The sequence below is a fragment of the Physella acuta genome, unplaced genomic scaffold, assembly GCF_028476545.2.
Source record: "Physella acuta isolate Inbredline_101_S28 unplaced genomic scaffold, ASM2847654v3 ptg000236l, whole genome shotgun sequence".
In the NCBI taxonomy this organism is placed as follows: domain Eukaryota; kingdom Metazoa; phylum Mollusca; class Gastropoda; family Physidae; genus Physella; species Physella acuta.
The window spans coordinates 203,175-272,500 of NW_026731755.1; the positions used below are offsets into that span (position 1 = coordinate 203,175).

Here is a 69,326-nt window from a genome sequence, read left to right on the forward strand (position 1 = left end):
CAGGTTGAATAGCTGCGCCATCACGTTCAATAGGCGCGCAATGGTTTTTAGTCATGTAACACTATCGTAAATAAAACATGTAAAGTACTGAAAAAAAATTCATAAAAAAACGTTTTAATAACAAGCTTTTATGTACTAATGCACTAAAAAGTAGAAAATAAATTATACACTACTATTTAAATCACTATAAAGAAAAGCGTGGGTCTCTTCTCGAATATTAGTAAAGGTATAAAATATGTACTAAAGTACTAAAGTGACCCACGCTTTTCTTTATAGTAATTTAAATAGTAGTGTATAATTTATTTTCTACTTTTTAGTGCAGTAGTACATAAAAGCTTGTTATTAAAACGTTTTTTTATGAATTTTTTTTTAGGATTACACACAAAAAAAAAAAACAGAACTATAGGAGGTAATTCAGTTTTTACAAAACTAACTTTGATTAGCGCCCTTTAAATGTTTTACTCGTTTCTTAAAAATGTAATATTAAAAAAAAAAAAAAAAAGCTAGAAATGTTTACTTGCTCGCATTAAAAAAACTAAAGTTACCCTTTCTGATCTAGTTTATCTGTTTCTTGACCGGGGAATATGAATGGATTGTGTAAATAAAAGTAATAGACTTATTAAGATTAACATTTTATTTTTTAAAAATCTATAGATTTAAAAATTATAATGGTTTATAATTATTTTTTAAAATTAATATATTCTTATTTTAAACCCTTTAAGAGAACCGTTGATACAGAGAGCTCTTATTGACCCCTGGACTGCTTGCGCCTTGAGACCAGAATGCACCTGTCCAGTACCTCAAGCAACGGTTCAAAAATGTCCAGGTCGCAAAAACGTTAAACGCTTCCACGAGTGCATGCGCAATGACCAGTCCTCCCTGAGCATCATTCTGGCTAAGTTATTCCGTGAAAAGTACTATCATTTCGCTATTCGTACTGAATGGTTTATCAGGGTACTCAGGGGTGACAAGTTTGATTACTTCAGCAGGCTGGAAATAGAGAAAAGGATTCAGATTATCTGTTGAGATAAAAATAATATTAATAACTTATTAATACAGCATTAATGGCCTGGATAGACAATTACTAATTAGTCTCACTCATGTTATATTATAGTTATGATGTCTATGGAATGAAGACAATTTTCACACACTTCCCGTTGGTCACTTCAATACTTAGGCATAATTTAAAGGCTGTCTTGAAAATAAAACTTCTAAATAACGATGATACAATATTAATATATTTTTTAAAAGTAATCAAACCTCACACTGCCATTTTTTGGAAAGAGAGTAAGTATATCTTCCAGTGATAAAAAGTGGCAGCCTACTACTAATAATTTAAAAAAAAAACTCAGGAGAAGAAACGATGTATTACAATTCGTTTTATTTACCGGTAGATTCTAGCATGTTTTTCTTATCATATGAGGGTTTGTAGTACCGCACTGAAGATAACATTGCAAAGAAAGCTACGGATTGAAATCCTCAAGGAAAAGGAAAGGAGGCCGACCAAATAGACCATGGAGAAGAACGGTAGGAGAACAGGTACAGGTAAATGACGCTGGGCTCATGTAGCTGCAGATAAAGGGAGCAGCCCAAAACCGAGTCCGGTGAAGAGGTGTGATAACAGCCCTTTGTTCCTGAAGGCTACAAAGGATAAATGATGATGATGATTTGTCTAAGATTTTAAAATAAAAGTTTCTCATTTAAAATATTTTTTGCTTTATGGATGCTCATTTGTTTGTTTTTAAATATAAATAAAAGCATGCACAATTACTTCACACACGTCACTACTATTGATGACATTGTATATCTCTGCATTCAATCGTTCAGTACATTTACATGTAAGGGTTTCTTTACATGCTATTGTCTGCTGTCTCGACCTCCAATCGTCCTAATCACTCTAGTTCCTCTGTTATTTTTTTATCGTAATAAATAACTGAACATTGGAGGACCATACATTATGTCCAACACAGCAGAGGAACTACAATAGTTTCCATCTCGGAAAACACCCCGTATAAATTTTATCGAAGTGAAGTGCATTGAAGCAAGAGTATAGACCGCGTCTACTGGTACAGAGTACAGTTTTGTAAGCCACGCTCGGTATTTTCTGTAGCCGTACCACAAGGGCGTAGGGTTTATTTCAGACATTTTACTTCTAAGGGGTGAACGGCGTTGTTGAACTGTAGTGTTCAGCTACTAGCTCGAAGGTCTCGAGTTCAGATCTCGGCCCAGACTCGAGATTGAGTCCACCCAGCTCTGATGGGTACCTGACTCAAGTTGGGGACAAGTAAAGGCGGCAGGGTATATTGCTTACCACACCATCCATTCGAGAAATATGAACTCTACTTCAACTGCCCTATGGATCCTGATAGGGGAGCTTAACTTTACTATACCACAAGGGCTCAGGGTTTCTTATTAAAAAAAATCTCTCGGGACCCGAGGGGGGGGGGGGGGGGTTCTTTGAAACTTACAGGGGACGGTGGGCGCATTCTTAAATGCTGTGCAAACCCCTACATCCTCACAATACAGGAGAGACGCCTGAAAGAAACACTGTAATGGCGAATCTTGATTGGACCAACTTTCATTTTCCGAATCATTCAGATGATTTGAATTTGATGCCTTCTCCGTAAACTCTTTTCTGCTGCCGTACCGCGGCTGGGTGTTGTGTCTTTGACAAACACAAGTGAGAGTTCTAAATCCGTGAGAAAATTCTTCTGAAGATTAACATGTAGCAGAAGCGTAGCGAGGGCGAGGATGGGGGAGGGGGGGGGGTGCTGGCCGCACCGGGTGACACCATTTAGGGGGGGGGTGACACCAAGGCAAAAAATTGCCAAATTTTCAGACGAAAAATGCTTTTTTGCCTGTCCCATTAATAATTTTATGTACAAATTTAGTAATTTTATATATATATATATATATATATATATATATATATTAATGTATAGATCTAGATCAAGCTTAGCAAAAAATCTATAACTATAACCTAGGCTACAACAGATTATGTTTCGACGATCTAAAAATACTTAAAATAGGTCTCTTATAACTTAGAAGTGAATAGTCACTAATTTCTCATACCGAGATTCTGATGCATACGCTCATAACTTGATCAGCCATAATTCTTTAATTACGTAAAATACAAAACTTGTAGGATGAGGTGCAAGATATAGATTCTAGATCTAAAAATGTCACATGTTAAATACATGTGAATGGCCGCCATCTCGCATTTTTGTCTACAGCGCCATCTGCCATTAATGAAGCTTACCGCGCAATCTCGCATTCCGCAGTTTCTATGATATATAGATCTAGATCTAGGCCCGATCTGATTATTATCATTTTTAATCGTTATTGTGCCAGCTTATTTTTACAAAACACAAGCTCATATAAAGGTTGGTAATTTCTAGGAAACATAGGAAAAAGAGATCTAAAATAGTAGATTTATCTCTAGTTTTGATAGTTAAAAAAAACAATAAAATACAGGATTTAGTTTTTACTATTTTTAGTCTATTTTCTTTGCTTCGACCTAAAAACCACGCAATATTTCTAAAATAGGACAGAGTAGCCTCTCTTTTACGGAATATGAACTACTGCGCATGTGCGTTGATTTTGCGAAGTACACAAGGAATGATTTTTAATGTCGGCTGGAAACTTCTCGTGTTAAGCAAAAATTTAAACGTGCATATACGCAAATTGCTTCTTGTTTATGTAAAATAGATCTAGATTCTAGATTAGTCATTCACGACTTCTGTAAGTAAAATTCAGGCCATCTTAGTACTTAAATGTTAGATCTAGAAAATCGAGTTACACTAGATCTAGTATTTGAAGGTAAAAGTCTAGAGGCTAGGCTATTACAAAACTAAGTCATCGCGAACCCGCCTATAGTTTTAGCGGGAGACGTGCGCGCTAGCAACCATTTTCTGTTTGACCTATTTTAGTATTTTTGGTAGTTAGGCCTAGGGCCTATACTAGTTTATCTAGATCTAGTCTAGATCTAGAGAAGATCTAGATTCTAGTCTAGGCCTAGAAAAAGATAGATGCACTAGGTCTAGATATCTAGATCTAGATCTGGATTCAAGTAGTGACTAGTCACTAGTCTTACAATTTGACACAACTTAGATCTAAATCTATATTTAGATCAGGCCTAGATCTAGAACAGACATAGATCTATAGTTTATAGTGTCTAGATCTAATCTAGATCTAGATCTAGATCTGTATGTCTAGTCTAGTGACCTAGATCTAGATTTAGTCTGAGTCTAATCTTAGGCCTATTCATCTTTTTTCTTTGCAGTACACATTTTTTCAACATCCTACTATAACTATTCCTACTCCCTAGGAATAGTTTACTCCCTAAACTAAACCACCCTTTTTAAGGCTAAGCCCTAGATTCATAGGGGATAGGGGAGATGCCAGCCTTTAAGGCCTAATTATTTAATGCAGTTTTTTGTTATGAATTTTTTGAAGTGGAAAATTCCTGAAACGGTTTCAGTGAAACCACATCAAATTGCAAAAATTGTACAATTTTTGTGTGTAGGCTAGAGAATATTCAGAATAAGGTGACTACTCTGAAGAAACTTCTTCTTCCAAAGCTAGTCTGGCAGGCAGATGATGAAACACGCAATGACCTTAATACTAATAGATGCTAAAAAAAATTTTGGGGAGTGGTGGGGGCTGTACACTAGTTAAAGTATATATTTTCTATATAAATTCTATTTCTTTAGGCCTAGAGGGAATGGGGTTCTGCCCCCACAGAAGAGATGCCTGAATGCAACTTTTGTCAAATTTGAGTTTAGGTGCAAGGTTTAGGGCTACAACTATATTTAGTATCAAGTTGCAAGTAACTATGTGTAGATCAAGGTTACCAGATAATGTGGGAATATCTACATTTAGCATCTATACACAAAATAGAATGGCATCAGTGATTATTGAAGCAGAGAACAATACACAATAATAATGACATAGTTGGTAATAGACAAAAAAAACCTTAATTAGTCTAATTTCAGAAGTAAATGTAGATGTACAAAACAAATGCTGAAAAGTAATATATATAGTAAGTGTTAGTATCAGGATTAAGGTTGGGGTTAGGTGTATTATTTCAAGTTAAACTTCCAAATCTGGAAAAAATGCCGATTATGGATAAAAATCTGTTTTCAATTACTTTTTTCGTTTCCTGTTAAGTTTGAAGTTGAGGTGGTGATTTTGGTTTGGTTTAGAGAACAAGACAACACTATCAACCTAGTTCCCATTGTATTTCTCCCTCAACAAGCCATTTATCTAATAAAGAAACACTCTTTGACAAAAGAACATTGGGGGGGGGGAGCAATATCGTCCATCAAATTTTGACTTCAAGCAGAATATATTCGTAATCAGATACTTAAATAGTGCAGTCCAAAAGAACTTCTAATTCTATCATTTATCCTAAATAGTAAAAATTAATGTAATGTATAAAACTTAGGTATATATTTAAAAAGCCAATAGAATGCCCAGAAAAGATCAAATTATCCAGTAGCTCTACTATAGATTTAATCTAACAATTGCATCCAACTTGGGCCCAATCCTATTTACCATGTCTACATATTGTCTTGTGAGAAGCCATATGCCTAATTTTATTACAATTTTTATTTATTTTTACATTTTGCATAAAATTAAAATCTTCTTCGGCCTAAGGTATCACTACAATTTTATTTAAGCTTTACAATGTTCTTGATCAAATTTATTTATGTCTTGTTTCAGACAATCATGGCAAAAGAAATGTCTTTAAAAGAAAAAGATGAGTTTGAAACGTGGGAGGATTTTTTCAGAGCGGTGGAAAAATATTCTGAGGAAACCTACCAACCCATGGTTAAAAGCTCAGCGAAGCTCTGCTCCTCAATGAACAAGGGATTGAAGGATAGAAAATTCAAACCTTACCCTCTTCATATGAAATACAGTTATTTTTGTTACAAGTGCAGTCATGGTGGGAGCTATAAGAGTCATGGTCAAGGGAAAAGGCATTACGTGTAAGTAAAGAATTTCCTCAGTTGTAAACCAATGGACAAGGAAAAAGGCATTACGTGTAAGTAAAGAATTTCCTCAGTTGTAAACATGTAGACAAGGGAAAAGGCATTATGTGTAAGTAAAGAATATCCTCAGTTGTAAACCATCATGGAAGATGAAAAGTGTATTATGGGTCAGTGAAAACAGTTCACTTTCTGATGTCGATGCATGCTACCTAGCTCTGATAGTTAGCAGTCTTGAGCCTGGGACATTTAAGGTGGCTGTACACACAATATGATTTCGGAGAAACATATGAACTCTATGGGACATTCCGATCTAAAAGTCTGTTTTCAAAGAAATCCCTTAGGTAAATCAGTGTGTAGTTTTAATTAATGTAAATTAAGTAAATTATAGTTACAAAAAACAAATTAATTGCCATGATATGATGATATGGCAGGTAAAGTTCTCCTGTTTTAGTGACCTCGACTTGTGAAGTGATAATGTAGTCATCATTTGAACCAGCCACCTTTAGATTCCCTAACCTGAGTCAGATACCCATCAGAGCTGGGTGGGTTCAGGGACTTTCTGAAGACTACCATTCATCTGGGCCATCATCTCACACATATATTGTAATAATTTATATAAAATGATATTATTGGTATTATGTTTTTCTTTTTGTTAAAATCATATTTATAAAGTAAGAAAAAAATGTTTTTTTTCTGTTCGTTTTGTTGTTTTGTGACATTTACTTTTGTGTTTTAGATCACAGAAGATGGACTGCCCTGCAAAAATATATGCCTGTCTGACCAAGGATAGAAAAAGAATTTATGTTAAACATTTGGTACCCCTTCATAACCATGAAATAAGTGAGTACTTTTGTCTTTGTATATTCCTCTTTTGTTATCTCTTTTTAAAGATAGTCGTGGTTGTAGATAATTCAATCGTACTTTGCTTGAGAATTGTTTTTAATACTAAATTGGCAGGCTGTGCTTTAAAAAAAAAAATCAAATGTAATTACAATAGAAACCAAACAATATCTATATCTGGTCAATTTTTAAATATGTTTTCACTTGAATAATTCTGACCCATTAATAATGCTCTCCCCAGCACTGATTCCACGAGAGTAATTCCATAATATAATACAGAAATTTGTTCATGTTACTATTGACGTTAGTGCTTATTTGGCATTTGAGGTTGTCATTACCTGTTAATTTGTTACAGGCAAAGACTGGAAAGAGAAATGGAGGGTGAAACGCAATGCCTACATGAAGAAGAAAAGAGAACTTCACATGCAGCACATGAACTGCCACTGTAATGAGGACTCAGATGAGGCAACCCCAGGGAGGTTTGTGAACCCTGTAGTACTTGGTGTGTTTGTTGGCAAGTCTTTGGTTTTCTTTGTTGTAATTTATTCATTTGCTTGATTTTGTTTGTCTGGTATTTTATTTATGTTTGCCAGCGAAGGTTTTTTTTTGTGAGTAAATCATTGATTGGTTTGTCACCTATTCTTTGATTGGTTTGTCTAGTATTTTAGTTTTGTTTGTCATTAAATCATTGATTGGATTGTCAGCAATTCTTTAATTTGTTTGTCTAGTATTTTAGTCTTGTTTGTCAGTGATGGTTTAGACTGTGGCTGTAATTATTCATTTTATATTCAATTTTTTTGCAGTGTTTATTTTTATAATTATTTTGTGAGTTGCTTAGCTTACGGTTTTTAAAGACATTCAATCCATCAAATTTTATTACATTGTTGATTTTTATAATTATTTTATGAGTTGCTTAGCTTACAGTTTTTAAAGACATTTATCAATCAAACCTTATCTCTAGGGATCGTTAAGACACCATATTTGATTTATTCATAACTTTTTGCCACCTGTCCTGGTGCTCTGAGTAATCCTGCAACAGAAAACCTAGTCTGATCTTTTATGTTTATGCCTACCATTATTCTCTCTGTCTTGGCACAATGCCATGCATTATTGTTTTGGTTAAAGCACAGGTTCTTAAAGACATTAGGTCATATATTATTCCCTACAGATTTTAAAACTAATGTTTAAAAATATTTCTGTTTAGAATTGCTGTCATATATTATGTTTAGAATTGCTGTTCTGCTTATGATGTTGTCTTACTTGTTTTCTTGGAAAATGGCATCTTTATAATGTTTTTACTAGAACATTTCACTTGTTAAATTTTAAAATGCTCGTTTTTTAATTACTCTTTTAGTAGTAATGTAATTTCCCTAATCAAGTGATAAGTTGTGTGGTTTCCCTAATCAAGGGATAAGTTATGTGGCAGATGTTGAACATAACTTCCCTTATCTCCCCAGTTCAGTGACTGTAACAGAAGGGACAGAACTGGCTTGCATCAAACAAGAGCCAGTTACCTCAGACACAGAGGAGATGCCACCAGCTGATACGGCTGAAGCTAACAAGGATGGTGCTGGGGCTAAGAGGTAGGCAATTTAACTGACAGTATGAATAAGTAGGCAAGTTAACTGACAATACAAGCAAGTAGGCAATTTAAATGACAGTATGAACAAGTAGGCAAGTGAATGGACTGTATGAACAAATAGGCAATTTAACTGACAATATGAACAAATTGGCAAGTGAACTGACAATATGAACAAGTAGGCAATTTTACTGACATTATGAACAAGTTGGCAAGTTAACTGACAGTATGAATAAGTAGGCAAGTTTATTGACACTAAATAAATAGGCAAGTGAACTGATAATTTGAACAACTGACTTATGGTTGATTGCAATATGACATTGATATTGTTTGAAAGTGTTATTTTATTTTTTTAACAAAACATCTGGTAAAGATCTATTAAAGCTCATCATTTTATAATACTGAATTTTTATTTTGCTAATTCTGGTTATGTGTGATTGATTCTTTTCTTTATTATCATTAATTAACAAATATTAGTATGGAATGCCAATTACAGAAATCCTGGTTTAATCTCAGTGTGGTTCTCTGCTGAACTTGTAGTATCTGTCCTGCATTAATTATTTTTATTAGTGTCTGTTGTTTAAATTAGATGGCATGGCCAAGTTGTAAAGAGCTATACTTCTAAACCAAAAGTCTCAAGTTCAGATCCCTGAGTCCACCCAGCTGTGATGGGTACCTTAAATAAATCTGGCTGGTCATATTGCTGACGAAACATCCCACTGTATGCAAACATCATTGTAACAGATGAACACTACTTCATCTGCTTCATGTATCTTTCGCATGAACTGGAGAAGATGATATTGTTATTTAAACTCTAGTTGGGTCATAAAAATGTTTTAAGCCATAGGTGACCCCCCACACCCCGTAGTTTAAAGACTGCCATAAATAATTTTTCCTTTAATTATCCTTGTACCCTATTCAACTGCTTGATATCCTTCAATCTTATTCAACAGCTCGAGTGATATTCTACATCTAAGAGACGAGTTTGCCACATGGGAGCTGTTTTTCGGTGCCGTGAATGATTACATCAGTGCTAGCCGTCAGCAGATGGTGAAGAACTCCTGCAAGACAACCGTCACAGCTAACACTGTTTTGAAGGAGGGTGGCACCCCTTACCCAACCAGTTTCAAATATGTTTTCTACTCATTCCGCTGTCAGCTTGGTGAGAAGTTTAAAACTCATGACAAGGGGGAGAATCAGTGAGTTGTTTCCCTTGTTTGATGCTAGTTATTGTTCTTTTTTTGTATGTATTTTTCTGATTTAAATATGAATTATTAGTTTTAGTTAATGAACCTCTTTTTAGATGAGGTTAGATAACAAAGGGTGCCATGATTTTTAGACCTGACTCATTAAATGCGTGTAATATTTTTATTTTTAAATTTATTATGTTGTTATACAGATTGTAGTGTGAGAGGGTTACTGATACTTAATGGTTCATGAAACTATTTTTTTAAAAACTGGCCCATCTGCAGGCAGATGTTTACATCCATGTGCTACTAGAGAGGAATCATTCTAACTTATAACAGGGCTACCTACTTAGTAGTTTTTCTCCATTTGTATACACTTTTGTCATGTTGCTGTGGTGCTTTGCCTATGTTGTAACCCTTACAGATTTGCCTTCGCTAACAAGTTTCAAAAGCTAGTTTTTACTATGGCTCTAAACTTGACCCTCTAAAAACGATTTTTGAAATGTTGCTTCGTAGCTTTAATTCCCTTGCACAGTGGGTTGTTCACAGGTCACAGAGGTGTAGTGTAGGTGATCTACAGTGACTAATGGCGAAAACGTTATAAACTCTACCTGTACTATGTCAAGTTTGTTTACAGGTCACTGAGGTGTAGTGTAGGTATCCTGCCGTGACTAATGGTGAAAATGTTAATAAACTCTACCTGTACTGTGTCAAGTTTCTTTACAGGTCACTGAGGTGTAGTGTACGTATCCTGCCGTGACTAATGGCGAAAATGTTAATAAACTCTACCTGTACTGTGTCAAGTTTGTTTACAGGTCACTGAGGTGTAGTGTACGTATCCTGCCGTGACTAATGGCGAAAATGTTAATAAACTCTATCTGTACTGTGTCAAGTTTCTTTACAGGTCACTGAGGTGTAGTGTACGTATCCTGCCGTGACTAATGGTGAAAATGTTAATAAACTCTACCTGTACTATGTCAAGTTTCTTTACAGGTCACTGAGGTGTAGTGTACGTATCCTGCCGTGACTAATGGTGAAAATGTTAATAAACTCTACCTGTACTGTGTCAAGTTTCTTTACAGGTCACAGAGGTGTAGTGTAGGTGATCAACAGTGGCTAATGGTGAAAATGTTAATAAACTCTATCTGTACTGTGTCAAGTTTCTTTACAGGTCACACAGAGGTGTAGTGTAGGTGATCAACAGTGACTAATGGTGAAAATGTTAATAAACTCTATCTGTACTGTGTCAAGTTTGTTTACAGGTCACTGAGGTGTAGTGTACGTATCCTGCTGTGACTAATGGCGAAAATGTTAATAAACTCTATCTGTACTGTGTCAAGTTTCTTTACAGGTCACTGAGGTGTAGTGTACGTATCCTGCTGTGACTAATGGTGAAAATGTTAATAAACTCTACCTGTACTGTGTCAAGTTTCTTTACAGGTCACAGAGGTGTAGTGTATGTGATCAAAAATAACTAAAGATGAAAGTGTTGAATTCTACTTATACTATTATTGTTCTCAGGTCTGAGAGGCTGGGCTGCCCCGCCCGGATTTACGCATGTCTAAACAAGGCCAGGGACAAAATAGTGATCAAACAGCTGGACCTTGCTCACAACCACGAATGTATGTAGCATTTCTTTTTTTAGATTTTGTTACTATATCGTCATCTTTTTCATTTGCGCACAAGATACATTGGGCAGGTGGTGTAGAGTTTACCTGTTTCAATGACCTCAGCACTCAAGGGGAGTGTGTGGTCAGCACTATGCCAATCTGCCTTTACTTCTCTAATGTGAGTCAGGTTCAGTTTTTAACTTCCTCACAAATTAAAAGAAATTGGATACCATATAAGCTGTCAGAAAAAACTCCAACTATGCTGATTTGAGGCTAAGCATTTTAATTGCAGCAAAAACAGTTATTTTGAATATGCAGACTGTATGCCTGTTTCAGATTTATACATTTTGCATGTATTTTAGGCGTCATCCATAAATAATGGGGTTGGGTCAGCCAGTCTTTTATGATGAGTTGGAAAGAGGGAATAAATTAATTTGATATAAAAAAAAATTCTTAAGAACAAAAATGTTAAATGATGTTTCTTTCATTAGAATTATTGTTAATTGGGGATGGATCTTTTATAAAATGTGTGGAACTTAATGTGATAATTACCAAGGAGATTATTGGTTCTTTTGGATTGATTTGTTTCTCTTAAAAATATTTTTGGGTTTTTGACTTTACAAAACTGAATGGTAGTAAGATTTGTACTAGTCTTAAATTGCTGGTTTCTTATCTAGTGCATAGGAAAATAGAAAGGAATGTTTGTTCTTGAACAATTGTGGGAACCCAGTTTAAAAAAAAAAAAGAAGAAGGCTCTGATCTTCCAGGGGGAAGTATTTCTGCCCAGCTTACTTACATGAATATATATCTTTAACTTCTAGAACCGAGACTGTTTTTGTGACCTACCAAAACAAACAATAGATGTTCAGACTATAAAATAATTCCTGCTGTAATTTATACAAATTTGTAACTGTATTCTGTCACTTGTAGCAGAGTTGTTATATGGTTTAATGCCTATAATAAATCATTATAGCTTAATAGTGATGGAAATATTTTAAAAATTATCACTATAAAAGTAAAATGTGAATTTTATTATCTTTTCAAGTTCGTGCCCTAGACACATGGGGCAGATTACCTCATGGGGGTAGTGTTGTCAACATTGTGTCCTGTCGCTTTAGTTACCCTAACTTGAGTTAAGAACTCATTAGACCTAGGTGGACTCATGAAATCCTAAAGAATTGAACCCATGACCTGCACTTGAGATTTACAGTTGGCTCTACCACTTGATGATGCTGTCCCTTAATTTTACAATTTTTAAAAATATTTCTCCTATATATGGCTTTATTGGGTTTTTTTTTTCAAATTTATTCCTGCAGGTGAAGACTGGCTGGAGAAATGTAATAGACATAGAAATGCCTACTACAAGAAGAAGAGGGATCTACAGAAATGTGCATGTCATAAAACTGTACCAGATGTCACAGCCACTGATATGTTTGAGAATCTGGCTCAAGAATATATAGAGAAAAAGTGAGTGGGTTTATAGTATACCATGCTAGGTGGTGGTTAAAAGAAATATACATGTCATAAAACTGTACCACATGGCACACCCAGCGGTATGTTTGAGAATCTGGCTCAAGAATATATAGAGAAAAAGTGAGTGGGTTTATAGTATACCATGCTAGGTGGTGGTTAAAAGAAATATACATGTCATAAAACTGTACCACATGGCACACCCAGCGGTATGTTTGAGAATCTGGCTCAAGAATATATAGAGAAAAAGTGAGTGGGTTTATAGTATACCATGCTAGGTGGTGGTTAAAAGAAATATACATGTCATAAAACTGTACCACATGGCACACCCAGCGGTATGTTTGAGAATCTGGCTCAAGAATATATAGAGAAAAAGTGAGTGGGTTTATAGTATACCATGCTAGGTGGTGGTTAAAAGAAATATACATGTCATAAAACTGTACCACATGGCACACCCAGCGGTATGTTTGAGAATCTGGCTCAAGAATATATAGAGAAAAAGTGAGTGGGTTTATAGTATACCATGCTAGGTGGTGGTTAAAAGAAATATACATGTCATAAAACTGTACCACATGGCACACCCAGCGGTATGTTTGAGAATCTGGCTCAAGAATATATAGAGAAAAAGTGAGTGGGTTTATAGTATACCATGCTAGGTGGTGGTTAAAAGAAATATACATGTCATAAAACTGTACCACATGGCACACCCAGCGGTATGTTTGAGAATCTGGCTCAAGAATATATAGAGAAAAAGTGAGTGGGTTTATAGTATACCATGCTAGGTGGTGGTTAAAAGAAATATACATGTCATAAAACTGTACCACATGGCACACCCAGCGGTATGTTTGAGAATCTGGCTCAAGAATATATTGAGAAAAAGTGAGTGGGTTTATAGTATACCATGCTAGGTGGTAGTGGTTATGGGACTTAAATGGTGGGTAAATAGTTTTTATGGACGACTTAACGTATGGGTTGGGGACAGCATGGTCACATGGTAGAGCATTCAGCTACAAGCCTGAAGGTCTTGTGTTTGGCTCTTAGTGCTAACTGTAGGGTGTCACAGAGTCTACCCAGCTTTGATGGGTACCCGACTCTCGTTGGGAAAGAAAAGATGGCTACTCATAGTGATGACCACACCACCCCTTTATATGCTGAGGTTAAGAAACATAAACTCTACTGTAAGTGCCCTATGGATCTTTAGCAACTGTATCTGCCCAATGGATCTTTAGGTCTAAATGGATAGTTGTACTTATCCTGTTAGGCCAAACATAGAAGGTTGCTATTCCTGGCTGATGTCAATTCTTTTGACTTCAATGAAGATATAGGGGAAATGTGTGTGAGACCATGGGACTTGTATGGAAGGTCAAGGTTTTATGGTTGACCTTACAGATGGTTGATTAATATTGGGGGGAAAAATGATTGGTTTTATAATACTGGATATAAATTGATGATGGTACTGGTTATGAGACTTGGTATGATTATAGTGTGGCTTTACTGATAGGTAATATTTTGAGAACACGTAAGTTGGGTTATGGTATTTTGCTAAACCGAAAAGTCTTGAGTTCGAACCCTCGGGCAGATGAGGCTCGTTATCTGGGGACATCCCTTCTTCTATGAGAGACAACACCAAAAATCAAATAAATTGTATAGTATTTGTGTGAAGGTGAAGGGTGGTTATGAAACTTATAGTGTGATTGAGTGTTTAGTACTGGCTTGTGGGTATAATAGGACATATATGGAATGTATAAGAAATAAGGTGGATTTCTGCCAGCTCATCAATGGAGAAAAAGTATGTAGGTTGATCTTTTGTAATATTACAAAAAAATTCTTGCTGCATATGTTCTGTATGTAGATAGTATGGGTTGATTATTAGTTAATTATCAGTGGAGATTAGGCTTATACTAATTCCACAATAACACGAGGTAATAACATTTTACACTGTAGGCCTATTGTCGTTGGCATTGTTTTTTAATAGAACTTCTATATGTACTATACTCAATTTGCTTGCTTTTTTTTTATTTGGGAAATTCAGTTTTTTTTTCTTTTTAGAAAAAATGTTGTTTTGTGTTCTCTTGAGTTGCATGATTTAAACTGGAAATGTTAGAAAAAAAGAAACTGATAATTTTTCTTCTCTTATTTTCCAGTTTGCCCAGTGTAATTGTACAAAATCATCATGACTACTGCAAGCCTGAGCCAGCGAGTCCACCTGCGGAGGATAATGATCAGGACTTGGATCAGCACAAGTAAGGGCAGAGTTTTAATTAATTTAAAGGACAAACTATTGTTTGGGATTTGTGTCATAAACACAATAATATTGACAGTGCTGGTTAAGGTTTTCGGAAGAAATAAAAATCTGGGTTCTTGGTAGGACAACACCATTGAGGTTGACTATCTGCTGTATGTAACTTTCATTAGGTGAAGAATAGAAGGCAGAGTGAAGGATATTTGACCTACTGTAGAATTTTTACAGTTCATCATTATTAACAATTAGAAATAAAAAAGATTTTTTTTGCACAGCAGAAAAAAAACCACATTTCTGTACCCTCTTGACCCTTAGGTCTTGACCCTTAAAATTCCTGTTCCCCTTGTGGTAAATGTTCACACCACAAATTCTAAGAATATAAAAAAGCATCTTTTTATTATTTTAATGGACATTAATATACAAGTTCATTGCCAATACTTTTACTTAGTATGCCGTGTGGACTTAGTTAACATGCTGATTAAGTTTTCAATACTCTTCCTTCTTTGTAAATTGCAAATAACAGAAAATAAAAATTTCTTGTTTTTTGGAGCTTAGTATAAGGGAAATAGTATTCACGACATCCTTTATTAATATCTTATTTTTATTTACTGTCTGGGTAAGGTGTCTAGATATATCAGTTGGCTGGGGACATTTTTAAACCTGAACCAAAAATGCAGTATCAGGTTCAAAGGGTTAGCTTTTAGCAAGTTTGTTGGTTCCTATAATATATTGAAACTTATTTTATTTCAACGGCACATTACCTAATTTACTATAATTATTTACCTAGTTAATCAATATTAGAAATTTAAAAACTGGCATACAAATGTTTATAATAACAAGATTTTGATGACAGTTATAAAAAAAATAAGCTTTCTTTAACTATTTTAAATATTTTTTTATAAACAACATACACCTTACAGTTTACAAATTTAAGTGACTCAAAAAAGTTATATAACAAATCTTTTAAATAATATATTTAAAAAAAAAGGAAATATAATTACTTGTAGGGGGGAACATTAATTTTAACCAAAGTATTTACTAAATTTTTTAAAGACCTTTTAGCATGTCCACTAATGTCAGGTTTAAGATTTCAATTATGACAACGATAAAAGTGAGAATAATTCTTTCCTTTTACAGGCTTGTGATAGTGGAACCTACTTTTGAAGAAATCACACGTACTGGTGTGGTTAACGAGGCCAAGCTCGTTAACCTAATGCCTTGTCCGATCAGGATCCCACAGGTGGACGATGAGAGCAACGTCTGCGTCAACAGTGAGAGCATACATCTAACAAATCTAGAGCTGATGAAAGCCACCAGCTTGGGAAAGAAGAAGCAGCCCAGCAAACCTGAGAAAGAGAAACGCACAAGCCAGGCAGGTGAGGAGAAGCAGACGCAGCCGGAAAGAAAGCAGAGAGCTGGGGTAAAGAGGAAACTTTCCAGCCCAGAGAAGGGTAACTCCACACACGAGGATAAACCCGCTAGCTCGGAAGCGAAGAAACTTAAAAGTACAGACAAAAAGAAGCCCAGTAGTGAGCCCAGCTCAGGAAAGAAACAAACTTCCAGCGATAAAAAGCAAAACGCCTCTGATGACAAAAAATCCAAAGCCGATGAAGATAACAAAGAAATAGCCGCAGATAGTAAAAGTTCTGATACCACAGAGCATCAGAAGGAAGCAGGCGCAGATAACCAAACACCACCCAGTGCAGAAAGCTCTAAACCCAAATCAACCATCACTTTATTTGACCTGTTTTCACTGACTGACAACCAAATGGAAACCCAGAAGAAGACCAAAGCAGCAGACGTGTTAAAAAACACAAACACCTACAACGTTAAATTTAAAAGTAACGACAGCTCGAAACCTAAAAGCCCTGTCAAAATCCTACCTAAAATTACAGACAGTATTCAACCCCCCAGCGCAGATAAAAAGTCTAAAACTCCAGACAGTAGTAAATCTCCCAAAGCAGATAAAGCCCAGTCTAAAGTACCGGGTGCTAAACAGCCATCTACTGCTGAAGTTGACAAATCTACAAGCCAAGATCCCCCAAGCAGTGAACTGCGTGCTGCATCAGCCTTCACGTTAAACAAATTAGTCGCTATGATCGGGAAAAAACGACCAAACTACAACAGCAACCTCATCAATGCTGAAAAGATTGTGCACCCACCTCGAACAAATATTACAACAGGTAACGTTAACTCAAAACCGTTAAACACGGTTAATGGGCTACCTGTTGTAACATTAAACGATTTATTTGAAATGTTTGGGAACAAAAACAGCCCAAGCAAAGGCAAAACAGCTGGTAATAAAGCGCAGCCGGGGTCAACAACGGCTGCTGATCCAAGGCCAATCATCACATTAAACGATTTGTTTGAAGTGTTCGGGACTAAGAAAAAACCAAACGCAGGCCAAACAAAGTCCACAGCTTCTGTAGCGCAATCAGCAACATCTGCTAAGGGTACTCACAGTAAACAAGTTGTCACGTCAAGTAAGCAGCCTACAGCATTGACTGTTGCTCTATCTTCCAATCAAGATATCCCTACACCAAGTAAGCAGCCAACAAAGTCTACAGTTGCCCCATCCACCAATCAAGATATCCCTACATCAAGTAAGCAGCCAACAAAGTCTACTGTTGCTCCATCCACCAATCCTGATATTCCTACACCAAATAAGCAGGCTCCTGCCTTGACTGTTGCCAAAAAAGATGTTACAATACCTCACAAGCAGGCTTCAGGGTCAACAAAACAAGATACTCCTACATCGAGTAAGCCGGGCCCAGCATTGACTGTTACCTTAACTGACCAAAAACTTGTTGCCATATCTAACCAACCGGCCTCAGCATTGACTGTTATTGCATCTAATCAAGATGTTACAACACCTAACAAGCCGGCTCCAGCATTAACTAGTGTAACATCAGCCAACACAGATGATACAAAGCCTATCATCATATCCTCAACATCAGGTGCCGACACAACAGCGAACAAAACTGTGCTGAACCCCAGCAAGCAATATTCCCTCCTGGCTGAGAAACTTCAACCCAGTAAAGCTGCGGCTGAGCCGTTCAGTCAGTTGTTGAGAGCAGCAGCCTTCAACACACCAGGCAACAGTAAACCTGCATCTTCAACACCACCTGCCACATCATCTGTGGAACAACCCTCAACATCAGCCAATCATACACTTGACGACGAAAACATGTTTTCCGATGCATCTGACAATGATGAAAAACCTGACACATTTGAAGAACCTGACACATTCGAAGAACCTGACACATTGGAAGAACCTGAAACAGTTGAAGAACCTGACACAGTCAATCATGGACCTATTAAACTATCAGCAGTGAATGTTAACGATGCCAGCACTGACGTCAAAAAATTCATACAAACTTTAACATCCTCAAACGACCCGTACACCAGGAGACCAATCAGCACGGTGATTGTGGTCCCGATCAATAAAAACTTTGGCGGGGCAGGCGCCGCCAATTTAAGAAAAGCACAGAATCACGCCGCCCCGCAGAATCCACCCGCGCCCAACAGAGGCAACAAAGGCCCTGGCACCTCTGACGTGTTTGCCGCTCTCAGTCAAGAACTGGATCCGGACGCGGAGGGGGGTTTGAACATGGAGATGGATGCAAGTACCTGCATGTTCACATTCCTGGCCAAGAAGTTCTACACCTTCTCGCAGCCCACCCAGAAGTGGATGGAGGATGAGTGCTTGAAGTTGTACGTGGAAGCCAAGAGGAGGGACACGTTTATCATGGCGAAGAACCAGCTGCTTCAGGCCAACCAGCCGATTGCACCGGCTACTAACCCTGGTTTGCGAAAGTGACAATTTTGTATTTATGTAAATCTGTATGCTGACTCCGGCATAGAAATTAGAACTGTTGTATTGTTTATGTTGCCTTGTACATAATATGTTTTTGAAGTAAAACATGATTTAAAATGATGTTACTAGAAGTAATATGGTAGTTCTTCAATTCTTTTAAGCGATTAAGAAGTACATAGTTTCTTCTTTAGGTGTGACCTTTAACAAAAATATACCTGTTTTCTTTTTTTTTTATTAACTTAGTGTTATTATCTAGTATACCACTCACCATTAAATATAAGGCTGTTTCTTTATTTACTTGAACTAGCTCCGAGGGTAGGACATTCATCAGTTGACCTAGATCTGAGGATAGGGAATTCCTTGATTGACCTAGATCAAGGGTAGGGCATTCCTTAGTTCAACTTGAACTAGATCAGAGAATTAAGACTTCTTTTACATTTTGACCTAGACCAGAGGGTAGGGCATTCCTTAGTTCAACTTGAACTAGATCAGAGAATTAAGACTTCTTTTACATTTTGACCTAGATCAGAGGGTAGGGCATTCCTTATTCCACCTTGACTACGCTCTAAAGAATATTATTTCACCTTGACTTGGCTCCGAGGGTAGTGTCTGAGGCGGCTGAGATAAAAAAAAAAACAACTGGTGTCCTCTACCCTACCAACATTGGTATCTGGAAAACGTATAATGCGCTTTTGGTTTTTTTTTTGCCTAGAAACATCTGTAAAATGTTAAGTTGTGCGTTTGTCTTTGTCTCTCACTTTTTTTTACTTTGGTACAACATACGGCAGCTTCTATACGACAAACCTACTCCGTCAACTAGTAAAAATAATAGTTTAATTATATAAGTGTCAGCCTACAGCCGGGGGATTGTTATATATATATATATATATATATTGGGAGGGGGGGGGGTCAACTCTATGCCCATCCGCCTTTACATTTCCTAACATGAGTTATGTACCCATCGGGGCTGGGTGGACTCAGGGACGGTCTACTGACTTGAACCCGGATTCGAACTCGAGACTTACGGGTTAGTAGTTTAGCTCTCTACAGCTAGACCACTCCGTCCCTTGGGAAAGTAAAAGCAATTGGACACATTTCTGACCACACTATCCAATCGTATGCCAAGTTAACTTAAACAGGTGAACTCTACTTCGTCTGCCGCATGGACCGCACGGTTCGCAAGGGTAAAACCTTACAAACTAAAACGACCCAATCTATAAAGATCAATGCGTCTAAATAAGATTTTTTTATTGTGTAGAAAATTCCATTAACTAGCCCACCGTCTAATCCGTTGTTTACGTACATATTCGACAACAGATGCACGGTGACAGGCAAGTCGATGTTGATTACAAGGCTGAATACACACCACTTAACGAAGCAGAAAGGTGGTATCGAATGATGAATACGACATCCGAGTTAGCCGTTCAAAATTGTCTCTGGTCTACCATCCGCACAAGGGGTTAAATTGGGGTATCTGTATCTGAGTGGTTGTGTAGATAAAATAGTGATCTTTCAGACTTTTCTTCAGGGGGGGGGGGCATTGGTAAAAAATATATAAGCAATATTTTTTTCTCTTTCGTTGTTGAAGTGGTTGGGGGTGGGGCATTAGACTCTATGCCCCCTCCTTTTCCCCGAAGAAATGCATGAAAGAAGCACTTTCCCGGAATAAATATAGGAAGAAATGCATACTTTAACCATCCATCGCCCCCTCCCGCCCCGGACATTTTATAACCTCCCATCCGCACCCCACCCGGCCACAACCGTCTGAAATAAAAACCCTTTAAAAAAAAGGCGAATTTAATGTTTTAATTTGTGTTAGAAGGTGATGCTTTTAGATGATATACATTGGACGAGGTCGGCGCACATTTTTTTTCAGTAAATTAAGTTTAAAATATATTTTTCAATATTGTAGACATACACTAATGCAACGTTTTTTTAAAAATTAATTTACTTAGTTTTCATCTACTTCACTTTGTGGCTTGGCCAAGAATTAGTCATTTCTCTTTTCGCATTTATTCGTTTCAATATATTATATACAGCCACTTTGCATATATATATATATATATATATATATATAGATATATATATATATATATATATATATATATATATATATATATATATATATATATATATAAAGCGACACAAACAAGCTGTAGCTGAATTGTAGGCAACTTTCAGTATGAGGGCCCATGAGGATGGGGTGGTTCTAACCCTACCCAACACTCCCTGCATACGCCAATATGTAAATTGTATTAAAAGTAATATTTATGTTAGCAATTTCAAACAAAATTGAATAATTTAATATATCTGGCAACTAGTAAAAATAAAATACGTTTAGTCAATAACATCTATTACCGTTGTCTATATTCACTGGGCTCATACAACATTCCATTATTTTTATTTTTATAGCAAGCTATTTATCAAATAAGGACATTATTGTAGAAAATCAAGAAAGAAAAAAGTCACGATCTATCTACTAATTTTTTTCCCTCATAAATCTCTATTTACCGACTTCCAACTTGAGAAGAGTGGGTAGATCAAAATAAACATGGAAAAGATCAGTCATCAGTGAAGCTGGTAGAAGCCGTAATGTCTTGGACCCAGCTTAAAAGAATCTTCCAGAACCGAGTACGCTGGAGAGGTGTGGTTGCGTCCATGTGCTACACGAGGGGTCTAAAGAAATAATGATGAGGATGATTAGCACGACTTCATACATCAACCGTTCTAATTCACCGAACCACATTCACAGCCAGTCGTTTACCGGTAACGTTTTTTTTACATTCACTGATAAACAGATTATACTTCAACACCCAAGAGGTTGTTGATTGCAAATTATCTGAAAGATAACAAACAATTTTTTGGGACCCCTTGCCTTTACAATTTTCATCTGGTGTTGTGTAATGTCCGTCTTTTATTCTGAAAACCTTTTTCGTGTTTACATATTTACTTTTCATGATTCAAAAGTCTTAGTGGACGTGACACGATATGTAACAAGAACAGTGCATGCAATATATTATAGTAGCCCACGTATTAGGGTAGGCGTGTATGGTGCGCGTGTGTGTGTGTGTGGGTAATGCACTATATATATATATATATATATATATATATATATATATATATATATATATATATATATATATATATATATATATATATTAGGTGACTTTTCATTGTGCTTTAGGGTGCTTGCACAATTCATTCTCAGTAAATACAACTGATCAACTGTACGGTTCCAAGTTGTGATATTATTAAAAAATATTTACCTTAACACAAATACCTCACCAGTTCCTAATCCTATCAAAGTATCTCTAAATTTATGTATAAAGTTCAGCAACTTTATTAATAACTGTTTCGTTAAAAAATTGATCTACTTTATCTGTTAATGCTTTTTCCCCCGAAACTTTTACATGAAATATAAATCCTTGAAATTAAATCACTCTTAAACTTTCCATGTTTCATTCCCATAATACTATTAATCACCAGAACAAAACCTTTTACCTTCAAAAATACATTTATTTACAAATTCCTTTTTTCGTAAAAAAAAAGTTCTTTGTTTTTGCAATGCGACCTATATTTAAAAACAAATTGTTTTTTTTTAAATTTATCTCGAGACTTCCAAGTTTAATTAATGCAAAGTTTCATAAAGTTTATTTATGATTTCTCAAAGTATAAAATTTCCATGCTTTTTTTTTTTTTTCGAAATTTCCTTTACTTTCCGTCTCCTTTACATACAGGAACACATATACACCATAAACAAAATCGTTAAAATTTCAAATAACTCTCACACGTCTTTTATTTCTTGAAAATGAATATTCCAGATATGTTTTTTTTTAAGAAAACTGGAGTCAAATCTTATGAAATATTACAAGGTATCACTCTCTCGAGAAGAGCTCTTCACTGCTGGAGATAACTTGATATCGGTGAACAAACTGCTTGGTGTGATAGTCTACATAACATCCGCGTCTTACACTGCACAACTTAGATATGATAGATAAAATATCCAAAATGGATTTGGACTGTAATACAATGATATTTACAGAGATTTTAGTTATTTTAAATCAGTATAATGGTTTCTATTTAGTTGATTTTTATATAATTTGTATGTATGTATGTATGTATGTATGTATGTATGTATGTATGTATGTATGTATGTATGTATGTATGTATGTATGTGTGCATGTAAAATGTATGAACAATTAATGGCCAGTATAGATGTCCACAGGGCATAACGTTTTATGCTGTGGTTATTGAAATAGATAAACTCTACTTCATTTATTACATCTCTCTATGGTACGATCGGGAAAAGATTATGAAGAGGGATGTCTACATCCAAAACCTGTGAATTCATTTCAGGTTAATTTTCCGGAAGACATTGTAAAATGCTTCAAGCTAGCTATTTTTTTTTAAAATTATTCACTTAACAAATAATTTTTAAGCACAATTTTATAATTAACAGTTTGTAAAATACTGCGGGTTAGCGTAGGCTATATTTTTCTTTATCCTAGTCTATTTCTTCTAGTCTATCATTATTCTTGCTTATGATTCAAATAAATTAGCAATAGCAAAAGCAATATTTCTATTTTTTTTAGGTTTTAATAAAAGTATTCCTATTTATAAAAAAATAATTGTAAGCTAGCAAGCAAGAGAATGAAAAGTTGGTGACCTACTTACAAGCCTTTTTTGCATAGACACGAACCTAACAAGGATACTCGTCTTCTGAATTTCAAGGATTTGTTTCTTTTCACCAAATTACAGTTTTCGTTGTACAAGTCACGTGACCTATTTTTGTTTTTAATTTCACGAAAAAATGTATCAATGACACTTTCCTTGAATGAATGAGATAACCAACCGCAGAAGGTTGACTTCCTACACTGATATCAGTGATAACCACTTGACTAGCTAGGTGGTAAACTTAGTGATAAAAACTGTTAATCAGACGCCTTGTTGGCCCACATTTTTTATTATAATGCTGCTTTGTTTTTAATTACATATGGCCTCAATGAGTTTTTAAAATATCATTGAGCACTTACTTAAATTACTGTAAAATAATTGTTTGCTAGTAATATCAACAATTAATTATTAAAATTTGTTAGTATATGATCTGCGCTATGTCACGATAGTGGAGACAGAGCTACTCCAGCGTGGAGGACAGACATTTTAAAATATTATAGTAGATAATTATGGGAGAAAGAAGGTCGTTATCATCATCACCATCATAATCATCAACATTATCAGCATCATCATCGTCTTCATCGTCATCGTCATCATCATCATATCATCATCATATCATCATCATCATCATCATCATCATCATAATCATAATCATATCATTATCATCATCATCATCATCATCATCAGCATCAGCATCAGCATCAGCATCAACATATCATCATCATCATCATCATCATCATCATCATCATCATCATCATATCATCACTATCATCATAAACGTCATCATAATATCATCACCATCATCATCATCATTATCATCGTCATCATCACCATCATCATCAACAACAACAACATTGGTGTGGAGCATAGAGACGCAACCACTTCTCTAAATTGTACAAGGTTCTGGGCGATTCCAACAAATTGGGTCCACGACATTCCGGCTGCTCCTGGAAGACGATGGTGGAGCAAGCAATCTTTGGACTTAGAGCGCCAGAGATGAATGGATAGAATAATGTTTTGAATGGGATGCAATTTTACAACTTGAAGCACTTAAGGCATAGTAAAACAAAAGATTTGAAAATATTTTAAGTTTAATAAGAAGCAGAAACAGCAGAAAAAAAAACATATGTATAACAAATGCAAATAAGGTTTTACGTATTAAATTTATCGTTAAAAAAATTGAAATAACAATATATACACGAATGTAAATGCGTGCCTTTTTAAACAGTGGGCATTTAAAAAAAAAGGACAATTAAGAAAAGTAAGCAGAACGAAATACACGATATTTACATATTGGAAACAATGTGCATAGCACATACTTTCTTTTTAAATAGTTACACACTCTGGATCTCATAACTTAATTCTAATGCACTTTCGATGCAATGCCTGTGCACTGTTATCTGCAATATTAAACAGCTTTAATGCAACACATTTAAAAATTGTGAGGTATCGAGCTCGTTGCTAAAACGTCTAGCATTTTGTGTTGTGTTTAAAGTATTACCAAACACACTTAAAATACGGAAGTATACACACAACCACACACCTACCTATGACACACCCACTCTCACACAAATACATATGACATACACATTTACTCACAAACTCAAACACACGTGTCCAAATGTTATGATGACTATGATTGATATAAACATAGTTTTTATGTGTTAATGTTTTTATTGAATATGGTTAGATTTTAAAGTAATGCTGTGTATAACAAATTTAACTGACAAGTTTGCAAAGTGGATACAATCAAAACAATATTTACACACAATGCCTACGTTTATTTGTCTAGGAATATATAACCAAATTATCAATGATTGGATAAGCGGATAATGGCGGATTAAAAAGAGGCTCTCGTTGTGAGTGAAAGAGTGTCACAGAAGGCTGTTTTGTAGAAGCGATAAGTTATCACCTTTTCACTTAAATTTCCTAGGCAAATGGGGCAGATGAAGTAGAGTTCACATGTTGCATACAAGTGGGATACTGTGACCAGCAGCCTTATTTTCGCTAACGAACTGGCTGGACTATGGGACGACTAACAGCTTGAGCCCGGGATTCGAACTCGAGCCTTTCGGGTTAGCATTCGTAAGCTCTACCATTCAACCACGCCGTCCAATTTTTTATATACACGTATTATGGTATACAATAATCAGACATCCCGAACAGTTATACATCAGCTCCGGTTTAACCTGACGTATTTGCTTACATTTTTAGTAAAATAATAAAATGGATTTTTGTATTTAAAAAACAAAATTTACTATATACAATTTCAAAATAATTCCATGTAAATTATTGCCCTTCACGAAAATATGTACACATTCAATGCCTTGTATCAAAGAAATTAATTTGAATAGACAAAATTAAAATTAAATAGCTTAAGATAATAAATGTACAAATTGAGATTTGTTTTACACAATCAGAGGAACATTCTGATTAAAAATGTAACCAACTTCATTCAGTTTTTCTTTCAGACATTTCTCCGGGGATATGTTCAACACCCCCCCCCCCACCTACGGTTTAAATATGGAGAAAATTAAAAGCTGATGGACAATAATATACACTTTAACCATTTTCAGATCTTCCCCCAACCCTGAATTTTTGAAGTGCATTCGGAAGTATAAAATGCCCCACAGGGGGGGGGGAGGGGCGGGGGGGGGGGACATATGTCCCCGGGCGCCGACCTTAGGGGGGCGCCAAATTGAACGTTTGAGGGGGGTGCAAATCGAAAGTTTGAGGGGGGGGGTGGTGCAAATGAAAAGGTCGAGGGGGGGGGGGGAGGGTGCAAATCGAAAGTTTGTCCCAGGGCGCCGGGAAGGGTCGCTACGCCTCTGATGCCCCCCCCCCTTCCCTGGAGCAAAAAAAAATGTCTGAATCTGAACGAAACCCTTATCCCCACTTCCTCCAGATCTACTTCAATTTCCAAAACATATCCCACAGCCGCTTCTCCAAGATGTCATCAAGGCACCCAGTCTCTGGCTGATATAGTAGGTTGTCACGTAGATCGCTGTTCGGTCCTGCTCGACATGGACGTCGGTACATGTCGTGGTCTCCGTGACGTTCGCGGCCCGCCGAACTGCGCTCATGAGGCGGTACAGCTCGCCGATGACCGCTGATGCGCGGGTCACGTACACATCGTCTTCCATCAGTTCAGGGCTGCTGACTGATTGGTTGGAGATTGTGTTCGCACGCAGGGACTGTCTCAGATTCTGGAACGCTCGGCGGTACGACTTGATCGCAGAGTAGAACTCGGTGGCGTTGCTCTGAAATTGTTGAAGTTTATAGAGAATTACTGGTCCCATAAAGAGTTAATTACTAGCTTCAGATTACAGGTCATATGAAGAGTTAATTACTGGACATATGAAGAGGTAATTACTGGTCCCATAAAGAGTTAATTACTGGTCATATGAAAAGATAATTACTGGTCATATGAAAAGATAATTACTGGTCATATGAAGAGTTAATTACTGATCCCTTAAATAGTTAATTACTGGTCCCATGTTAAAACAGTATAGATACTACCGAAGCAAGCATCTTCTGCACTTGTCATTTTACGACAAAATTTTACAGGTGATTTAAAGATACTATTTGTTAAAGTAGTTATTTTCTTTTTAAAAAACCAATAATAAACAAGCTTATGCTATAAACAGATATTCTATTTGTGTAAGTATGTAAATAAAAGAATATAAATGCATTCACGCGCTTATATTGGAATGTAATCTGTCACGAGTTAACTACATGAGATGTACTAAACAAAATTATTGAAGATATTATACACAATATATATACAAATGAACATGTTTTCGGTCAATTAACATAGTGTCTTATAAGGGGTCGAGCCGGTAAAGCTCATGATTGCTAAACCGAAAAGTCTCGAGTTCGAACCCTCGGGCAGAGGAGGCTCGTTAGCTGGGAACAGCCACTATTTTATGAGAGAAAACTCAAAAATCAAACAACTGCTGTCTTGTAGTTCGTTCTTGGTTGGAAGCAAATCCAATAAGAAAAGCAGTCTGAAATTGGAGTTAATGGCCTTAATGACCAGTTGACACGAGGGGACCCCTTCCAACACTAAAATTAAGAACAAAGAAGAAGAAGAAGTGTCTTATAAATGTCCATTCTATGTACCAAATGTGGCTAACACAAAATATTTCCCGACCTGTCTTCTGCACTGATCTCATAACGAACACAACTTTTCCCACTACCATTCAGTAATAGCATGTTATCTCTAATCAATTTGTAATACCGCATATGAATTTGTTGGAGATAAACTTTAGTTCACCTGTTGTCAATAACGACGGGTTTAACTGTGGCCTGTAAACTCATATCAAATCGGGGTCATTAACAATAGATCACTAGGGGGTCGTCAATAAATGACGTCACACTGGAAGATGGGGGGGGGGGGTGTTACGTAAAAGTGAGACGTCGCACTTTTACATTAAAATATAATATTACAAACTGAATTTTAATAGAGATTGATTAAAATATGATTTTCGTTTTTTAAATCGTCAAAAAAAAAGCGACGTCATTTATGGAGGATCCTTAGCGACCAAAACACCTAGTTGCATTTGTAGCCGATAGCCGATAGCCTTCATTAAGCCCACATCAAATGCATCGTATCAAAGTGTGGCCGATTTAGAAGACTCGAAAGTTTAATTTCAAGCTGAATCTAATAATTACAGCTTATGTTCTGAAAATTTACCACAAAAATATCTCGTCCGAAAACTCCATTATATAAAGTAGAAAGAAACCCAATGAGAATCACGTGTAAATTGACAAAACCAATCAACTCTTCCTACTAAAACAATGTCAACAGAAACATAATAACAAAATCAACTTACAGCGCTAGTTATGAGACACGACAGTCCACTAGAGTTAATCCTGATGTTGTAGTTTATCTGCAGATTCAAGATTGAGACCAAAGTTTTTATTAAAACATTTTAACCGTTATTTTAAGCTCATTCATTCAAGCTAAATAAAAAAAAATATTGCTACACTGTGGTTCATCATCTTTCGCATTAGTGCCCATGAAGTAGAGTTTACCTAGAGTGTGTCAGAAACTATGCGATGCCGCCTCTGCTGCCCTAACGTGGGTCAGTTACACATCAGAGCTGGGTTGGACTCAGAGTCGCCTGGGCACTCGAACCCGGGATCCGAACCGAAGACTTTTAGATTAGCAGTCGTAAGCACTACCACCCGACAACGCCGTCCGCATACATCGAGTTTCGCTTAGCCTACTCCCCCCCCCCTTAAAATCAAATCAGAAATAAATAAAAAATACTTACCACATGCTGGTAGAGGTTGTTGTTGCTGTCGATGGTGTGGTTCATTTTAACACAATTCAGGAAACTACACATTTGGCCGGCTGTTGTCATTACCAGGGCCGAGAGTGAAGCTGAACGATATATATATATATATATATATATATATATATATATATATATATATATATATATATATATATATATATATATATATACATATACATATATATATATATATATATATATATATATGTATATGTATATATATATATATATAATTGTATATATATATATATATATATATATATATATATATATATATATATATATATATATATATATATATATATATATATATATACATATACATATATATATATATATATATATATATATATATATATATATATATGTATATGTATATATATATATGTATATATATATATATATATATAATTGTATATATATATGTATATATATATATATATGTATATATATATATATATATATATATATATATATATATATATATATATATATATATATATATATATATATATATATATATATATATATATATACGAAGATAATTTTCAGTGACAACAATACAATCATATTGTCAATTTTCGGGCTGGCTGAGTGATATAACACAAGGTACGAGGCCTGTGGAGTTGATGTTAAATTAACGTTTAGGCTACAATGTTCAGACTTATTTCCAGTGCCAATTAGCCCTAAAGGTTTTACTAGAACAGTGTTTAGCTCAGTAGCAGATTGGAGCGTGCAAAACCCTCACACATCCATTAAATGCAGCGGCAATCGACACAATAAATTCTATTGCTTAAGTTTATTTCTTCTACATTTTCGAAAACGAATTAGTTTTAGAAAAAAGCATTACGTTTTCTGAATTAGCCGCAGAACGGAAATTATAACAAAAAATAATCTTTTCGAATCAACTCAGCGTCAAGCTATTTGCATTTAAATTGTTCAAAAATTTAATAATTTATCGAAAGTCTGAAATTTTTAAAAATTTGACAATTAAAAATCAAATCTAATTTTTATAGCTTCTTTAAAAAAAAAGCTATAACTATGATGAAGTATTTTTAAAAATGTAGTACCAAATAGTATAAATAATTTCATTTTGTTGGTCGGAAGTTAAGATGAGAAAAATAAACTGCTTAGAAAATAGAGAAAACGAATGATGAGCTTGAAGGAATGATTCGGACTCTAGTGTCCGAAGCGTTTATATACGCTACATGTTCGGCAAAAAGTTTTAGACTTTTCGTTTCTTTTACAATTTCATGAAAATATTCATTGTCTCCAGCCTACAATAAAATTTCCGTAACTTTGATGTGCGTAAACCCGTTTCGAAGGTATCACCGGACAATCAGACTTCGGGGCAGACTGATAAACTAATTACGCCTCCATTGTCACGATTTTAAATTAACATCAATTAAATTGAAATAAAATCGTGTACTCAAACTGAAACAATTACAAGGGAAATTAATTTTTTTTTCTTCTGGTGCCTACTCAAAGGCAGGTATTGCAACATCTTGTTTTCAAGGATATTTTAGATCGCTCTAAGTCAAAAAGATAATTGTTTACGTTTTGTGTTTTAATCTCACGTCCAAAATGATATCAACGAACTCTAGTGTTATCATTGTACAAGTGTTCGTTTATCTCTACTCCATTCATAGATTGAATTAAAAAAATAAATATTTCCAATACTATCATTGGGCCCCCACAAAATATTGCCGTTTTCATGACTTCAAATCCAAAGAAGTCAGTCATTTATTTTCAAATGATCTATTAAAAGCGGGTATAATTCTTTGATTCAGATATTTGAACACTCGTCAAATAAGATAAACAAAAGCGATAGCAAATTATTGCTCGATTTTCACCACAACAAAGAATTGAAATCACGAAGCTCGTGACTGGATATTTCAAAATCGTTTGTTAACATTGTTTAACACATTGTTTAAATTGTCGGGTAACTTTTTTATTCCTCAGAACTCATATTGTCATTCATCAATGAAATGTCACTTGCGCAGGTGAAAATAAAATACGTATCTATGAATTCATCTTAGAATCCTAAAATATCTGTATTGTTGATTTATTTTAATACTTACTAGAATGGTTCCTAGACGTAGCTGGTTAGCAGAAGGTAGCCCCGATCTTTTAAACAGGGCTTCAAGTTACGATTGTTTATACGGTAAGACATGTACCATGAATAAATAAACACCTTCACCTGTAAGGATACTTTCATTAACAGATTCCTGCGTCGCCTATTGAACATCAGGTACCCGGAAAAAAATTCCAATGCCCAACTGTGGAGAAAACAACTGGACAAGACAATATTGGAAAAGAAATACAAAAGCTCAGATGGGGATGGATTGGTCTCTCCCTGCTTAATCCATCAAGCAACATCACCAGACTGGAATCCCAAAGGAAAGAGGAAAGTAAGAAGGATACAACTAGCATGGAAAAGGCAGTGACGTAGCTAGGATTTTCGGGTGTTATTGGGCCCCTCAGAGGCGTAGCGACCCTTCCCGGCGACCGGGGACAAACTTTCGATTTGCACCCCCTCCCCACCCTCAGACTTTCGATTTGCACCCCCCTCTCAAACTTTAAAAAAAGGGCCCCTATTTGCCTTGGGCCCCTATGCCTTGCTTACGCTAGCTTTACGGTAGCTACGCCACTGGGAAAAGGTCAGCTGTCAGGGAGGTAGAAGCAGACGGAATGACATGGGCCCAACTTGGAGGAATTGCTCATATCCAAGTACGATAGAGGGATGTTATGCATTCCTATGCTCTACAATGGGTCCACATAAATGATGTTTATGATAATGATGATCTGTATGTATATAAAACTTAGGTAAAGTGTCAGTATACAGTTCCTCCTAGGTTTAATCTATGGTTGCTACTAAAGACACAAATTAAATTAAATAGATATTAGTACGTATCTCTGATGCGTACACAAAGGCCAATAACCACTTATATAAAATGGAAAACAGGAATTTTGACGGGTAAATTGTGACTGGAATATTTTGCGAAATTGCTTGACGAAGTATTTCAAATAATCGTTTCTTAAAGGTGATATTTCTCCCATGTTTTTTTTAAACTAACCACACAGACAAGTTAACGTTGTTCGTATTATGTTTCGTTATTTAATTTCTTTATTTTCCTATTTATTCGTGTTGGAAACTTAAAACAGTATATTCGTTGTTTTCTCAGCTTGATTATTTATTTACCTGTATAATGCTTAGGGTTCAGTTAAAGTCTAATTTAACAGAGTCTAATACCGTTAGCATTGTGCATTTTATAAAAGTAGAGAATTGGAAAACATTTTCCAATTAATGTCACCGAAATATTTTAATAAGTAATATAGACAATATATTGTATGGTATTAGAATTACGTTATTCAAAATAACAAATGTCTACAAAGAGCCATAAGAAAAAAACATCAGGCTTAGATCTTTAATTTGTTTGCAAACTCATTAAAATATTGAAGATTAACCCGTGATATTAATCCCCAGGACAATTACCCCTCCCCCTCCACCAAGACAAATACTCACTCGACAATATCCACCCCCTTTCAATTTATATAATTATACTCAGTGGCGTAGCGAGGTCGGGTGTCACCAGGTGCGGCGCTTAAAGGTGTCACCCCCCCCCCCTCCCCCCAGAGGCGTAGCGACCCTTCCCGGGGACAAACTTTTAAAATTTTCGATTTGCACCCCCCCTCGAACTTTCGATTTGCACCCCCTCAAGTTTTTTTTTCTCTATATATTTTGCTATTTTTTTTGCCTTGGTGTCACCCCCCTAAATGGTGTCACCCGGTGCGGTCCTCACCCCCCCCCTGGCTACGCCTCTGATTATACTCTATCCTCCTTCTGTACACAATTTAAACTTAAGTTATACTCTATTACCCCCCCCCCTCCCCTCAAGTACAAAATTTAAACTTTAGATCTGCTTCTATCTGACAGTCAAACCAGAACTGTCGGGATTTGGAACTTCAGAACTTTCACTCACACAAGCTCCGGTTACGTTGTAAAACTGGGAGGTCACAATCACACCTTGTAAAATCCCTTCAGTTTCCATGCAGGATCTCATCCACTACCACCGATATAATCCGTCTCCCGTAGATTTCTGGAAAAACGGCCCCGACATTAATCTAGGTGACGTCGATAAGACTCAAATACTAGTATAGTATAAATAGTTGTGATATAAATGTGTTTGAATTATTATTCCACACACATACACGCACAAGCACACAAGCACAAACATATACAAGCACACAAGCACTCACACACACACAAGCACACACACACGAGCAACTCACGCACGCACGCACCCACACACACACATCACACACATATAAATGTATAAAAATGTATAGCCAATCTGTATTGTATTCTCTGTTTACAGAGGAGTATGCATCTTTTTTAAATTACTATCAAACTTCATCGCGATTAGTTATAAGAAAATTGCGTAAATATTAAGCACTTGATATTTTTTTTTCAGAAATATTTGTTCCTGCTAATACAACTAATTAAACAAGTCCACTGAACGTAAACAAAATTTGATTTTTCAGAAATATTTTTTTCACACTAATTGTGTGGGTACGTCTATCCGATAAGTGCACTTACAGAAACCACACCCTCGGTGTTCCTGATGTTTTTTATCAGCCTGAAGTTATTGAGACGGCTGCCGTGTTGATAGCCTCTTATCAAGAAATAAAAAAAAAACTGCAAGTGTGAAATAGATATTATCTTACACACGCGTCGGACCAAAGGTCAGTATAACGGTTTTTTAATATAGAGATTAATGTTATTTATTTATCTGCTGTTTTCTATTTCTTATACACTTACTACTGGATCAAGCGTTTGCTCAATAGTCAGGCAGAGTGGAGCAGGGTTAGGAATCGAGAATTTTTTTCATCCATATTACAAGCCGTTGGAACAGTTGTTTTTTTGCCAGACTTTTGCATCCGCGCACTACCTGGTATGGACTTGGGAGACTGTTTGATAGAAGTCGAGTTGGGGTTTTGAACTCAAGACTTTTGGGTAAGCATGCAATCGTTCTATCGGTACACCACGTCTTCCGATATCTGCTACTAATATCGACAATCTTGCATTGGGAAAAAAAATCCATCAAACTCTAGAAACTAAATTAAACATGTATTTAACCCCCCCCCCCCTGAATTCTTTTTTTCTAACCTTCATTAAACGAAAAAGGCCTATTTTTCTTTGTAAAAAAAAAAAAAAAAACGTCCAATTTTCAATATTGTAACACTTTGCCACAAATGTAGGCCTATGTCAATTAATTATTACATAACCGAAAATAATGTAGTACTCCAGCTTATTTCCCACAAAAGAAAATATTTCAAATGTTATCGTCCACGGGGCAGGTAAAGTAGTGTTCACCTGTTTCTGTGGACATATGGAGAAACAGTGCGGACATTGCGTTTTAGATGCTTTTATTTATTCATTTAAATGCGCGCCTTTTATATACAGGGCCTACCTGTTTTAAAAAACATGCCATATATATATATATATATATATATATATATATATATATATATATATATATATATATATATATATATATATATGTGTGTGTGTGTGTGGGGGGGGGGGGAAATATGTTACTATAAGTACAGAAACCATTCCAACATTTTGATGTATGTGCATCCTTTGCTTTGATATAAACGTATAGGCTACCATACAAGCTTATATATATATATATATATATATATATATATATATATATATATATAAAAAAAATTTATAAACATAGTATTCAACGAGACGAGCCTAGGATATATCTCTGTCTTTTAAAACATTGCGTGAGATATAATCTTGAGGCTTTTAAATTAAGATAAAACATGTTGCACTGCTGTCGGGTGAAGTAATTTATGTTTATCTGTACAGTGGTTTAATTCAAACCTGATGTATGATCATCAAACACACTAGACACTTAGGGAGTTACGTCCACTTTACAGAACCTTTCTTAGTCAAAATAAGGTATTGTAAACTATACTTACATATAAACAAACTAGTATGAAATACTATATATTTATATATATTTATATCTACATACATATATATATAAATATATATATATATATATAAATATATATATATATATATATATATATATATATATATATATATATATATATATATATATATTTATATATACATAGGCTATATATAAGCTATATAAATAAATAAATAAATATATATATATATATATATATATATATATATATATATATATATATATATATATATATATATATATATATATATATATATATATATTTATATATATATATATTGCAAGACTTCAGAAATGTCAATTATTTATTTTGTTGTAATTCTTAACTTAATATTTAAGTTAAGTTTTAAGTTTAAGTGGTACAAAGGTAGAACGTTTAGCTGCGAGATCGAGGGTCTCAAGTTCGGATCTCGGTTCGTTTTTGTGACTTTATAATGTACCTGAGTCCACCCAGCTCTATCGGGTACCGCACTTACGTTGGGGAAAGTAAAGACGTCGGTGCATAATGCTGACCACACCATCCGTTCAAATGCCGAGGTCTAAAAAAATTTGGACTCTACTTTATCTGCCTAATGGATTGCTATGTTGGATGGGGAATCTTTACTTTTACTACCTAAGTTAGCAATGTGAATGAGGATTTTATTATTTTTTGTCTAATATCATCCATACAATGATTACGTTTTTTTTTTGTACATTCTGAATTAAATGTTTTTGTCATGCCAGCTACACTAAACAAAAATAAATGCGAACTTATACTTCCTCTTTAATAAGCCTTCTTTTATTGTTTATATACGTGTATCTAAGTTAGGTTACTTCCTGTTATATTTAATCGGTATGAAAATTTGAAAAAAAATTCTAGCTTGTTATCTGTTACAAAATCTAGCCTTCTGATTCTAGTTAATTCAAGAAAGATCAATGATTTTACGTTAGATATGTCAGTTTGTTGTTGATCATTGAAACATCATCAGAAAGTTTTTATTTAAAGATGGCCGCCGTTGTCATGGCAACCATATATTCAAAAGAGTCACTGATTCATGGATCGGCGTGGTCGAGTCGGTAAAGCTCATGGTTGCTAAACCGAAAAGTCTCGAGTTCGAACCCTCGGGCAGATGAGGCTCGTTAGCTGGGACAGCCACTCTTCTAGGAGAGACAACTTGGTTGGACAAAGGCTATGGAAGCAAATCCAAAAAGAAAAGCAGGCTGAAATCGGAGTCAATAGCCTCAATGGCGCATAAACAGTTGACACGTAACGCTTAATTGTGTTGGAGGCGTGGTCGAGTCGGCAAAAAAGCTCATGGTTGATAAATTCGAACAAAGTCTCGAGTTTAAACCCACTGGCAGATAAATCTCGATCCCCTTCAACACTAATAATTAAGAACGAAGAAAAAGAAGACTGATTCATGCAAATACTTTTCATACAGTACCCTAACTTAGATACGCACAGTTTAAAAATATATAATATAATATATAATATATAATATATAATATATAATATATAATATATAATATATAATATTTCATATATATATATATATATATATATATATATATATATATATATATATATATATATATAATATATATATTTATATATATATATATAATATATATAATATAATAATAATATAATAAATATATAATATAATGATATAGCTATTACATCGATCCAGTCCTTGCACTTCAAAGACTGCCCGCTATGCTGACGGTGACTGTATTGGTGTGTGCTGTACTGGGCGTACACGCGAAAAAACTGATTTTGTTTCCCGACAACAAGGCACTGCTCTATTCACAGGAGAGTAATAAATGGCGCTCTTTCAGCCAGTTGAAAGCCATTGTGAGCTGCTATATAGTTGATGATACCATAGTTATCGAGTAATTGATAGAAGCAAGATTTTGAATGTAATGAGGATAAGAAAATGTAGTTAGAAATTGTTAGTTTAAGTAGAAGGTTAGTCCTGAGTGCCAAAGAGAGAGAGAGAGAGAGAGAGAAAGAGATAGATAGAGAAAGAGAGAAAGAGATAGAGAGAGATAGAGGAAGAGAGAGAGAGACAGAGAGAGAAAGAGAGAGACAAAGAGAGAGACAAAGAGAGAAAGAGAGAAAGAATCAGAGAGAGAGAAACAGAGAGAGAGAGAAACAGAGAGAGAGAGGAATAGAGAAAGAGAGAGAGAGAGAGAGAGACAGAGAGAGAAAGAGAGAGACAAAGAGAGAGAGACACAGAGAGAAAGAGAGAGAAAGAATCAGAGAGAGAGAAACAGAGAGAGAGAGAAAGAATCAGAGAGAGAGAGAGAAACAGAGAGAGAGAGAGAGAAACAGAGAGAGAGAAACAGAGAGAGAGAGAGAGAGGAAGAGAGAGAGACACAGAGAGAGAAAGAGAGAGAGAAACACAGACAGGCAAAGAGACAGAGAGAAAAAAGAGACTGATAATAAAACCGTACACACAAACACAGATAATACATAGCACATATACACAAAAAATAGACACGTTCACACATACCCATGCACATAAAAGTGCAAACGAATATGCTCTTACAAATACAGAAAAACAGATAGGCATAGAGACAAACAGGGGGATAGACAGAGGAAGAGAACGACCGAGAATGAGACCGACAGACAGATAGGCAGATAGAGTGCGGTAAACAAAGACGGAAAGACAGAACGATAGGGTAGTAGCACGAATGTCTAAGATGTACACGTTTGAAATGTTTCACGAAACAATGTCTTGCTATATTTTCTTCTGCTACCGTCACACGTATTAAACAATTGTAATTCCATTTATAAACGCACATATTAACTTTACACAGCGATGGTCAAATGACGGTATAGATGACATCAAGAGTTATCATAATTCAGTGGACGAATACTGTGCACCACGGGCCCCTACAATCCCCGCTAAATACCAGTACAAAAACTGTCTACTGATGGTCTGTAAGTATTCTCTACTTCACGTACATGCACAAATAAGCAGACGTATGCGTACGCGTATGCTTACACGTACACGTACACGTATGACTACACGTACACGTACATGTACATATACACATAAACGCATGAACACAAAACACAAAACACATATACACAAAACACATACACACGTGAACACATAAATACATAAACACATAGATTCATATAAACATACACACATACCTACGTGCACACGTACACACGTACTTACGTATACCTCTATGTATATATATATATATATATATATATATATATATATATATATATATATATATATATATATATATATATATATATATATATATAATTGCAGCTGAAAAACAACAACAAAAAGTTTATGAAAGTAATGTCAACTGCTTAGTGGAAAAAAACAAAGTAAGACGTATTATGTATTTGCACTGGTAAAATCGTACTTTTTACAGTTACCGTTTATTAAAGAATAGCTACATATTTCAGCTCTGTTAACAGGGGCGTAGCGAGGGGGGGGGGGTGCGGACCGCACCGGGTGACACCATTTAGAAGGGTGACACCAAGGCAAGAAATAGCAAAATATATAGAGAAAAATGATAATTATACTTAATTTAGTTATTAATTCGAGTGCTAAATAGTCTTTTTAAGAGATGCAAATCGAAAATTTGATGACGGACGGGGGGGGGGGGGCGGGGTGCCTCTGGGGGCTGACACCATTAAGCGCCGCATCGGGTGACACCCGACCTTGCTACGCCACTGCCTCTGTACAAGCCCTTACATAAGCCATAAGTGTTCCTTGCTATGTGGGATGTTTATTCTTAACTCAATCGTGTTAACTGTGCGATCTTATTCTAAAATTCCAAGATCTCTCGAGTTTCAAAGACAACATAAAAATACAGAAATGTATTGGTTAAATAATAAATTCGATTTCGAAATTTATATATGGGGTCGTCCATAAAAACGTCACAATCGTATGGGGTAGAGAGGGGGGGGGGGGAACAGATGGTGTGACCTCACACTTTTGCATTATAAAAAAGCTATGTAAGAAAACGAATTTTAGCCGTTATTTCGGGTTTTAGAAAACTGTTTATCACATTGTTATAAGAATCTATATATATAATTCTCTTCTTGGAGACGATAGAAAACACCAAGCTGTAAGCGCGCTCCCTACCACACCCACCCCTACATGTTCTGGTGAGTGGTGGTTCACGCTAAATGTTTACAATCGTAGAGCCGGGTTTAGTGACGGCTATTAGGGGCAGATAATTTAGTTTGAAACGTTCTTTCAATGGGGGAGGTAACTAAGAGGAGTTTACTTTCACGGGGGTGGGGGGTAGGGGTAGGGGAAAGGAGGGGGAGGGAAGTTATCATCATTAACGAACTACTGATATTGTTTTAAAGCAAATATTTTTAGTTGCAGCGTTTGTACTGTCGAATTCACAAATTATGAATTACTAAAAAGTAGAATATAGAACAACTAAATTGCGGCGTTTGATACGCCGCGGGTCGGCTCGTTTATTAAAATATTCTATGTTGACAGAGTTCAAACAAGATTTTGGAAAAATAAAGTAGTTTAAGGAGTAGTTTAAGGGGGGTTGTAGGCTGAGGTTCGACGTCATTTTAGGGGGGGGGGTCTGGCTTTTTGTGACAATGTATGACGGAGTGGAGGTGGGAGATAAAAATCGTCAAAAAAGCGTGACGTTATTTATGGATGACCCCTATATATATATATATATATATATATATATATATATATATATATATATATATATATATATATATATATATATATATATATATATATATATATATATATATGTATTAATTACTATTTAGTTGTTTAAGTTTTGTTTCAATGACAGAGATATTTGTTTTTTTAAATTAAGTATTTCACAATCTATATACTACTAAAAGTCAAGTTTGTTTACATGTTTGAATATTATTTTTTTTTGTTTGTTTGTCCGATCGAGTATTGTGATATGTTCGACTCTATCTGGAGAGCTGTAAAATAGTATGTAGGTAGAGAATAATTTTTTAATACAGACAGACTGTTAATCACACATTTATTTAAAGACGTTAATTAATTTATTGATTTATTCATACGTAGAGTAACCCATTTTTTTAAAAATGTTAAAACATTGACTAAACTTTGTGGGAATAGTGACGTCACAGGTTTTTGTTTACTCTTTAGTACAATAAAATGGCGGCGTCTATCGAAGAAAATTGTGTTCCCATTCAAAAGTTTAACGCGTTCAAAATCTAATTTTCTGTCGGTCATAACTTTAACAATACGTCCGTTTGCTGTATTTATTACGTTCAAACACTTATATCAATTTTCAACTGTCTTTTTCATTTAGTTTTACGATAAATTTCTCTAGATCTAAAATCTGTCCAAGAAAGTTATTTATAGATCTAGATCTAGAATCTAGAATCTAGGACAATCTAGACTAGGTCAAATCAAAGATTTATTAGTTATAAATACAATAAAAAAAACGAGAGATAAGCAAACCAGTCGTAGATCTAGAATATAGATAATTCTATCTAGATTTAGATAATAATGAGTTTCTATATACTAAACTATTTTAGACCATTATTATTTTGTATAAATCTTTGTTTGGAATATGGTAATTTTGAAATGCTCGCTCCCGGGCCTATTGGTGTAGCTTAAGATTCATACGCGGCTTAGATGCCGGTAAATTTGCTAAATTATAAACGTAAGTTCTAAATATAGCTCAGTCGTAGATCTAAAATATAGATAATTTTCTTTCTAGATTTAGATAATAATTTTTTTCTATATACTAAACTATTTTAGACCTTAATTATTTTATATAAATCTTTGTTTGGAATATGGTAATTTTGAAATGCTCGCGCCGGGCCTAATGATTAGATCTAGATCTAGATTCTAGATCTAGCAAGAAAAACTAAACTTAAGACTTAAGCAAACGAGTCGTAGAATCTAATCTAGATAATTCTATCTAGATCTAGATAATTTCAGACCTTCTTTATTTTATATAAATCTTTGTTTGGCTAATTTAAGATAAAATTTAATTTGAAAGTTACTACTACTAGACTTAGATTTAGATCTATGCGCGTAAATCATGTTGCAAAAGGAGACTTAAATTATAGTATAAAAATTCACTTGTGACGTCACGAGTAAATAGCTAAGTTGGTAGCGTAGTCCGCTCTGATGCGGGTGGCACAGGTTCTAGACCAATATGTCAATGATATTTTTTTTTCAATTTTTTTTTTCTAGATGTGAATGATAAAGTTGCCTATCTGAACTTGGCAGGATACAGGGCAGGTGAAGTAGAGTTCATCTGTTTCTTTGTCCTAAGCATATGAAAGGATAGTGTGGTCAGAGACATGCTCGGCTGGAATCGTTTTTTAAACGATAAAAACATGTTGTCTGAGACTTGGCGGGACACTGGGCAGGTGAAGTAGAGTTGAGTAGGTCACATGTGACGTCAGTATATGAAGGGATAGTCCGAAATCGGTGTTTTCGGTGTTTTTAAAAGATAAGAAACATATTTTTGAATGTGGGGTCTGTTTTTTGTGACGATAAGTGACACTGCAGTAGCGTAGCGAGGAGGGGGGGGGGGGGGGTGGCGGGAGGGGAGGCGGGGGGGGGAAGGGGGGGGACATATGTTGGGGCGCCAAAATGGTTTGGAAAAATAAATTGAAAGGTTGAGGGGGGTTCAAATCGAAAGTTTGAGTGGGGGGGGGGGGTGCACATCAAAAGTTTGAGGGGGGGGGGGTTGAAAATCGAAATCTTGGGGGGGGGGGGGTTAAAATCGAAAAGTTTGTCCCCGGGCGCCGGGAAGGGTCGCTATGCCTCTGAGTGACAGACGTGATGTTTTTTTATGGATGACCCCCGAAACCCACAGTTATCCAACGGATGACGGGTATTCTAGTTTTATCTAAATAGTAAAACATATAATTTGTGCGAACATTTACAATAAATGGGCCTACTTCCTACATCTAAAAATGTTGACCAAAATCGATCGCGTTTTTAAGCTACAGATTTTTAGTACCTGAAGATATTTGATTTAAAATCGCATGTGTATAAATTTAAAGTCTTCACGAATGAAATCTAACTGCTGGTGTTGTTTTATTTAGCACATCAATAGACCGGACATCACACAATTTGCCTGTGCCATCACTGTGTGCTACAACAAGTTGTTCTTCCCTATCGCGTACATGTATCTGTTCACCTGTTTTTACTGGTGATCGTACCTAGGTAACTAATTTTGGTGATGGTACCGAGGTAACTAATTTTGGTGATGGTTCCGAGGTAACTAATTTTGTTGATGGTAGCAAGTAACTAATTTTAGTGATGGTACCAAGGTAAATAATTTATGTGATTGTACCGAGGTAATTAATTTCGGTGATGATACAAAGGTAACTAATTTTGGTGATGGTAACAAGGTAATTAATTCTGGTAATGGTACCAAGTTAATTAATTTTGGAGGAAATTTGTATCGTCACTCATATAATCACCAGAACTGCAGTAACGTTGTTTGGAATTTTAATATGTTATATTTAAAAAGGGGTTGAGTCAGTAAAGTTAATGGCTCCTTAACCGAAAAGTCTCGAGTTCGACCCTTCGTACAGATGAGGCTCGTTAGCTTTGGACAGCCACTCTTCCAGGAGAGACAACTCCAAAATCAAACAACATCTGCCTTGTAGTTTGTTCTTGGTTTGACAAAGGCTTTGGAAGCAAATCCTAAAAAAAAAGCAGGCTGAAATCGAAGTCAACGGCCTATATAGCGCGTAACCAGTTGACAAGTAATACTAAATTGTGTTGGGGAAAACACTTCCAACATTAAGAAAAAAGAAAAAGAAAAAAAAAACTGGATAAAATAAAATTGTTTGTATATTATTCATTGAATTGTTTGAGAAACAAAAACAAAAACTTCAGAGTAAATACAGCATTTAGTATTCTTCACTTCTAAGACCACAATAATATAATACATTTCAATAAATCACTGTTTTTTTTAATTCATCCCATTCAGGTTCGGACTGTGTGTGCAGAATCTGCCTGGCAACAACTGTAGGTGGTACAATAAAAAGTAAAACCAAACAATGACAGTTTTAGTAGATGTTATTTTATTAATTTGAACAATCAGTGTTCTTGTGTTTTTCAGCTTGTCGATACTTAATACAGTTCATAAAGATGTACTAAAGTTTTAGCTGAGTAGTTCATAGCTTGTTGGAATTGTGTTCAATCATATGAAAAATTATGACTATTGTGTAAAATTAATCTAGAAGCTAATGGGATCAAGAGAGCGCAATGGTTTGTTGGTCGCTTTTGTTTATTGCGTTGATCTTTTACGCAAGGAAGTGTAAGATATGTAACAGGGAAATGTGTTACAAAATGTTGTTTTACTTTAGAGCTGCAAGATGTGGAATGTAATTGTAGGTGCTGCAACATCAGGAGGTTGTTGAATGGGTAGCCGTTTTAAAGGGGATATGTTCTATTTTTTTTCTATATTTTAAATACTTTTGCCATGTTTGGCACATAAAATTGGTCTTAAACAGCAAGCAGAGTTTAAAAACAATTTCGGTTGTCATGGAAACCCGAAGGTTTTGGCACTTTTAAAAACGCTAAGGTTTTTTTGTTTATGTATTTAAAAGCAATCATATTTAAATGCTTATATTTCAGTACATATTAAAACTTTGGTCACAACTTTTTGTTAGGGATACATGATTTGGTTAAGTGAGTTTATAAGATGTTCTCTGAAAATTTTCAACATGTAAACGTATTATAATCAGGCGAATAACGCAAAGTTACAGATTCAAAGTAAATAATTGGCCGCAAGATAAATTAAATTGTACTTGTTTAGCAGAGCTCACAGGCTACAACGTTGTACATATGTTTGGAAATATAAAATGTACAGCTAATATTAAGAGGTCACAAAACAAGTGAACTCTACTTCACTTGCCCTATAGACCGTCAGGTTTGAAAGGGAACTTTACTTTTTTCTAATACAACTAACATTCAGAAATATTGCCTATGTGGTATAAAGTTTATATTAGGAAAAATAAAAATATGTTAGGATATGTAATCTTTTTTTTTTCGGAAATACAGCTCTTGCTAGGAAATATACATAAGTACACATCACTTTTCAAACCTAGAGGTCCACGTTGCAAATGAAGTAGAGTTTACCTGTTTTTGTGACTTCGGCGTATGAAGGGAAAGCGAGTTCGGTACTCATCAGAGCAGAGTTGACTCGGGGACGTCCGAGCGACGTGAACTTTTAGGTTAGCAGTCTTGCGATCTAACGCTAGGCCACACCATCCCACAGAAACTTATGATAGATTATACTTTGTTTTTCAGGAAATAAATCTTAATTAAAAAAAATACAACTTACTTTAGGAAACACAATGAGTCAGGTAATAGGCTATGTATTAAAAATACCACGGGTGTCTGCACTACATCTCAAAAGTTTGTGTGCTTGAAGGTGGCTGTTTCGATGATATAACAACATGTAGATTATTCATTATCAGCATCAACATAAGTTCTGTGGACTCTTGTGGAGCATAGGTGCACAACCACACCTCTCCATCGTCCTCAGGAAATTCTTCGAAGTTGGGCCCATGACATTCCTTCTTCTTCTTCGTTCTTAATTTTTAGTGTTGGGAGCGATTGAACCTCATCTGCCAGAGGGTTTGAACTCGAGACTTTTTTTCGAATTTATCAACCATGAGCTTTGCCGACTCGACCATGCTTCCATCACAATTAAGGAGTACGTGTCAACTGGTTATGCGCCAATTAGACCATTGACTCCGATCTCTGCCTGCTTTTCTTTTTGGATTTGCTTCCATAGCCTTTGTCCAGCCAAGAACAAACTACAAGGCATCAGTTGTTTTTTGGAGTTGTCTCTCATAGAAGAGTGACTGTCCCCAGCTATCGAGCCTCATCGAACTCGAGACTTTTCGGTTTAGCAACCATGAGCTTTACCGACTCGACCACGCCGACCCCCCATGACATTCCGACTGCTTCTGCTTCACTGATAGCTGATGTTTCCATGTTTGTTTTGGCCTACCTACTTCTTCTTTGTTCGTTGATTCTAATCTAGAGCCAGTCTGGTGATGTTGCTAGTTGATTTACGCAAGGTGTGTAAAACTCATCCCAATTTGCGCTATCATGTTTCTTTATCGATGCCCAGTTTTTCGCAACAATTTGGCACTGGTAATTTTTTTCAAGCCACCAGATGTTCATTAGCGGAGAAGGCATACATTAATTACAGTCTGGAGTTTGTTATACAAAACGCAAATTATTGCTTGGCAAATGTTTTATCAACGGAAAAAATAAATAAATTAAATTAGGTGTAATAAAATTTTCAATCATAAATTTAATGATCACTCTGTTTTTTTTATCAAAATAAGCGTCCAAGTGGTGACCAGCAGTGAAATCTCCCAGGGGAAGTTACGCTTGAATTTGTCCGAACTTATAAAACATGTTTCAACTTAGATATTAATATTTGTTTGTGTTTGCAATTTAATGGTGTTCGTTAATATGTTAAAATGAACCAAATGTGGTGTATTTAATACAATTGGTAAAAATGAGAAGTTGAGCGGAAAAATTTCTCTTAAATACAGTTTTAAAAATAATGCCTTTCCTTTTAGGGAAAGTAACCACATTTTCATTGTTTCTTTCTTTGCAGTATTATCTCCCTGTCTTAACACACATAGTATATTAAATCGTTTATTTAACGTGGTTACAAAAATAATGTATTTAAATTATCTCAAAAGGGCATGATTAAAGTTTTTTGAGCAACCTTATAAAATTGAATTGTTTTTACTTAAACTGAAACTTTATTTAATTTGGTTTTTTTTTGGATTCCTATTTTTAATCAAGTATTAAAGAGAATCGGAATTTCCAGGAATTAGCTGATAGTATTTAGCACAATTAGGTGTTTTGGTCTTCCATTATTACTAACACAGATTATTAAAATATAAAGTAAAGTTACATTTTAATACATTCTTACTATTTTTAAAATAATCAGTTGTTTTTTTTAATTTTACTTTTGGTTAGGTCCCTTCATTATAAATTAAAATTTCGTCGTTTCTTTCTTAAAATGTCTGCGTTATATTGACTTCGAATGTAAAACATTTATTAGAGTGCTTGGCATTTCTAGTTTTGTTAACTACCAGGTGAGTAAAATTACCATTTCGAACCTAAGCTGTCAAAACAAAAAGAGAATTTTCTCAAATATGTTTAAATATACGAATATAAATATTATCAAAACACATATTCTATACACTTAATTTTATAAACAATCCCGATTACAGATGTTAGACACGTTTTGTCAAATAATTGATTTAAAATTTAGTTTAGTTTAAATATTATTATCGACACCCAACAAATCTGACAGCCTCATTGGTGTTAAGTATTAAGGAGACAAAAAATTAGTTTCAATAATATGCTTAACTTTAATTATAATAAATGGTGTTTTAGTTAAATATTACATTATTATATGCATTCTTTTACTGTTTAATAAGATTGATTGACATAAATTTTGTTTTGTTTCAATAATAATTATTGTTATTTTTTTAGAAATCAACTAGCTGATAAGACGTAACGTAATCAGATTTACAGCATCATTTATATCGCTAGTTACCTATACTGTAGGTGCGATAAAAATTAAAATAAATATAACAAAAGTATTAGTAATGTTGGTAATCATTTTTCATCCAGATACTGGAGGGTTTACTTCCCCTGTTTATGGCCTGTAAGTTACATGTTTTAATTTTAGAGTAGGATCTGCTCAGCGGAAATTAGCAGTAATGTATAAATCAGGCTCTAAGGTGGAAAAACAGAGTGACATAAGAATCCTAATATATAAAAGGCCATGTGCGCTCTTCTCTCTCTCTCTCTGTCCGCAAAATATTTTCGCCGGATATCACGTCAGAATCGACAGCGATATATGGATACCTTTATACGGACTTTTGTTGAAAAAATATGTTAGATGTTTTAAATGTATAACCACAAAATTATTTAAAGAAGAAAAATAAAAAATAAAGGCGTATTCGAATGTAGAGAAACAGTATTATTTTTGCAACAGGAAAAGTGTATAAACTTGAGACAAGAACGCATTTAACAATGACGTCGCTTATTGTTTACACTAAAAAAAAAAGAGCACGAAACTGGTGACGTTATCTTCCGAGTTTAAAATAAAAAGAAATGAACTATTTCATTCAAATATGATTTAGAGCTATGTACGCTATGAAATGTATACAATACGATTTTCTCCGCCTAAACTAAAAAAAATTATTTTATCTATTTGGATTCTAGATCTAGAGATTATAGATCTAGATATTGATCTCGATCTAGATATTCTAGATCATCTAGATCTAGAGATTCTAGATCTAGATTTAGATGATCTATAAAGCTAAGTTGTCGGGTGCCCGATAGGGCACTTCCCTGCGCCGCAGGCGCTTCAAATTTTGCAGGATCTTGCCTTGGGGCGACAGAACACGGGGGCCGGTTGGCCAAAAAGTCTACGATGAGGGGGTCAAAACTGACCTCGACTGACCGGCGCCTTATATGGGCGAATTAATTAAGTATTCAAATTCTCAATGTTTTCGAAAGCCTAAGCGAAGCTGGGCAGCATGCCTAGTAGATAATGAGTGTAGGTCAACATAATGCTGTAATGTTGTTTTAATGGAGAAACTTCATGAGGTTTTTGTTTAGGCAAATTCATATTCACATTGTGGTGCGTATCTTTCTCAGGTTTATTTTTTCATAACTAGCTTCTAATTCTAAAACGCATATGATCAATATTTATTTAGATTGCACTAAAGTCACCTGAAGTTATTACAAATATTAATGTTACTAAAATGTTAACGTTATAAACTGCAGTAAAAAATTAAACTTGTCGTTTCTTAATTTTGTTTTGAAACCATTTTTATTTAATACAAAAAAGCCAAAAATTAAACCTGTATTAATCATTGCTTTTTGTAACAAAAAGTACTAATTCGTAAACACTATTTAATTTTAGATGAAAAAATAAATACATTAAAACCATTTTAAAATTAGTATATAAAAATGTGTAATGCGTTCTTGTTAGCTGATCGACTTCTGAACTTGTTGAACTCTCGACTGGTTAGTAGAATCTGTCTTTAAGGTTGTATAAGTATAAGTTCAATAAGGTTTATTCAGTAAAAATGATTGTGTAAATTTGCGAGATTTTTAAAGAACAGAAAATTTCGAGTTATTTTCCATGGCAATCCTCATTTTATCCACGAATTTAAAATAAATTCTCAGTTTCCAAATGTCTAATTTCAGCACAATCAGTTTACGAAATATAATTAGCTGTAAAAACAAATTACGGTTAACATTGCTTTAAACTTTCCATTCAGAAGAAAAACAAACATGTTAATTTATTTTAATGATGCTAATTTATTTTTAAAGAAATCATAATAGGCCTACTTGGCAATACATAAAAAAAGAAACTAAATTGAAAGATTATACTCATTTCCCGAAAAATAATTGAACCTGAAAAAATATCTAAAATTTTATTACATGATTCTCTAAGCCAGGGGTCTCCAAACTTTTCAGCCCGAGGGCCGCATTAACTATCAAATATCAGTTCGGGGGCCAGTTTCTTTCAGGCATCTCTTTGGGGGACTGGGGGACCCCCCCCCCCCCCGCCCACACTTTCCCCGAAGAACGTCTACCCCCAACCTCCAATGAACTAATAGAAATATATACAAATTTAATGTGTAGAATGTTTTTCTCATTTGCTTGTCCAACCAAGCCTTTCTTTATGCCACTCATGTTCTTTCATCCATGAATTGCCAGGTAACTGAGGGTAGTTTAGTCCAAGTTATAATCAGCAAATGTTTTTTTTTACTAATTGAATATCCTCTCCGGTAACAGTGTAATACATGTTTTGTAGGGAAGCCAGCTCTTGTGTTATGTTCATGTATTCTTCCACACCTCTAATGAACACAAGCAGTTGAGAGGCGGAACAGCTGTCCAGCGACTCATCCATTGCAATTGAAGCATGGCGAAACTTTCTTGCATTTTTCGCGATTTGAGTTACACAGTTTTCACCAATTTCTGTAACATGGCGGGCAATTGTTTTAAATTTTCTGGGCATAGTTCCTCAGCCACCCCCAACAATCCTTTTTTTCCGTGGACAAAATGATCTTGGCGGGCCGGATGAGAGGACCTCGCGGGCCGCATCCGGCCCGCTGGCCGTAGTTTGGAGACCCCTGCTCTAAGCCACTGGATAATTACAGTTACATATGTATACATAATACCTAAAGAGTCTAATAGTACGTATGTGTATGGGCCATTGAAGGATAGGCGTAGCGATGGGGGCGGGGTGCGGACCGCAGCGGGTGACACCAATTAGAGGGGTGATACCAAGGCAAAAAATAGCAAATTATACAGAAAAATGATAATTTAACTTAATTGAGTGATTAATTAGCGTGCTAAATAGTCTTTTAAATAGAAAAAAAAATATAGTCAGCCGTTCGAATACAACGGAGTTAAACATGGGCAATAAAGAAATTTTCCATGTGACATCAAAGTCGTTCACTGCGCATCTTTCACAATTCTTTGTCATTTTTTTCAGAGCGTTCCGGACAAACAGGCAGAATTAGGACAAATAATATTTTAATTATATAGATAATTAGAATATTTAAAATACGCTTTTCTATAAGTCGCTATTGCAGGATTTAAAAAAAAAAATTCCTCACAATTTTTTTTCTAATTTTAGAACTTAACGGCGCAACATAATTATAAAATATCGTTAACCTACGACATATTATTAGTTGTACAACAACTTTCAATTTTAAAAAAAAAACATGTAAATTTACATTATTGATGATGATTTATTTTAACAAAATTAAAGAAATTAAAAAAAAACACTACATTAAAAGATTATCTGCGTTACCCGAAAAAAAATAAAGCTAAAAGATTATCTACAATTTTATTATATGATGTTCTTAGCCACTAGATATTGACCATTGTATATGTTTACAGATAATCAAAAGAGCCTAATTGAAAGATAAAGTGTGTGTGTTAGAGAGAGTGACAGAGAGAGAAAGAGAGACAGAGGGAGGGAGAGAGAGCGAGAGATAATGAGAAAGAGAGAGAGAGAGAGAGAGAGAGAGAGAGAGAGAGAGAGAGAGAGAGAGAGGAGATTAGTTTTATTGATTGATCCGTAGAAAACTGACTTTTCCGAAAATAAGGAGTCAAAAGCAGGATGATATTTTAGCAAACAAGAATAAAATAACAACTGTAGTTAACATACAATGTTTAAAATGTAGAAATCTTTCTAAAACTAGCAACCCCTCGTCTACTTAACTGAGAACATTTGTGTTATATAATCACTTTGTTTTCTTGTTTTACAATTTAAATCACTTGTTTCCGCTTTCCGTCAATTAAAAGTATTATAAGTAACTTTCCCCTTGTTTTTCCTTGCCCAATAGTTTCGACTCCGCTCAGCAGACTTAAGATGCGCGCTTGTGTAGAGGCCACTTGATAATTTTCTTACAGCTTCTACTTGTTTCATTAACATCTTATGTTGACTTTCAAGAACTGATGACTCGCTTGTCTTGTTGTTAAATAGTACACACCTTTTGTTGCATTCATCAAAAAGATTTTTAAAATCTCCATTTTGATCTTGACACCATGCTTTAAAAGAATTGGGATCATCATCATGGTCAAGGTAAAAGTTATCTCCATACGTCATGAGGATAATCCCCCATTGTTTAAATACGTCATTGCCGAAAATAGATTTGACAGTTTCCACTGCGTCTACTTCTTGTTTAGTGAACCTCACGCCGTACTTGACTACAAAAACCAGAGCAGTAAAACCGTTGGTCAATTTTCTTGATATCGATTTGACTAAATCTTCAGCGTTCACTATCATATCTTCACCGTTATCACCGATCCCAGTGCCATCAATCAGTTCAAGATTGTCCTCTGTGTAGGTGGCAAAATCTAAGCCAGGTAGTATTGTTGAGGGGCCAGGTGCTGTTGTTGAGGTCCCAGGTGCTGTTGTCTCGTCTTTAAGAACTGACCTGATTGATCTGAATGATGAGCTTTTGCCATTTCCTGTTCTCCCAACAATCAGTAGAACATCCTTATTAGCCATTTTCTGCAAAAAATATGATAAGTTGAATATAAATATATATATATATATATATATATATATATATATATATATATATATATATATATATATATATATATATATATATATATATATATCTGCTTTAATCAGATTCTACAACTTTATCTCCTACGATTACCCGAGTATTCATTGTATTACTACCAGTCTTCACAGACCTCTATGGATAAAACGAAAATCAACAAACACAGAATTTAATTTTAAGCGTCAGTTGACATGACTATAAAGTTTGGTAAAAATTATTTTAATTAAAGACAGTTTTAAAAGTTTCATTAATATTTCAATCGAACAAATGCCGGTGACTTTTTTATTAATACGAATTAAATACAATCTTACATAAATGGCTTCGATTTCTTTTTGAACAAATATTTGGAACCTGAAAATAGAAATAAAATAATTAAAAATACACTTCCAAAATAAATTTTTAATATGTTTCCAAGTTTAGCTATCCTTCATGGCTGATCGAGGCATTATTAAACATACACATACAAACGAACACTAATGTATACAAAAATAAATATTTGTGTACTTGCCCGTTATCAGTATTTTGCAACGATACATCCTTAGGACGTGCCCCAAACACCATTCCAAGCACCTTAGGCAGCATTCCGCCAGCGATTATGATAAACACTGTTTTCAGAAAACTGTAGTCGTAAAAATCTTCAAAATACCAGACCAACATTCCGAGCATCAGAAGGTAGCAGCTCAAAATGCAACACTTTGTTGCCTAAATTTGAAAACAAAAAGAAGCCTTAAAACAATTAATTATATATGAACTAAATGGAAACAGTACCGTTATCAATAGGGCTGGTAAATAGGCCACCAACCAGCTCTACGGCTCAATAAAACCTGCATGAGCCATATAACTGGTTGGTGACATACTTACCAGCCCTATTATCTCCCTACCATTTTCATCAGACTCCATCCACTAGATAAGTACCCATTGTGAATTTCTCCCATGAATATTTCAAATCGAACAAACATTTGAGTAGGATATCACCCACTGCCTATTACAAACTTACCATAAATCTTATCCTAACATTAAACGTAATCACAACTAGTTTAATAGTAGGGCTAGAGCTAGAACAAAGAATCGGGTAGCCCTTTCAGCCTGTATATCATAAAATTATTGTTGACATACTGATAGGTAATCCTGGGAGTGGGTTAATTATTATGGGTGAGGGTGGTGGGAATAATTGACAGGGGCAGGGGCGTAGCGAGGGGGGGCGGGGGGTGTGGACCGCACCGGGTGACACCATTTAGGGGGGGGGTGACACCAAGGCTAAAAATATCAAAATATATAGAGAAAAACTTGAGGGGGGGTGCAAATCGAAAGTTTAAAGGGGGGGGGGGGGGTGCAAATCGAAAACTTGAGGGGGTGAAAATCGAAAGTTTGAGGGGGGGGGGGTGCAAATCGAAAATTTAAAAGTTTGTCCCCGGTAAGGGTCGCTACGCCTCTGAGGGGGGGGGGGGTGACACCATTAAGTGCCGCACCGGGTGACACCCGACCTCGCTACGCCACTGGACAGGGGCACTACTTCTTCCTTTTCTTCTTCGTTTTTAAATTTTAATAATGGAAGAGATTCCCTCCAAACACAATTTTGTATTACGTGTCAACTTGTTACGTGCCATTTAGGCCGTTGACTTTGATTAAAGCTTGTTTTTATTTTTGAATTTTCTTCCATAGCATTTGTGCAACCAAGAACAAAATACAAGGCAGCAGTTGTTTGATTTTGGAGTTGTTTATTATAGAAGAGTTGCTGTCCTCAGATATCGAGCTTCATTAGCCCCACAGGAGCAGTTGCGATGTGGTATTTCGAGAAGGATTAATTATCGGGGATTATAGCAATTGGGTAATATTCTAGACCAAGCATACACACGACTAAAATTCGTTTGTTTACAGAAGAATATTCTACTGACATCAATTTGTAAAGATAAACGTGACCATACCATTACGATCTTGTTTAAACATGACTGCGGTCGTCTACCAAAGAACTGGCGACAACAGTTGTAAAACAACTCTTTCCAAACGTATAAATTCCCATCCGTGTCATAGAATAATGGTAGCTTATTACTGACAGATATATTTGTAATACTTTCAGGTTCATCTGGAAAATGAGTATAACTATATATATATATATATATATATATATATATATATATATATATATATATATATATATATATATATATATATATATATATATACTAGCTGCATCCCGTGCTCCGCCACGGTAAATCTTTTTAAAATATACCAACTTTGGAACAGAACAAAACAAACAAAAACACAACACAAACACAAACACAAACAAAACACAACGACAACACAACCACATTACAACCACAACACAATCACAACACAACCACAACACAACCACAACCACAACACAACCACAAAACAACCACAACCACAACACAACCACAACCACAACCACAACACAACCACAACACACGGTAAATCTTTTTTAAATGTACCAAGTTGGGAACAGAACAAAACTAAATACAACACAAACGAACGCAAAGAAAAAACAAAAACGAAAAAACAAACACAACACTCAACATAAACTCAATTTAAATGTAATCATAAAGGCATATTGCTCACAGTCTATCCCGTAGCGCAAAATCGCGCCCTTTCCGAGCGCCGGCGGAAAATTTCGATTTACACCCTCCCACCTCCCTCAAACTTTCGATTTCCACCCCCCCCTCTTGCTACGCCTCTGTTATAAAACCCCTAGCTTTTCCGCAAATAAATTAAAGGCAGTATTTAGAATATCCGTGTTTTACCGACCATATTGCACTTTATAAATTCATGCATTTTTTTCAGTACTTGTAAAAATTTACAATAAAGTTTCATGACTAAAACCATTGCGCACCTAATGAACGTGATGACTTAATATAGTAATGGAGAATAGGTGATTAAAAATTATAATTAGTAAACAGTACATTCAGTGAATAAAATAAATAAAAGATAGCCTTTTATCAATCAATGCTAATAATAATATTCCAACAATAATGTACTCTTACACGTCTGCATAATTTGCATTCACATTTTGCTAATTATATTATTCCAACAATTATTCCGTCTTGCAGATTTTGCATTCACATTTTTAGCGTGAGTTCAATTTATCTTTGAATTACCTCCATTGGCAAAATTACTAAGCAGTTTAATTAGATTTTTCTACCCTACTGTTATTATGTTATTAAAATGTATCCACTTTTTCTGGGAATATTAACGAAAACGATATTTGACATTGATCCTTTTAATATGTTTTAGCAATGTGCGTGTATTTAATATTCTCTTATGCAAAATTGTACAAACAGTGAAAATTATAAAATAGCTCTATGCCACTATATAAACAAACCCTACTCTGACACTTATAATAAGACACTGCGGTGCACTGAAAAGCACAGCATGGTGCGCAGTTTACTTTTATAGTCCCAAAATCTATAGCGATGACGGACGGAAGGAAGGAAGGACAGACACAGCCCGCTTATATTATATATATATATATATATATATATATATATATATATATATATATATATATATATATCTGTATATACGCTAATGAAAATTAAAATTGTATTAGAAGAAAGTATTAATGTCAGTCATTTCCGTAGATGTATTCATCAAATGATTGTTTTGTAAAAAAAAAAAATAGTCTTCCATTAATTTTTTAACCCGTAATTAATGGAAGTTGCTCCATGCTACATGTAATTAAATTAAACAGCACATATTTAATTACCAGAAAATGTTTTAAACATACCGGATCCGCCTGACGATACTACTAGACGTGAGCGATCTGTGGTTGCATGAAGTGAGATATCACACATGTCGGAAGTGACAGGTTTGTGCCCTTGGTTGTCCTCGCTTGATCCTGTTTAACACAACATCATGAAACGTCTTTTATAGATATACTGATCTGAGCTATTAGGTGAAATATATTTTGCATGAAGTCGGAAATATTTTGACTGAGAACTTTGGTATTTTTTACTGTGATATTTTTAAGATAATAGAGAGACAGCGATATATATATATATATATATATATATATATATATATATATATATATATATATATATATATATATGTATATATATATTTATATACTCATTTATATACTTATTATAAATTTAATGATTAATTTATGAAATATTTATTTTTTTAAAATATCTCTGTCAATGAAAAAAAATCTTAAACAACTAAATAGTAACCAATAAATTGTATATATATATATATATATATATATATATATATATATATATATATATATATATATATATATATATATATATATATATATATACAAATAGAAATATATATACAGATAAAATGAATGCAGAATGTATCACAAGTAAGACTAAAGTGACAAAAATCTTTTTTAATTCACTCGCCTTCACACTCTAGTAGAAATGTGAAATATTTCGTTCGCTCGTCTCCTTTAGTACACACTACATCATCTAATGCAACTTTAAAATCTCTCAGGCACATTATCAACTGTGAGTTAGTTGTCTCGAAAACACCATGCAAGTAGATGACTACAACTAGTGCAATGCTAATTATAACATCAGCTTTCTCAAATTCTACGAAGGCTATAGCAATTAACTTGAATATTAATTTGACATACCAAAAAATGGAAAAGTAAAACACTACAGCGTAAATAGATATTATGAAGATTATGATGCACTGTTTTATTTTATTTTGTGTAAATATGTGAAAGGAACACTCTGCATTTTGCTTAAAGCAAAATCTGTCAAGCATCAAGCAGATGATTGTAGAAACTATAAAAAATATGGCGGCCCTAGCATAGTCCTTTTCTAATAAACTTTCGACAACTAACTCTACAAAAGGAAGAGTCAGCAAAAATCTTTCCAATAGTAGAGTAACAAATAATGGCGAGTCGACGTTGGAAAAAAAAGATAATTTCCAACATAATTTCTGTTGCATCTGTAGAAACAAATGTACACAATTATACTTCATGTATTTATATATAAAATATTTAAAAGTGCTAAAAATTGTAGGCCTTAATTTTTAAAAAATCCAAGAACGTACTTTGGGATCGGATGTGGCTAAATGTTTCAGCCGCGGCATGTAAAAGGATATGTGTTCAGCGCTATAACCAGCGCAGAAGAAAAAGAGCTGAGAAAGAAAAAAATTGATGTACCGAAACTGTTTGTTTATCCTTTTGTACATGTCTGCGTGTTTAATGTTATATAAACTTACCTTGTGAATGTAATAGTCGAACAGTAGCCAAGCCGAGCCTTCCATTGTCATAAACTTGGATGCTAATACAGTTTTGTATCCATGTACACTCTCGCCTGGTCTACTTTGGATTTTCTTCCATCTGTGAAGAGTTAATTTTAAATGAAGTATTGGTAATTCATTTCATTCTTTCTGTTAACTCGGACAAGAGGTCGATTAAAAAAAAAATGCATTAAATTTAACAATTTTTTAACTTTTAATTTTAGTTTATTTTTCAAATGTTTATAAACGTTATTCCTTTAAAGCTTGTTATCCAACAATCATTACGTACAAAAGTAAGCATTTTCTCATTCTACATTTTCGAATTTTCAGGTTCTTTAGGCAAACGTCCTTATTTCAATTGCAGTTTATCATCTTTAATTCATAAATGTTGTTATATTTTAAAATATGCTGATCTAAAACATCGGAAATAGAGTATATATATATATAATTATATATATATATATATATATATATATATATATATATATATATATATATATATATATATATATATATATATATATATATATATATTGTTTAATACAACACGTTTATAATTGTGTATTTATGTAAGTTGTTACTTACTCATTTATCACTGTATTGGCTTCTGGATAAATACCAAATTTGACTGTTCTGTTAAATTTGACAAAAACATTCATATATGTGACATGTTATTTAAAAAAATTAATATCAATTTCAATATCAAACAGAAATAGCTGATTAAAAATTCAATTTAAAGAATATTTTTTTTCTATACGAACCTGTAACTGAGCCACAGTTTATATATAACACACAACATAATACAAATAGATATGATGAAGGGTACGCAGAAGTAGACGATTTTAAAATTGACACTTTGGTCATTGCAATAATATTCATTCCATCGATTGAAGCCGCAACACCTATAGAATAAAATCAAAATTAAGAAGATAACATGGAAATTGTTATTGAATGAAATAATTGAATAACATACTTATATACTATAATGTTAACAGTGCAAATTGAACAGAATCATAAAATATACTGATTTACAGTAAACAAGGTAAAATATTAGTCATGCGTTGTTGTGATACCTATAATGTTCAAACATGTCATTCTTATTTTCATTCAGGCAGATCTCTACGTTTTTAGAAAGTTCTATATCATTCTGTTGAAGTTCTTTTTTCAGGTTAAAATCTAGAGAAAAGTAAATATAGATTGGTGTATTTGTGCATGTGACATGTATTATGTGTCATGTGTCATGTGTCATGTGTCATGTGTCAAGTGTCATGTGTCATGTGTCATGTGTCATATGTCATGTGTCATGTGTTATGTGTCATGTGTCATGTGTCATGTGTCATGTGTCATGTGTCATTTTTTTAAGCGGAAAAGGAGTAAAGAACAACCTCCGGTCACAAAAAATAGTCAAAATTCGAAAGAATGAAGAGAATAAGACTTTTTACAGATACAGATATGATGTAGATGTAGATGTAGATGTAGATGTGGATGTGGATGTGGATGTGGATGTAGTTGTAGGTGTAGGTGTAGGTGTAGGTGTAGGTGTAGGTGTAGTTGTAGGAGTAGGTGTAGGTGTAGGTGTAGGTGTAGGTGTAGGTGTAGGTGTAGGTGTAGGTGTAGGTGTAGGTGTAGGTGTAGGTGTAGGTGTAGGTGTAGGCGTATGTACGTGCGCCTGTATGTGTGTATATTCAAAAATACATATATAACAAGTAAGCCTGCGTATGGATTAATTATAAAAATGAATATTATTGATTTCAATAATGAACAGAAGTGTACCTGAAATTAAAGCGTTTCTGATCAAAGACTGCTGCTCTCTACACGTTAAGTTCCCAAGACATTTAGCAGGAATGGTTTGAAATTTTATTTCAACAGAATCGCTGATGCTTTTAAATTTGATTCTGTTAGCCCAAAAATCTTCATTGAAGAAGAAAAAATATACAGATCCAAATTCTTGTGCACGAAACCACCTACGTGTTAAATAAAAAAAAATAATATGAATTTTTAATGAAAATTTTAATTTAAAAGTTTTTAGTGTATTGATTTAAGTTTCTTGAAAATTTGTTTTTAGACTTGAAAACTACACGGTATTTTTTTATCTATTTATTTTTAATGTAAAATGTTGAACATAGTTTTAACTGCTTTTGAATTTTTTTTTTCTGCCTTTCTTTCGTTTGGCTTTGTCCGACATGATTCAAAACTACGAGCGAAACTTCTACCACTTCTGCCGGACCAATTTATTTTAAACATGGTACTGGGGTCAAGACCGGATGACAATTAGTTTGATGTTTAATTAATTTTTAAGGAGTTAACTATATTTCCTATATAAAGAACTATTTTGTACTTTATGTTAATATTGAGAGCAATTGTTTATTGTTTTGCAATACTATTGAATTAACATTTTTAAAGTCTTAAAGTATTTTAAAAATGTTTTTAAATATAAATGATACATTATTGTTTCATTTATGTCAGTAGTTTAAATAGATAGAGGCTAAAAATTCTAAAGTAATATTGCTTTATAAAAATTAGATACATAAAAAATAATGTAAACTATCAATATATTAAATTTTTTAAAGAAAACTTTTGAAATCCTTGAAAAGTTGATCGAAACCGTTATATAGGATCTTATATTTGTATATAATATTGCATCCACCTAACTACATAAGTCATCGTGTTGATACACAAACACACATACTGACGGACACACACTTTTAGAGATTGCATAACTGGAGTTTTCCGACAGAATGTAGCCCAAAAATATTTGATTCCGACTTATTGCACTTTGCAATACTTTTACGCTCTATATTAGAAAGTTAAAAGCCATATTGCACATTAATATACTAACAGGTACATGCAAATATGTGCCTCCTAACGCATACAGGAAAAACTGGTTGATTTGTTTTCAAAAGCTTCCAATAAAACTATATTTAAATACGAAATATATTTTCTGCATGGTGACGAGGTGAGGAATGATATTTTTTTGTAAATTGTATAAGCCATTCAGCGGAGGAATACTTGGCTTATTTTTTTTTTCCTCGACTAACTTTCTTAAGAGCACAAAAGGCTAATTTTTTTTTTAACTTGTCGATCACCGTTTATAAAATCAATAACACAACAAGCTGTCGCATTGTGTACTACCCTATTTTATTGGCTTGGATGTTTTTGTAGGCTTCTAAACTCTGTGATTACTGTAGGCATAGGCTTGCAATAATAGAAACCATGGATGTATAATATATATATATATATATATATATATATATATATATATATATATATATATATATATATATATATATTGTTATGGTTAGCTTTCCATTTCATAGTGGAACAAGGTATAACACAATTTAAAACACAGTTCAAATGTAATGATCCAATATAATTTTCAACTTCTACAGGGGAACACTGAACATGGTACACAAAAACATTCCCTACTTCACTCGCTCTACACCACACACCGCTGACACACACAGTTCACACACTTCTCAGGGAAGGCGACTCTCACACCCAACCCCTCCGTACCTACACGCTTTCGCTATGAACGTCTAGGCCACGTCACACCTCCCCCCTAAAAAAAAGAGGTTTCTTATTTTTCCTTAAATTAAACAGCATTTCTAAGGTCTATCCTGCACAACTACTTAACATGTACAGTAAAAATTTTAACAAAATATTTATCTGACCTTTTACATGCTTTAAATCTCCCTATAAATAAATGATGGCGAGTAAAAAATTATATCTCTACAATAAAATGTTGGACGTACGCATGAATTAACTACTTATAGCTTTATACGTCTAGTCTATAAGTCAACAAGGTTTTTAAAAAACATTTGTCATCAATAAAGCATTTGAATTGAATTACAATACATCAGAACAATGTTACTTTCCTTTCGTTTTATGAAGTTAGATATGTTGAAATAAATCTAGTCAATGATGACAATGAAAACTAGAAGCTATTCAGATAACACAAGTTCGTCCGCACTCTAATTTTGGTACAGTATTCTGGCTCTGGATGTCGATCTGGATCTCGCTCTGGCTTTGGCTCTCGCTCTGGCTTTGGTTTTGGCTCTGGCTTTGGCTCTGGTTTTGGCTTTGGCTCTGGTTTTGGCTCCGGCTCTGGCTCTGGCTCTGGTTTTGGCTCTGGCTCTGTTTTGGCTCTGGCACGCGCTCTGGCACGGGCTCTGGCACGGGCTCTGGCACGGGCTCTGACTTTGGCTCTGGCACTGGCTCTGGCACTGGCTCTGGCACTGGCTCTGGCACTGGCTCTGGCACTGGCTCTGGCACTGGCTCTGGCTCTGGCACTGGCTCTGGCTCTGACGTTGGCTCTGGCTCTTCTGCTCAGCTCTGGCTCTGGAGTCCAAACATTTTTGTTTCGATCCTGCTATCTTGACATCACAGTCTTTAACTATGATTAAAGTCTCATTAGTATCTTTAAAAAAAAATTCATAAAAAACGTTTTAATAACAAGCTTTTATGTAATGATGCACTAAAAAGTAGAAAATAAATTATAGACTACTATTTAAATAACTATAAAGAAAAGCGTGGGTCACTTTAGTATCTATTGGATACCTTTACTAATGTTAAGGAAGACACCCACGCTTTTCTTTATAGTTATTTAAATAGTAGTCTATAATTTATTTTCTACTTTTTAGTGCATCATTACATAAAAGCTTGTTATTAAAACGTTTTTTATGAATTTTTTTTCCAGTACTTTACATGTTTTATCTACAATAGAGTTACATGACTAAAAACCATTGCGCGCCTACTGAATATCACGTTCAGTAGGCGCGCAATGGTTTTTGAACGCAGCCATTACGTGGTCGTGATGGCGCAGCTATTGATGACGCGTGTGGTGTGGTTGGCTAGACATGCCTACTAATTCGGTCCAAATTTTAATTAATTCATAAAAAATCAATTAGGCATCCAATTAAGTCAAATTTAGTTTCAGATTGCATTGTCTTCATGTCTTGACCCACGTGCCAACTGTGAATCGTGTCGGTCAAGTAGAACTGTCCGAATTTTCACTCCTGCGTTTCCGTCTAGACTGACGACTGACGACTTACGACAGACAGAGGAAGTGAGTTAAATAAAAGCTTGTAAAAAGACTATGAACTTGATTCTGGAATAAAGTTACCTTCTGCTCAGCTGCCCTTGACCTCGTTCTCCACTCTGTTCACTTGTTGCCTAGATTGCGTGTCTGGTTGACTAGGTCTTCTGCAAGTGGGACAGTAGCTAAAGCTTTCATGTTGGTGGCGACGCAATGATTTGCTTCTGCTGTGCTCAAGGACTGAGATGCTAATATTGTAGCTCTAAAATTTGATAACTTACTTGCTATGCTAATGTAGTCCACTTTGTAGCTAGCAAGTTCTCTCAACTTCTCTCCTAGCTTTATCACTGTATTTTGCATCTCATTATTTATGGCCATGATGTCTGCAGCACTGTTCACAAGTTTTGTGGCTGTTGATACTACGTCTTTTCTGGTCGGTTGTGACGCTGCCGTTGATACTAGACACTTCCCAGTCGGCTGTAACGATGCCGTTAATACTAGATGTTTTCTAGTCGGCTGTAACGATGCCGTTAATACTAGCAAGTTTCTAGTCGGTTGTGACGCTGCTGTTGATACTAGACATTTTCAAGTCGGTTGTGACGCTGCTGTTGACATTCGATATTTTCATGTCGGCTCTAACGCTGCTGTTGATACTGGATATTTTCCTTTTTGTCTAGGGGTAAAACTTCTCAAAAATCTTGTTGTGTTCAAATCCCGGACGAGCCCCCACTTGTTATGGTTAGCTTTCCATTTCATAGTGGAACAAGGTATAACACAATTTAAAACACAGTTCAAATGTAATGATCCAATATAATTTTCAACTTCTACAGGGGAACACTGAACATGGTACACAAAAACATTCCCTACTTCACTCGCTCTACACCACACACCGCTGACACACACAGTTCACACACTTCTCAGGGGAGGCGACTCTCACACCCAACCCCTCCGTGCCTACACGCTTTCGCTATGAACGTCTAGGCCACGTCACAATATATATATATATATATAATATAATATATATATATATATATATATATATATGCACATATATATATATATATATATATATATATATATATATATATATATATATATATATATATATATATATATTCTCTATCAATACCAGGTTTACGTAATGGTGTTACTCCCCTCCCCCCCCCATTGCACCATTGTCGGGATTTATCAAATCTGTTCTTAAAGGACTATTTATTATCTAATTAACCATTTTTGGTGGACTTATCATTTTTCTGTATATATTCTTTCTATTTTTTGCCTTGGTGTCACCCGTCCCTAAATGGTGTCACCCTGTGCGGTCCGCACCCCCGCCCCTTGCTACGCCCCTGGCTGAACCAGCTTTATTTCTAACTGATTTGAACTAAAGCAATTTTTCGATAGAAAAAATGATCCTTATTTTAAGAGGTTTCAGTTGGGTTGTGCTGAATAATAACAGTGTATATAAATATAATATATACTTTCCTGGTCATTATCTCACAAATATATATATATATATATATATATATATATATATATATATATATATATATATATATATATATATATAAATACTTATAAAAAATTTAAATATATATAAATGTGTATGTATTATATATATATATATATATATATATATATATATATATATATATATATATATATATATATATATATATATATATATATATATATATATATATATATATTACAATTTTCGATTCATTCACATTATCTCACCTCCAAGTAGCCGAATCCTTGCATTTCTGATTGTTCGTGTAGTTGTCAAATACCAACTTATATTCTAGCAATTTGGTCTCAGACGATTTATCAAAGTACTCAAAGAGTTTCGTCTTCAGCTGATCCGTGATGACAGGGGTTAAGGTACAGTTGGTGTTGAGCTCATCTTGGGCTGTAACACTAGCACATACCAGCAACAACACAGCCAAACTTGTAAACATAGTCCAAGCCTTCATTGTAGCCATGAAATCATTGAAACAGCCTTGCAGCCTAAGAAAAAAACTGTCGTACTTACGTATTTATGCTTCGCATTTTCCTAGAAAATGCAGAATTACTCACGACATCGTATAACTTACACTACAATGCTATTTGATTACTGATAACAAAATTATAGACTACAGTATTATTCTATTATTTTCAGCATACATATATATTTTGTGTATGTATAATCTATATATATAAATATATATATATATATATATATATATATATATATATATATATATATATATATATATATTTATATATATATATATATTTATACATGTATATATATATATATATATATTTATATATATATATATATATATATATATATATATATATATATATATATATATATATTTATATTTATACATGTATATACATATATATATATATATATATATATATATATATATATATATATATATATATATATATATATATATATATATATATATATATGCAACTATATACAACTATGTATACATATACATAAGCTTACATAATGTTATATACCAGCTTACCATTAAAAATACACGACTCAATATTGTACCAAGTAACATAAGAAATGGCAAATACACTCCAATATAACTTCAACTACACGCCACGTAATCCTCCGCCCGAATGAAAGAAAGATGCTGGTACAACGTAGTTTTCCGTTTTCCCGATTTTCCTGGAAAGCCAGCCTCCACGTCATGACCTACTTGACGTAATGACCTACTTGACGTGTAGCAGTTCAGCGCGCGGGCCAGCGAGAGGTATCACGCGCGCAGCCTCGTTTTAAAAACAATTCGCTGCTATTTTTACATTATAATATAATAGCGTAATGTACTAAATAGCGTAAAGATCGAATTCTCGCTTATTCATATTAACAAAATACATTTATAAATTAGGCTGTTTAAAAAGCAATCTATATTCTGTTTAAAGTAAATTTACAATAGATTCTATAATTAAAGTCCGATATAACTAAAATTTATATTGGAAACATTACTTATTCCAATCACAACATATTTTAAATAAATAATGTAATCTGCAAACAAAATAAATTAATACAAAAAGTAAACTGGTTATAAAAAACATAGATTCTATAAATAATGTCCCAAGTGCTTTGACCACGTGTATTTTGAGAACTGATGCTTTGTCCATGTGGGATTTGTAGGTGGACTTAGAGTTTAGATATTAAGTAAAGTACAAATTTGATCTTGACGGTCCCAGGAGCAGGTGAAGTAGAGTTCACCTTTTTTTGGTGACCTTTGGCATATATTGTGATAATGTGTAGAACACGAAATTAAAACGCCTTTAATTTCCCTTACGTGTGTCAAGTACCCTTTAGAGATTGGGGTACTCATTAATGTCTTAACAGAAAATCTTGTTTCTATGTCCGCATGTTTGGAACAATAACACTGTAACGAACTCATAGCAGAATACTTAAAGTAAAGTAAAGTACCCCTTCAAACATGACGGTCCATGGGGCAAGCACTTGTTTCAGTGACCTCGGCATATGAAAGGATAGTGCGGTCACCACTATGTACAGCCGCCTTTATTTTCCCTAACGTGAGTTAGGTACCCATCAGAGTTGGGTGGACTCAGGGACGATATTTGTTCTTGAACCCCGGATTCGAACTCTAGACTTTCGGGTTAGCAGTCGTATAATCTACCATTCGACTACTCCGTCCCATAGCTGAATATACATAGCCATTAAATTCAGATCTATAAAACTCGAGATTCAGAATTTAAAAAAAGCAACATTTGCATGTTAGTGTAAAACACTCGTGATAAAGAAGATTCCAGCAAATGAGCTAATTACAATACCACTTGCGATGGGGCATCTCCTTCGTCTGTCACCGTGAATATTATCAACCGGAGTAGATAGGTGCCAATGGAGTCAACCATGTCAATTAGCCGAGGTGATGATTTGCCTTGAGTGAAAATCTCAGTTGGAAATTATTAAATGTAAATAAAAATGAAGACATTTTAAAATGAATGTTCTAAAAATACATTCTAAAGGTATTTCAATATGTTTTCTGTGCTGTTGTGCAGAAATCAATGTTCATAAAAGTACCTAAATAAATTTAAAAAAAAAGGCAGTAGAAAAAAATGTATTACAGTAGATCTTGGTGATAAATTGTGCTTGTTTTCAGTTAATGTTGAACTGTTAGTTTTATACATGGGTGTGATAATAGTCTTCTTCTTCTTCGTTCTCAATTTTAGTGTTGGGAGGGATCGAGATTTATCTGCCAGAGGGTTTGAACTCGAAACTTTTTCGAATTTATCAACCATTAGCTTTTGCCGACTCGACCACGCCTCCATCACAAGTAAGGATACATGTCAACTGGTTATGCGCCATTTACTTCCATAGCCTTTGTTCAACCAAGAACAAACTACAAGGCAGCAGTTGTTTTAATTTTTGAGTTGTCTCTCATAGAAGAGTGGCTGTCCCCAGTTATAAAATAAGTAAATAAAGTAAAGCTACTCTTATGAAGTTAATGTCAAATTATGCAGATGAGGTAGAATTCATCTGTTTCACTGACCTCATCATACGAAAGGATAGTGTGGTCAGCACAATACCAAGAATTCTTAACTTTCCCTAACGTGAGTTACGTACTCAGCAGACATTCCAACGACTCGAGCCCAGGATTTGAACTCGGTACGTATGGGTAGCTAGTCATGTATTATATTTACCGACCACAATAACCCATGGAGCCTGTTGAATTGCTGCTGGTCATTTGTTGCTAAAGTTGTTTGCGGACATGGAAAATATGTACTGCCGCAGCCACAAATAACAGGTAAACAATCGCAAGCTTTAGAAAGATTGTATGCTTTCTTTGATGAAGGAGAATATATAGTCTCGCTTAAATTGACAACAATATATAAATAATATCAATTTGTTTAGTGGTCTGAAGTGTTGACTTAATAAAAAAGAAACATAAATGAAGAGAGTATATATTTTTATTTGTTTTTCAAAATTTTAGGATACAAGATATGCGCTTAAGTTTTCAGTATTCTCTTTGACAAAATAAAATTGAATAAAAAAAATTCCTTCAAGTAATCAAGCTCATAAAACAAAAAATAAAATAAATTAAAACAAACTTTCTATTTTTATTCAAATCATTAAATTCTCATTTTATATCTTACACAGAGAGTTATTAAATTAGTATTAGTTTTTTTAATTATTTGGTTCTTTAAATGTTTTTATTATTGTTTTATTTTAAAATATAAATATAAATATGAATGTACGTTTTGTTTTCACGGAAGATAACTTAATCTAACTCATTTTCCAAATTGTCATATTATTCTCTCCCGTTGAAATAGTTAATATTTACAAAATTATTGTAGTACTAGAGCCAACAATGTATTGTTAATATTACGTAAAATAAAATTAACTGTTCGAAACGAAGTGTACATTTTTATCACTAATTCTATTTAACACTGTCAATGCATTCATTTTCTTTTTGATCAATTTATTAAAATTTGTCAGTTTTATACCTTTGTTTAGAGAAAAGGGTAAAAGATGCAGTTCAACAATTGACGTCTAATTAATGTTTAACTTTATTATGTACATTGCTATTAGAAGTGCTAAATTTACTGGATAGAATTGCCTGCTAGTAAAGTTTATAAAAAAAACAATCTATATAGCTTAACTTGATATAATATATCTTTACTAGAAGGTCTAATCATAGTTCGCCTTTGTATCATTTAACAAAAATTCGAAATCCTTGATTTCAAAATTTAAAAAAAAGTTTAATATGTGATACATTTTTCTACCTTTCTCTTCGGTCAAATCGAAATTTAAAAAATGTTTAAACCATATAAGGAGAACAAAATGACCTAGAGTGTCTGTTTGTTAAGTAGATTATGCTATAATATTAATAAAGCTGCCAACACGTTCAGGTTGCGAAATAAAACACAATTAGGAGTGAATTCAAACTAATGATTTTTAGCAGAATGTAAAATACTATGTAGAGCTTGTATTTTTTTATAGGTCTTATTTAATTTTAAGATAATAATAAATATATGTATTTACACATGATAATCAAATAACGTTCAATACAGCTACCTATACACTTTAGGCATAAATAAAAGTAATGACGTGTTTTAAATAGTTATATTTGACAAAGATAATTACATTTAATGATTATTTCCATAAATTGTTGAAAAATAAATCGTACTAAGCTATTGGGAATGGATAATTAGTCAAATTTACATAAAAATCGTGAGAAAGTAAGCGAACAAGAGAAATATATCTTTTCTTAATAATCAGTGCCCTGATAATAGTGATAAGGTGCATAATTAAATAAAAATGCTCCTGGTTAAATAATTAGCAACTTTCTCCACTTTGAGTACTGCGCCAATCTATATATACGCGGGGATAAATTTTTGATCTTGTAATGAAGATGATCCCCCCATTTTCTAAATACGTCATTTTCAAAAATAGATTTCACAGCACTCTCTACCTCCTGTTTAATGAATCTCTAGCCGTACCTGATCACAAAAAACCAGAGCAGTAAAATCGTTGGATTCTATTCAATTAAAATCTTTGCCGTCATCACCAATCCCAACGCCGCTGTCAATTCCAGGAGTAAATGTCTTTGCTAGCTTGTATAGTAACGTTTTCACGAGCTAGGCTCCCAGAAGTGCTGTTTACATTTCTCGGACTATCAATAGCAAAACATTGTTAGATTCCATTAAGTTATTCAGTATGATTCAAAGTACACACACTCACACAAACACACACACACACATATATATATATATATATATATATATATATATATATTCAAAATTAAAGGGGGGGGAATGGGGGATGGGCAAAAATTAGTAAGTATGTTTAGTATTTGTAGGACAAATAACGTTTTTTTACATCAATCCGTATATTTCAATTCTACATCTAGTGTAGATGCCCTTATTGAACGGAACAGACAAACAAACAAATACAATATAAATATATATATATAAATATATATATATATATATATATAAATATAAATATAAATATAAATATATATATATATATATATATATATATATATATATATATATATATATATATATATATATATATATATATATATATTTATATTTATATTTATATATATATATATATTTATTTATATATATATACATATATATATATATATATATATATATATATATATATATATATATATATATATATATATATATATATAAAAATATATATATATATTATGTATACTCCACTTAAAACTGACCTAAGCAGTTAATCCTGCAAAAAAAAAAAAAACAACATGCCGAAGCTACAAATTCGGATATATTGTGAACGTTTTTATTTTAACCGTGAACAAATAGGTGGGAGTTGTTCGCTAAAAAAAAACCCTATGACTTTGAAATTGTAATTAATATATCAACTTAATAAGCCCCAGTGAACATCTTTTTTACAAGGTTTTATTTTGCTTGTGTAGCCGATAAAAACAGAATTAAGACAGACATTCTTTTAGATGTACCGGTGTAGAGTTAGCTGTTACCATGACAGGCTGTCTATACCTAAGATGAGATCACTTAATTAACGACGGAAAAACGAGTGCACTAGCAAGTGTTGATAGGCTTTAATATTTTGCTAAACATGTTTGTGAATAACGTATTAAAACGCTAAACCAGATATATTAACAATCATATTTTCTTTAATTAAATATACAATTGTTATAATTGTCTCTACTTTAAACTAAAAAAAACAACTTACATAAAGTTTCTTGATCTGTGTTTGCACAAATAGTTGGAACCTAGTGAAATAGGAGTTAAATAAAAATTGCTTAGTTGAAAAATTAAGCCTGGAAAAAATTGGCTACCTTTTATGTATTACATAATATTTTATTATGATAAACACAGAACCGTTCACTGACACATAAACACACACACACATGGACACACACAAACACACACACATCACTGATTACTTGCCCGTCTTCAGTCTTCTGTAACGGTGCATCACTGTCAAGTTTACCTAACGCCATGCCTAAAACTTTGGGCAACATTCCACCTGCGATTATCGTTAACACAGTTTTAACTAAACTGTAGTCGTAAAAATCTTCAAAATACCAGACCAACATCCCTAACATCAGAAGGTAACAGAAGAAAATACCAAACAAGGATGCCTAGTTTAAAAATAAAAAAAAAAGAAATTACGAAAAAATATATTATCTACCACAAATTACTTTTAAAATTTAAACTCATATGTTAAAACATACGAAATATAT

The 69,326-nt window shown here is 34.3% G+C and overlaps 2 protein-coding genes and 1 long non-coding RNA gene across 5 annotated transcripts; 2 read left to right on the forward strand and 1 right to left on the reverse strand.

The window, feature by feature from the left end:
- Positions 1 to 3,278: 3,278 nt before the first annotated feature.
- Positions 3,279 to 18,861, forward strand: LOC131938187 (proteoglycan 4). Of its 2 annotated transcripts, none has more exons than XM_059296100.1 (10): positions 3,279 to 3,383; positions 5,725 to 5,990; positions 6,730 to 6,833; positions 7,189 to 7,312; positions 8,291 to 8,416; positions 9,366 to 9,611; positions 11,121 to 11,221; positions 12,526 to 12,676; positions 14,824 to 14,922; positions 16,059 to 18,861. In XM_059296100.1, exons 2-10 carry the CDS (start codon positions 5,731 to 5,733, stop codon positions 18,739 to 18,741), a joined length of 3,894 nt encoding a protein of 1,297 aa, XP_059152083.1. In that variant the 5' UTR covers positions 3,279 to 3,383; positions 5,725 to 5,730; the 3' UTR covers positions 18,742 to 18,861. The 2 variants fall into 2 exon arrangements, with proteins under 2 accessions (XP_059152083.1, XP_059152082.1); XM_059296099.1 differs by lacking the exon at positions 3,279 to 3,383 and adding an exon at positions 3,608 to 3,741.
- Positions 18,862 to 34,565: 15,704 nt separating this feature from the next.
- Positions 34,566 to 42,758, forward strand: LOC131938186 (uncharacterized). Of its 2 annotated transcripts, none has more exons than XR_009386283.1 (6): positions 34,566 to 34,692; positions 36,383 to 36,563; positions 37,532 to 37,655; positions 38,005 to 38,066; positions 41,778 to 41,898; positions 42,674 to 42,758. It is a non-coding gene; the product is annotated as an uncharacterized LOC131938186 (long non-coding RNA). The 2 variants fall into 2 exon arrangements; XR_009386284.1 differs by having other exon boundaries at positions 36,400 to 36,563.
- A 7,298-nt stretch (positions 42,759 to 50,056) lies between these two features.
- Positions 50,057 to 63,701, reverse strand: LOC131938178 (uncharacterized). The gene is made up of 14 exons (XM_059296092.1): positions 63,618 to 63,701; positions 62,830 to 63,099; positions 57,831 to 58,021; positions 57,131 to 57,233; positions 56,819 to 56,959; positions 56,643 to 56,690; positions 56,037 to 56,157; positions 55,866 to 55,952; positions 55,208 to 55,760; positions 54,580 to 54,690; positions 52,763 to 52,920; positions 51,346 to 51,539; positions 51,149 to 51,188; positions 50,057 to 50,779 (listed from the first exon to the last, which is right to left on the reverse strand). The coding sequence occupies exons 2-14, from the start codon at positions 63,072 to 63,074 to the stop codon at positions 50,057 to 50,059; spliced, it is 2,715 nt and encodes a 904-aa protein (XP_059152075.1). The 5' UTR covers positions 63,075 to 63,099; positions 63,618 to 63,701.
- Between the last annotated feature and the right edge of the window lie 5,625 nt (positions 63,702 to 69,326).

Excerpts from the sequence above, each read along its gene's own strand:
- LOC131938178 (XM_059296092.1), bottom strand. The coding sequence starts at position 63,074 with ATGGCTACAATGAAGGCTTGGACTATGTTTACAAGTTTGGCTGTGTTG. Across the intron at positions 56,691-56,818 it reads AAACTGTGGCTCAGTTACAG|AACAGTCAAATTTGGTATTT; the intron begins GTTCGTATAGAA and ends CAAATTTAACAG. Across the intron at positions 51,540-52,762 it reads GTTTAAACAAGATCGTAATG|GCAACAAAGTGTTGCATTTT; the intron begins GTATGGTCACGT and ends TTTCAAATTTAG.
- LOC131938187 (XM_059296100.1), top strand. The coding sequence starts at position 5,731 with ATGGCAAAAGAAATGTCTTTAAAAGAAAAAGATGAGTTTGAAACGTGG. Across the intron at positions 6,834-7,188 it reads CCTTCATAACCATGAAATAA|GCAAAGACTGGAAAGAGAAA; the intron begins GTGAGTACTTTT and ends AATTTGTTACAG. Across the intron at positions 7,313-8,290 it reads GATGAGGCAACCCCAGGGAG|TTCAGTGACTGTAACAGAAG; the intron begins GTTTGTGAACCC and ends TTATCTCCCCAG.